Source organism: Zootoca vivipara, chromosome 5, assembly GCF_963506605.1.
Source record: "Zootoca vivipara chromosome 5, rZooViv1.1, whole genome shotgun sequence".
Classification (NCBI taxonomy): Eukaryota; Metazoa; Chordata; class Lepidosauria; order Squamata; family Lacertidae; genus Zootoca; species Zootoca vivipara.
This window is the reverse complement of record NC_083280.1, coordinates 54,193,462-54,265,550: the sequence shown is the minus strand read 5'-3', so window position 1 is coordinate 54,265,550 and position 72,089 is coordinate 54,193,462. Positions and strand designations below refer to the sequence as shown.

Here is a 72,089-nt window from a genome sequence, read left to right as displayed (position 1 = left end):
AGCTGTTCTATTTGTTTCATTGGACCAGTATCATTTATACTCTAGCAGGCCAGCACAGTACTTTTTTAAGAATTCACAAATAAAGTTGTCAGAAACGTGTTTCCTTGCTTTTTCAGCTTGGTATCTCACCTAGCAGTAAAAGAGCACTCACTAGGGACTCGTACACTGAAACTTAGTCACGGCAAGGTTTAGTAAGAAATATATACTGTACCAATTCAATTCTGGGATGCAATTCTTGGAAACCTCAATGAAAGGAAAAATAGTATATTTTAAGTCTTGTGCACACAATGCAACAGCTGGACTCCAGATCATTGCCTAGAGCTGCAATCCTATGCATACTTTCCTGCAAAATGAAAGCAATTGATACTTACTTCTGAGCAAGCATGCATAAAATTGCACTGTAATAGAGCAGCCCAAGGGACTACACAGAACACGATGTCTACACTGAACGCAATGGGACTTACGCCCATGTAAATGTGTATAAGAATGCAATGTAAATCACTGAAAATCTCAGCTTTATTCTATTCTATTTTAAGGCAGGTTTCTGGCCCTAGGGGAGTGAAAAGAAATCTTAAAATGTGTAAGCAGTTCTGAAACCAGACCGATGTTTCACTTAATGAGGCTTGGTGAATATTTTTGCACCCTGTCAACACTTAGCACAAGTTAGCAATGTTGCAAACATGCTTTCAGAACTCACTATTTAGCCTCTTTGACAACGGAACATTCTGGTTCCTTTTAACAAAAGGTAGGGTAAGCATCTCTTTTTAAATCCACTGTAGCAGGGTGGCAGCAGCCTTGCCCTTGCATTAAAAGATGGCAGAGAGAAAGAGGGAGGGAGAGAAATCCCAGCGATTCTTTTTTGAAAAGAGAGCACACACGAGGAAATTTCTGTGCTGGATTGTGTTTCCATGTAGTTTATTTCCCTTGCCACTTTCTGTCATGTTATTATAAAGTGGACACTAATAAAGATAGTGACTTCCAATGATCAGAATAGAATTGATGGTGTGTACATAAATAGCTTGCAATGCTGATTAAATGAGAAACAAGATAGGAAAGAAAGCAATCTGATGCACGAGATAGCATCTCACAGGAAGGATATTTCAAATATAATAGTATTGAGGAGAGTTCAGTGTTCAGCTTGTACTGAATAGGAGTTGTTGGCTTAAAAACCATTTTTTAGCATTTATTCCCTGCCCCTGCTACATGCACAGGCCTGGAAGCCCCACTGAGTGCAGTGAGACTTACCTCCGAGTAAACCTCTAAAGGAGTGTCATATAAATATACCAAACACTGCAATCAACTCCCAAATCTCATATTTTCATTGAAGCACAACTCTGCAGAAAAGGGACAAAAGAGAATGTAAATTGATAATCTCCAATTTTCTGAATAACCGATGCACAGAAGCCGAAGAAGGACAAAGGGCCACATGAAGAGAGCCATACATTCGAGGATTTGGTTGCTGTGCTATTAACTGCTGCCAGATTAACAACCGCAAACAAATTGGAAAACATCACATTTAAATTTATTAGAAATACAATATCAAGAAATGTGGACTACAGTGCTGATGGAAGAATTAACAAATAATCTGCAAGCAATCAAGAAAAGAACTAAAGTAGATAAATTTGGAGAAATTGTTTTATTGAATCTAATCTATCTATATAAAAATGTAGGCACTGCGCGCGCGGAGGTCACAGCCTTTCTCTGTAACTGCTGAACCGTAATGTAACAAATTTGGCCACAATGTTCCATGCCCATCAGGGAGGGATCTGACATAATTTTTTTCGAAAAAACCCACACCTTTCACACCTAAAATAATGATTAAACACAAAAAAGGTGACACCCAAATTAGACGTCACCACCAGAAGCTCTGAAGACTCCAGCAGCATCCAATAGAAAGGCAGATCGCACACTGCCACCTCCAAAGCTGCGCCGCCAGATGACATCACAAAATTCCATAGCAACCAACTGAAAACAGTCCTTTTGCAGCAACAAGGCCCAGCTTTTTCAATAGGTCGCAGCATTGCCAAGCAGGGAAAATTGAGTCGGCCGTACCATTCAGTAGGCCACAGGCAAAAACAAACATAATATAGGCCTTTCACAGGGTGGGGGAATCACAGGGATGAGGCACAACAGTGGGGGAGGGGGCTCACAGGGATGAGGCACAACAAAGGGAGGGGGAAAACACATAGCCTCCTGGGGGGGGAGGTAGGACCCCGAGTCAGCCAAAGCAGTGGGGGGTGGGGACATTTTCAGGAACACGCATGGGTGGGGAGTCTTATTTTTGAATCTTACAGTAGGGGAGTCAGGGTTGGGACAGGGCAGATGAGGAGACTCTAAAGGGAGACTCTGAAGGTCCATTTAACACAAAAACCCACAGCAACGCATGGCCGGGCCAGCTAGTATATATATATATATACCTTTAAACCACCTGGGATGCATGGAAGTCTCTAGAGCCATTGACTTTGGTTAACTGTTTAGTTAACTACTTCCCCTCTCAATTATCTATTACTCTCCAAATTATAGCTTAACAACTACTCTAATATTAATATCCGTACTCTCCTGATATTGTGCTGTCCTTATTATTTTTGTGATATTATGTTTGTATGAAAAGCTTTATAAATAGAAATATGAAAAAAGAATAGCATATGGAGCTTTGACCTGATACTTCTGCAGCAAACAGCTTATCCAATTTATAGTTCTGTAATCAAATCAGTTAATTGTAATAGCTGGTTCCTCAATGACTTCCTAGTATCAGCCTAGACATGAAATTACTTAATTGGGGGAAGAGATTAGAGGGGATCTAAATAACTTTCTAATTAACAACCTGACATAGCAAATGCATAGGTTGGAAGTGGGTGGGAACACACTGGTCCAAGGTGCCAGGGGGGGTGTCACTTGGCGAGAAGTTATTCTGGTAATGCTTTAGGAATGAGATTTCTACAGCCAAATCAGTGACTGGATGCAGAGAGGACTGTGAAGGAAATGACCAGGCCTATGAAAGGCAACAGACTAGCAGACTAATAGAATTGTAAATTGGCAGCAATCAAGGAAAAACACATTTTCTTCAGGATTGTATTTGCCACCTATGGACACAGAGAGAAGCAATGGAATAACAAGGTTTAATTTCCTCATTATAAAAATGCCACATGACTGGCAATTTTGAGCAGGTGGTACCCAATAAAACCCACACACTAATTATTTTACCGAGTGACTACATTTCATGCAATAGGGCTTGAGGTATCATTTCATTAGGACAAAGACAGTCCTGAGGGAGTGAAGAAACACTGTGCCTTTTCTATCCCCATCTTCCTTTTCAAATGTTCAAAGTTCTAGGGCAGGCATAGGCAAACTCGGCCCTCCAGATGTTTTTGGGACTACAATTCCCATCATTCCTGACCACTGGTCCTGTTAGCTAGGCAGGATGGGACTTGTAGTCTGAAAACATCTGGAGGGCTGAGTTTGCCTATGCCTGTTCTAGGGCCTACAGAACTGGGAGGAATCTCTAAAGTTAATATATTTTGTATTGGTGAAGTTTTAGGGTAATGTTTCCGGTGAGACTCTCTTCTTCCCACCCCCACCCACTGCATAAACCTTCCCCCACAACACTCCTTACTGTATAGAATTTTTAAAGCCTAAACGAAACATTAGCACTGCAACGAATTAACTCAGGTTGGGTCTCCCCAGTGTGTGGTGTGTGTGTGTGTGTGTGTGTGTGTGTGTGATGACTCAACAAAGCTTATTGCAGCTAATAAAATTCTTTTCCCCATATAATCAAGCTGTATGTTTTTTCTATCTTCCATCTATTTGGCCACCAAAAATATTTACATTATGTTTATATAAGATAAGGTAGGCATTGGCATAAGATTGTAGCCCTAGTATAGTAATCCAGGATGTACATAAAATACCATTAACAACTGAGCATTTGGTAACTTCTTGACATGAAACAAAGAAAACTGAGATAGCACTGGAGCATCTGTAGAAAGAAGTATTTTTCTTCCTACTATGTAGCTGGCAGCAGCTCCTGTGAATAAAGTAATCAGTAGTTGGTGCTAATTTCTCCAGCAAGCAAATATTTTCTCAGCCGAGGAGATTTACAGAAGCGGTGACATATGTTCATAGAGGTATTTCTTTCCCGAAGTGCTTCTGTTTCAATATCCAAAGGAAAACTAGGTGGATACATAATGCTAGCTTCATTAGAACATTTTCTGCTTGTATGCGTGGAGGAAAGGAGCTCATCTGAACCTGTCATTTTACAACTGCTAGAATGCTACAAATTCCAAACACTTCTTATAACTCCCAGATGGATGGAATAATATTTGGAGTGAGATAGCTACCTTCTCTCTATGGTAGAGAAATGACTTCCCAGTCTTAAATGGGCAAAACCTATCTTGATCTCCCCTATATTCCTCCATAAACACTTTGTAGCATGGAAGAACAGTTGGGCACACTTAGATATAGAAGAATGTGCCATTTTTGGCTCCCTCTGTTTTTCTTTCTTACAATCTTAAATTCAGTTCTCCACATTTTGCAGCAATATTTGACTTTTTTAAAAAAAAAACCTCAGCAAATTTCATCAGTGTTTAGTGCAAATTTCTCCTAATGAATGCATGTTTCTGTGGATTAATGTACAAATCTTTACAAGCAAATTCCCCTAATAGAATGCATTGGTGTGAGTTATTTCCACTAATATCTTCATTTCTACCCACACTTTCCCTAAATGCATGTATTTCGGTAAAAAGTAGTTTGGTTAGAGAACAGTATAATAAAACTCAGATTAAGTGCAAATTTCAAAAGATAGCTGTGTTTCAATTTGTGCACTGTTTTGTAAAGTGCAGTTTTGATAGATTTGGCTTTAGATGCATACCGAGTTGCATGTTCAGACCCAGAGACCTCCCCCCTAAATAAATTCACACTTGACTCAAATTTTAGTTTGGTTTTTGGCAGAATTTAGGCCACAACTTTATTGATTACAGAACGTGAGTGGTTGCATAGGCTCTGGCTCAACTAGCTCCCTGCACCCTTGCAGGTAGTGCTGACCCAGAGCTCTATCATAGGTCAGCCAAGGGTGAACATCTGAGGTAGGTGAAAAGCCTGGGAACAGACTATGATCACTCCCCAGATGCTCCCCTGGACTCAGACATGGGCACAACCCCCTCTTTGGGGTTGACTAAACCACTTGAGTCCCTGGATTGCTTTAACGGAATATCCTTCACATAGGGATGGCGAGAGCGTTCTCCCATCCCCATCACTTCAACCAGTGCCTATCCACAACCTTACAAGTTGTGGCGATTTGCTACGCAGCAGGCAAAACCCAAATGGCAACAGCCAATCAGCCAAGTGGGGAAAATTCTTGCTGTGCCCCTGTCCCAACGACAGGTGACACACGATGGCATAGCAAGGTCAAGCGCAACCCCCCCCTAAAAGTAGGGAGAGGTGGGTGGGTGGGTGTTCCGAATGCACATGCCGAAAGAGGAAGCTCTGGGTCACATGCATGGGTCCCTCGATCCGTTTGGACTGCGCCCCATTGGCCAGATGGAACCCAACATCGAGGGACCTACCAATCGGGTGTTGTGGCTGACCAACCTTACCCACCCACAACACAGAGGATCGGTCTCCAGGTCTCACCGCAACATGTGCCCTCTTTTAGGGAGGACACGATTTACATTTTGTCCATCCCTAAGCGCTGTAGGCAAATTTGTGGAGGACATGGCTGTCAATGGCTACTGCTCATGATGGCTGTGTACTTCCCCAAGGACCAGAGGCAACTGAAGACTAGGCACTGATGAACTGCCATCACAATCTGCCTGTGGGCTTCCCTGGACTAGATATTCCTTTGGTCTGATCCAGGAGGTGCTCACCTTGTGTTCTTGTTCACCAGTTAAAGGCCAGGTTCCTATTCAGTAGCTTGCTCCCTTACAAAGATAAAGGGGGGAAGTATTGTAGATAAACTGTTTAAAATAAAACATAAGGTTCATGTGGTATCTCAGGTATTTGTTTTGGAGGAAAAAGCTGGGCAGTTAAGAGTGTGCTAGCACATCAGATAGGACAGGCACCCCCAAACTGCGGCCCTCCAGATGTTTTGGCCTACAACTCCCATGATCCCTAGTTAACAGGATCAGTGGTCAGGGATGATGGGAATTGTAGTCCAAAACATCTGGAGGGCCGAAGTTTGGGGGTGCCTGAGATAGGAGCAGTAGTGGCTCTCCCCAGCAGAAAATGGCTGACATAATCGCCAAGTACATTTTAGATCAAATACTTTAAGTTTAAATGTTTCATGTTGCTTGGGAACTCTGTTCCCAAGGGAGAAAATAAATCTTATTTTAAAAATCAAATGTACGTTTTCAGATTCAACCCTTCCCCCCTAATTAAAATGTCAGTAGGATCAGCGTAATAGCCTCCTTTATGAATCGCAGTAGGGAGAGCTTTACTAGATTTACTGGGAAGATTTCTCCAAGGACATAACATTTATTTTCTTGGGTTTTTCTATGGACAATATTTACAATTGCTACATAATGAGGATGGCAAGAGCTTTTTAACGATCCAATAGAGACATTAGCCTTATGGTGGGAAAGGAAATAAATTGAGGGTCCAACTAGAGAAGAATGCATCTAATGTCTCTGATTTTCCTTATTTAAATAGCAGCTGTGTGGGGGTGAGGATAAGGATCAGGGCCATTTGCACAGGGAGGAAGCTGATCCTTTGTCCCTGTGGTCTTGATAAAAAAAGAAAGGAAAAAGTGGGGGGAAACTCCCCTGCAGCTGCTATTTGTCTGGGTAGAAAAGCTGCCATTGGAGAGCATCATTTCCCTACCCCTGTTGGCTGCTTTTCAAATAACAAAAATCAAGACAGGTTTATTGCATTCACACAATTAACATATCATGTACTTTGGCCCTGAGTGGCTGTGACTAAAATTCTGCTCCATTTTATACATTCCAATAAGCGCTTTATATCATATAATATAAAGCGAATTGTGGTAGGGCTGTTAGGAAATTTAGCTTAGGGTTTGGTTTGTGTAAGGCCACAGCTTATGCTGAGTAATGGGGGTGTGGTATGCAAATTCCTTGGATCTGATTGGTTGTTGGGGCCCCTCTTAAAGCTCCGTCCACCATTTTCTAGTCACATTTTTGCCTGGCTTTTGAACCCCTCCCACCAGCCCTTTCTTTCTTGCAGGTTAGCACGACATTGCTATTGCCTTCGGGGCCGCCTGTATTCAGGGGTCAGTAGGAATTTTTCCAATTGGCTGATTGGCTTTGCCTCTTGGTTTTTGCCTACTGCGCTAGCAAATTGTCACAACTTGTTAGGTTGGCGGTTAGGCTTTTGGTTGGTTAATCGGTTGGTAGAGGGGGTGGCACACAGATGCCTACCCTCACCTCCGTTTGCTCCATATAGAAGTATTCCGTTAAAGGAATCTCAGGGCTTACACTCTTGTCCTTACCATCCCTCCATTGGCGGGAATGGTGGGCCCAATTTTAAGAGCAAGAGCCTTGAGGAACATTCTTGGTGAAGGTGAGGGGGGAATGACTGGGCGCAGCCACCTCCTCACTCCCAGGTATGTTTACTTGACTTCCATTCGGAAGTCGGAGCAGGAACTGTCCAAGCGGACAGTGGTGAGTCCTGTCCTATGGTGACAGCTGATGTGAGTCCTGCCACGAGGGGCAGATGAGGTGAGTCCTGTCCTAAGGGGACAGCTGATTGAGTCCTGTCCTAGATGGACAGATGGGGATAGTCCTTCTTTAGGAAGGATGAGTGAATAACCAAAAGCCTAAGCCAACACTCGGATTAAAATTGTGTATTTAATAAAGTTGTGGCCCTAAATTATTTGCCAAAAACCAAACCATAATTCTGTTGTCAGTTGTGAATTATTTAAGGTAATTTCTGGGAAGCCTCGACACACAAATGAATTAAGCAATCAAAACATTGACTTTCCTTCCCTCCTTTGCTCCTTTCCAGATCACTTTATATTCTCCTGATGATATTCAAGACATAACTCCATCCTGACGTTTACAACTGAGTATTAAGTGGGTCACAGAGCTCATCTTTATACTTCTACATTTGTTTCTTCATTCTTAAGATATCCTTCCTCTGGAGGCTTGTACTCCCCTCTGGCAGTGACTCCAGCTGATACTGAAAATGTTCTTGGATCTGTTGCCAGCACTCCCGTAATCCCTTCAGACGCTTTCCCCCTCTTTATTCTTCTCACAGGGAGTTCCTTTTTTTCCTTTTTTCTCATGCCTCATATTATTCCATTTGATCTTCTTCTCTTAACCTCTACATTTCTCAGGAACTTACAGGCTCACTCCTTAGGTGCGGCTGACACCTCTTCACCCTGGGCCTCTGACACCCTGGGAGACATATTTTTAGGAGACATTCTAGGTTTGATTGAAATTTATTTTAAACCATTTTTAATGCTGTGTTTTATATTGGTGTTCTGCTACAGGTTAGCCACAACAAACTGGCACCAAAAGGCTTATTTCATATATTTTGTTTCAGATCAGTATTCCAGGTCTGAAATTACCCAAAGTGACAAAGATTCCTGTTCATTTATTACATGTTATTTGACATCATTCCCACAGAGCCATCTCCAAGGAATTGAGGCTCCATAGTATGGATTCTGTGTCTGACTTTCAGAATGGTCAACGTTCAAGGCAACTTTGCAGGCAAGGGATTTGGGGGGAAATCCATTGCATATAAGAGTAGTGAAATTTCTCTTGTGAGATTCATACAAGCATATTGGCTTCATCTTAGTACTAGTGATAGGTGAAATCACTACAGATTAAACTGGATTGGCTCAAAAATAATTTCTCCCCCAATTATTGTACCTTGCACATTGCAGCAGAGCAGTTGTAGTGGGAGAGACTGTGTGTTCCCTTTTCTCCTTCAGTTTGGCACCACTTCTTGCCTCTATTTATTGGCTGCTTCTATTACATGTTGGGATATATAATCCTTACCTTGTATTACAGGCGAGTATTGTATGCTTGCAAGACTAATATCTGTGAACCTGGAAATAGAAATTTCAATGATACCACTAAACTGGATTTAACTCACAGTTATCTGACCAGCTATCCAATGCATTGAGTACCACTATGTGAAATAGCACAAATCTGCTGAGTGCCAAAAACTCTCTTTGAGTGAGTTCTTATTATTATCTGCACAGAAGGCAACTTTTGCCAATATACACATTGTCATTTCAGTATGCATTGATGGCTGCCAACAAGAAAATATTGTGTAATATAGCTACGGTTGAATTTTTATTGTGCATATGGGATAAGAATTAGGAGCAGAAAAGGGACTGCTTTGATAATGTGGGAACCACTTATCAAAAAATAATAATTGTGCAGTTGCCTGAAGCTATAATAAGTGCTTTGTGTTTTGTGAATATAGTACTAGCTCTGTCAAAACTATTGATCAGTGGTAGGGAATCTATGGCTCTCCAGATATCAACTCATACTCCCACCAGTGTCAATTAGGATGGCCAATAATTGAGGATGATGGGAGTTGTAGTCCAGAAAAACCTGAAGGGAAACAGGTCCCCCAACCATGACAATTAGAGGGTGGTGTATAAATTGAAATAATAATAATAATAACAATAACAATAATACATCAAGGGTAGTCAATATGGTGCCCTCCATATGCTTTGTGACACAACTTCCATCACCCCTGACCACTAGTTGTGCTGACTGAGGCTGATAGGAGTTGGAGTCGGCAATGTCTGGTGGGAACCACATTGGCTATCTCTGTGCTAAATTAAACAGATGCAAAACTAGAGACAAATCTCTACTTTCCTGTAATTAATCTATCCGTTTTCTGCTTCTACAAACTTACCAGCAACAGGGCTGGGATGAACGAAGCCAAGATTTAGCATCTTCTGCTTTAAAAAAAAATAAAAAAACAAGCAGAAGACTGAATCATAGTTCATGTTTCACTGCCAGAGAAACAGATACCCAGAGCCTGAATGTGTCCACTGAACCAGGCAGCTGTGTTAAAAACTGGTTTATAGTCTACTGGCTTTCTTTTCTCTCTATTTTCCCCTAAAGCTACAATTCAAAGTCACCTGGGCATCTATTTCTCTGAGTTGATTAGGCCTTAAGAATGTGATGCTACTTGCTTTCAGTTAAAGGACATAATATACCATCTCTGCTAAGCCAAACATTTTGATGCACAGAACATTCCACGCATCAGTTGTTCTCACATGCATCAAAGAAACCAGTTTCTCCTGGTGAAACACAGAGAGGTAAACATGAATTTTCTATGACCAGAAAATTGGATTGCAGCAGTTGTATAAAAGGGAAAGGAATAAGATCAATTAGGGCTTCAAGGAATATTACAGACGGCATTTCCTTTGTGAGACAGCCGTGGGTACTTCCCAATACCAGTTTGATGACAGCTACTGACAACATTATCAACATTCAGATGTCAGTGGGGCAAAGAAAGCCAAGTCTCTAGCCAACAAGATAAAAATTACAGCATCACAATGTACAAAGTTCCCACATTCATGTTCATTTTTATTGGTGCATTACAGCATTTACATTTCCTTCACATTAAAAGCACAAAATTAAAAAGACACTGATCCACAAAAATGTCTTTTCCTCACCAACTTGCACTAGTAACTGCAACGCTTCTGGATTTTTCCGTAAGGTTTACATCATTACATCCTCAGTAAATTTTAATTACATTAAAATCGAAAGCTTTTACATGGATTCTTTTATGGCCTTCAGTGTAATTACCTCCATTAAATACACTTCATTCTTTTGCCGCATTGCAAAGTCTCTCCCAACTATTTATCTAGCAGTATAGATATATTTTTGTGGCACTGAATGCCACATTCTATAATCTGGTTAGTCAGGATTCATTTAATGGTTGGGAAGTCTTCTAATTATATCTTAAGGAAATGGGTGGAAATGGCTGGAGGAGGAAGGGATGTCTTCTTCCAAGACATGGTGAGTTCATACAGCATTCTGGAGGAGAGCCCATGTATTTCATTCATTTTTAAAAATTAGGCAGAACGAAATGCATTTAATGCATCACTTAGAAACATTCAGTCTTGTTGTGAGAGGAAACTAGCAAGGCAGCTTTGTTATGGAAGAGGGAACATTTATGAGGAAAATTAAGAATGATGGAAGATATCTTAACATCATTATGCGAATCAAGCTGAGATCCAAATGCATACTGGAACAGTGGCTACATTCAAATCAGCAGAGTGAAGCTGCTCTACATAGTGACCAGGCTAATTTTGCCATTGACACTGCAAGCCACAGAAAAGAGCTTGGAATGGTATGATGGAAGTCAAATGCTCTACATAGTGATTTGTGGTGCACAAATGGCTTGCTACAAGAGGTTGCTTTCTTGCTTTTGAAATGGACACCATGTTCAGTTTGTTCCTGTAAACTGGGCCACCATGAGAAGTTTTTTTCCTTCAAAAAAAGAATTAAGTATGGATTAAGCCAGGGCCTGAGGGCCATATTCACCCCCTAGGCAACTTTCTGGGGGGGGGCACATATCAGTGGTGGGTAGGGTCAGAGGCAAAAGTGGTAAGAGCAACAAGCATGTATTTTACCTTCATACAGTATGCTAGCTTCTTCACACTAAAACATCTCTCTCGATCCTCCATCAAGAAGCATTGCCAGAGTTCAAGGACATATTTCAGCCAAGTCAAAACACTCAAGGAACATGCTTGGTGAGGCGTGTGGCTTTGGGGATGTATGGCCTAGAGGGGGTCTCAAGGGCCACAGACCGAGAGGCCTAGATTGCCGCATTTGCCTCCTGGGCTTGAAGTTTCCCATACAGTCTACTTGATTCCAAACCTCCACCTAACCCTGAAAGATGACTTAAGGAGCCACTGGTTTAAAAACTCGAGATGCACCAATGCAGCAACTTTAAGTTTATATTCCAAATATGGTGACATTGGTGGAGGGCATTTATGAGTAGTACAATAGCAGACTGGGGCCAGCTTCAAAGGAAACGAAGCAGGGAAAACAGGCCCTTGGAGAAAAACCTTGTGCCTGATCTACTAGTCTCACCAGGACAGCTGAAGGCACAGGAGCAGCTAAACCTCCAGGAAAGCTTTTTTAAGCCCAGGGCAACTTCAGCAACACCTCCTGCTTAAAGGCAGGTTCCCATGACAAAGGCTTTGGGTGTTCTTCAGAACATTCCCACAGTCCCTCCTCCATAGTTGGCACATATAACATACTAAGGTTTTGAACAGTTTGTTTCATGCATAGACAGATGTCTGAATAAAAAAATTAGAGCACCTCTATAACAGAATTCATTCTGTAAGAATTTCCCCCCTCAAAAATATAGATCTAGAACCATTGTGAAAATTTCACTAGTAAGACAGTAAAGACAAGTGATTCAGAGAATATGTAAGTATCTGATCATTTGGGGAAATACTGCAAAACGTCCCAAACCCTATAAGGTAGGCAAAGGATATGTCATTGCATATTCAGGAAAAGTGAATCCTGATACTATTCTGACTTTCCACCCATTCGTAATTTCCTTTTCTCTCATACATACAGAGGTGTAAGATCCATATCTCCACAGTATATTTTACATCCCAATATATTTACATAAAAACCCACACAGAAACACAAATGTCTCTTCCTATTAAATTCTACAGGGCTTTTAAAAGAATGTGATTCTAATTTATTGTATATTTTCAGTATATACAATCCTCATTTCGGGTATTTTTATTATTTTACTGTGTACAATGGATCTACTTTTTAAAAAGGGGGGTTCATCTGTTCTCACCTTTGACCCTAAAAAATCATAGTTGTCAACCAAAAATCACTTCCTTCAAGTAACCCCTGCCCCCTCGCAAAAAAGGAAAAAATTGGCAAAGAAAATGCTCAGTTTTTATAGGGGGATGTGAACTTGTTAAATTACAGACTAGGCCATAGCATAGTCCATCAGGCACACATTAGGTATAAGTATAGCTATGGTAGCAATCCCTTCCAGCTGAAAGCACCAAAATGGGTAGCATTGATCAAAGCAGCCTCCGTTAGTCTAGCTAGCTGATCAAACCAAAAAATCCCATTGTCAGATTATTACATAAAACATCTTCTTCCCTAATACGCTTTTATTAAGATTTCAGTGGCATGTTTTTCTTTCTGTCATCAAAAGGGACATGATTTCACAATGGCCAATGACTTCGTGAGTTTTCGCTGAGATATCTGAAATCTGAAGAGGGACTGATGGAATAATGAACAGGATATAAACCCTTTTCTCAATAGATGCAGTCTCGTGCACACCTGTGAAATATCACAGCAGGTTCACAAACCTGAGGTACAGCAGCCTGAGGTCCTTATCAAAAGACAGTGGACTAGTTCAGACTTCGAACACTGCCAACAACCTCGCATAAGCGAAAGGCTGCAGACGAGTGAAGTGTCCCTATGGAGTTCACCAAAGCAGCATGCTCGGCTGGGAGTCCTCGCTTTTTGCCACAGACTTCTGGAATGAGGTCTATGATTGTTCACATATATGCCACTGAGTGCTGACACACACACCTCTCCCATGCATGCACTTGTAGTAATATAACAGCAGCCTCCCAAACAAGGTGCTTGAGGAAGTGCTAGATTCAGAATTGCAGATGCAGAAGATAACACAAGTTAATATAGCGTTGGTGGGGGCAGGGAGACCCAATCTTCCCAAAGACAGATTGCCATGAATGGCAAACTTTCAAAACCCCCAGCTAATAAACAAAGGAAGAGAAACCTATTAGACTAATGTGACTCTAGCTCACATATTCACAAAAATGTGGTTTTTTTCACCTTCACAATTCAGGATATTTTCGGTGTTAGGTTTTTTTGTTTTGTTTCTTTTAAAAAAGGACTACAACTTGCTGTTTGGCAATGAGTTATTCAGCTTGAATGTAAATTATGCTCTCAAGGGAAAGGAAAAAAAGTTCCGCTAATGTGTTAATATTAAGAGTGTCCAAGTGATCCTATCAATATACGTTATTGCCAGCTGAGAGTTCCAAGGTCTTTGCATAACTGTGCTGAGGACATCTTGCTCAGGAATGACTGATGCCTGCAATCTTGGCTTCCTCCAGTTCTTGCTCTTTTGTATATTTAAAACCATCATTTATAGTCAGTACAGAACCACACTGCCAGACTTGATGGGCAGCACAAAGATATTTGCACTGCTATGTGTTAAACAACTGGGAGACACGCAGAATGCTCTCGTAACCGCGTACAGAGTTATGAGACATAAAAGAAATAAACCTTTTCGATACATGTTGAATGCCTTCGGAAAAGAAGGTGTGGCGCCAATCACAGTTCATAATGCCTTTAACTTCTTAGCAGAAGATATTTAATCCCTTTGCAGTCGATATGGTCCATCCGAGTAAGAGTTGGTCCTGATCCGCGTTCTAGCTCAGCCACAGGTTCACTGGGTGGCCTTGAGCAACACATTCTCTTCCAGCCTCTGCCACCCATCTATAAAATGGGAATAATAATGACCTGCCTCAGATGGCTGTTGGTAAGTATGAATAAGCTAGCACTCTGCACGCTGGAAGTGCCATGTAAATAGAGATTAGTAGTCATGAGTGGCGTCTCATGGATCTTAGTTGTGTATTTGTCCCCTTAAACAACCATTGCTTTTGCATGAAACAGAGGGTGTGGGAAACACAGGACAGAGGTGTATGATAGGAAAGAAAAGGATATGGAAAAGTAGGGGGGGTATGGCAGAATCACAGCTGTTTAAGAGACATTTGTTATGCAGAGAGACCAGTTTGGATTGACGGAATGTATGAAAGGGCTAGAAGTTCATCCTGCATGTGTATTAGTCATACCGGACCTTCTGTTATCCCTTCCAGAGGCAGGCTGGTTGCATTATCCACTGTGGGCGCCTCTTCTTTCTTCAGCACGGTCTGAGCAAGCAGACTGACGTAAGGCTTGTGACAAGACAGGTTACCCAACGGAGGATAGTGTTGTCTGTAGCAAATGTAAGCAAACATGAGGCCGATGACCCCTCCGACAAAGGCATCTAGATGTGGGAGGGAAAGGAAAACAATATCTCTCTTTTAAATCAGAACCAGTGGAGGCAGTGAATGTCCTGTGTGAGTGTCTGGAGGCCGTTGGAGGATGGATGGCGGCTAACAGATTGAGGTTGAATCCTGACAAGGTTTTGGGGGACAGGGGGCGGGCAGGTGTGGGGGACTCCCTGGTCCTGAATGGGATAACTGTGCCCTTGAAGGACCAGGTGCGCAGCCTGGGAGTCATTTTGGACTCACAGCTGTCCATGGAGGCACAGGTCAATTCTGTGTCCAGGGCAGCTGTCTACCAGCTCCATCTGGTACGCAGGCTGAGACCCTACCTGCCCATAGACTGTCTCGCCAGAGTTGTGCATGCCCTAGTTATCTCCCGCTTGGACTACTGCAATGCGCTCTACGTGGGGCTACCTTTGAAGGTGATCCGGAAACTGCAATTAATCCAGAATGCAGCAGCTAGACTGGTGACTGGGAGCGGCTGCCGAGACCACATAACACCAGTCCTAAGAGACCTACATTGGCTCCCAGTACATTTCCAAGCACAATTCAAAGTGTTGTTGCTGACCTTTAAAGCCCTAAACGGCCTCGGTCCTGTAAACCTGAAGGAGCGTCTTCACCCCCATTGTTCAGCCCGGACACTGAGATCCAGCACCGAGGGCCTTCTGGCGGTTCCCTCACTGCGAGAAGCAAAGCTACAGGGAACCAGGCAGAGGGCCTTCTCGGTAGTGGCGCCCGCCCTGTGGAACGCCCTTCCATCAGAGGTCAAGGAGATAAACAACTACCTGACATTTAGAAAACACCTAAAGGCAGCCCTGTTTAGGGAAGTTTTTAATCTGTGATATTTTAATGTATTTTGGTATTTGTTGGAAGCCGCCCAGAGTGGTGGGGAAAACCCAGCCAGATGGGCGGGGTATAAATAAAATAATAATAATAATAATAATAATAATAATAATAATAATAATAAATTTGCTCAAAAGTCATGTACTGTATTACTGTTAGAACTACAGCTAAGGGAGAAAGGGAGGGTGCGCCCAAATTAGATACAGCGTGAACTCACTATGGCCTCTCCCCCCCCCCCATTCAGATAGGGGGATAGCGCAGTTAGTGTGGGGAGCGTAGCTTGGTGGCTGTGCCCCACCACACCAGCGGGTACTAAACAATCTTCACGACAAAATAGCTTGTCTTCTTAAACTGGACTGCTGAAATGAAGTCAGCTTGGAATGACCAGAGACTGATTTTTAAAATGTAGCAGCTCACCTGGTTCCGGTCCTCAAAACAAAATCCTATGCTCTGCTCAAAGGCAACATGTCCTCACATTAAAATTAATTGTTTGATTAATGCCTTGGTCCTGTTGGAGCTCGGGGTTCTAGTAAAACACAAGTGTCGGCCTTCCACTCTCTGATTTGGATGGAGCTTTTCTGGCTTTAATGTTAGTTATTACCTAGGGTTTTTTATTTTAATCATCTTGTTATATTGAGTAAGTCAACTGAAAAAAGCAAAACACACACACATACATACACCAAAATTAAGAAAGGTAGGTATCACACGTGCTTGATTTTGCTTAACCAACATGTTCTGTATTAAAAGGGACCTGGAATACTTTAGCTGCGGAATTCTTGCACTTCAGTTTCGTTGGTCAACTTTTGATAGTCAGCAGAAGAAACTGTACCCAGAGAATCGGTCTTCAGATATTTCTTTCCCCTCAAGATTGATATTACATAGAGAAGGAAGGTGGGGTAACTGCCTCCCTGCCCCCAATGCCCTCCAGCCCTGTCCTCTACATATAAAAAGGCGACCTTCTGTACAGTTACATTCAGTGTAACAGTGTGAATTACACTGTTACGCTCATGTATGCTTCCTGCATGCATTAGAGCCCCAATTTGCTTTACATATTTTGCAAATATATAAGGGTTCTAAAGCTGGGGTAGCCACCCCAGTGTTGTGGACTTCAACTCCCAACATCCCTGACTCATGACTCCCTGACTATATAAGACTTTAAAAACAAAAAACAAAAGCCTGAGTGCAACCACACTCTTCTCTTTCCTCTTTGTGAAGCTTCCATCAGCAGCTGGCAAACTAGAAAGCCATTTCCCCAATCCCCCACGTCAGAGTCTGTGACTTTGAACTTTTTGGAACTGTCTCAGAATTATTTTACTTTATTTTTTATCTCTCCAGTATGGAAATACACAAAGGATGTCACAAGGAAAAGGCTGTTGGCCCAGATTTAATGTTTGACACTCAGTAGCCTTTTATCCATTATAATTATTTCTGTGTACCTTGTTGGGAAAATAAATTGCAGTCTTTCTTTTTTTTTCTTTTTAAAAAAGGAGGGTGGAAAACCTTGTTAAAAGTAATTAGCGACCTGCTTGGAATTCATAATGGAGCAAGTTCATCTGCCATCATTCCACCAGTATGCTATGCTTTCCCATTAGAGTGGAAAGGAGCTTGTCATACTAATTTAGTCAAACTTATATATGACTTTTTAGGTGTATAGCTGTCCTATTTGCCTTTCACATACAGTAGCTGTGCCCCATATGCTATGCTGATTGTCCCTCTTTGTTCCCCACTGGGCAATAAAGGCTGAATCACAAGTAATTCAGCACAATTGCCCATCTCCTTTCAACGTAAGAGACAATGACTGAGCCAGGGCCATCTCAAGCCGGTCGGGCACCCTGTCGCCGTGGCGCGTAGATCGCTCCAGAGCCCCCGCCCTGGTGGGTGGGGGCAGCGCACAGCACGGCTTTCGGGGGGGGCTTTGCCGCGCAGCGCCCTCCTGTCGGCCCGGCGCCCTGGCGCCCCGCGCCACCAAGACTACCCCTAGAGCCGGGCCTGGACTGAGCAACAAATCCTGTAGCTGCATTTTACTGAGTCATTTAAGTCTCCCCTTTCTGGATGTGGTCCTTTTTGGTAAGTGCTAAGGCCAGCTGCAGAAAAACATGTTGTTAATACAGTCCTTGGTTTCCATCGAAAAGCCAGCAGAGTTTCCCCAGTTCTACCTCCTTAAACTTCAAAGACAAGCATACACAGCCATAATGGACATAGCAGTAATCCCCTTGGGTACAGTGTATTTCCACCATACAGAAAACACTCCTGTAATTATCTGCCTCACAGCACACATTTCATTCCATGAATAATTCTGGCTTTTGGCACAGCAGATTTCTTAAGCACATACTTCTAGATTTACGTCTACAGCAGCCTTCGGAATAGTTATGCCTTTTACACATACATATGCATACCCACAGGTATAGAGCGTGTATGTATATATACACACACACACACACACACACACACACACACACACACACACATTCTGAACACATCATATGCCCTGCATAGCAGATCGTGGGAAAGCATATTCTACAACATAATATCTATGAATTTGACGACACTCTCAAGTCATGATATGAGGTTAAGAGAAGACTTCTTGTGTGAGTAGAATTCTGAAATAGTTTTCACTGAACTATCCCCAAGAGCCTTCCAACACACCCTCTATTCAGCTGCAAGACCCACTGTATTCAATGGGTCTTTTTCTAAACCTTTGGTGTGTTTATTAGGGAGTTGCAGGACTGTTATCTGACTATCTTTAGACAAACTTGGTTTCTTCTCCTTTTTCTATATTATTTTAAAATGCAACCCTAAAGCTATTAAAGGATTCATTTTCAATGACTCAGAGCTGGATCAAAACACCAGATGATAAAATTATTCAATCTCTTGTCAAAAACAGAGGATAATTTACTCCTAAACATTCAAAGTTTAAGATAGGTTATCAAAAAATTACATTAATAGGCAACACCCAAAATGTAGAGAACGTAGACATTCAGACACAAATGCTGACTATAGCAAATGGGCTTTGTGTGTGTCTGAAAATAGTTATACATTCCCCAGTTCTTGAATAAACACCAGTGTATGCTGACAAATCACATTTAGGAGTCTATTAACAGCCATCTGTTTATTTTGAAGATTCTGGGCATAATATTCATCTGGGATGCTAATGTTCACAGGAATGTAAACATTCACTATATTTTGGATTCACTGTGTTAATGTTATATCACCTATAGTATGATGTTACGAATATAGTATTTATCTATATACAGTGGTACCCCGACTTATGAATTTAATCTGTTCCGAATGCATCTTCGTAAATCGAAAAATTCGTAAGTCGAAGCCAATGGGGGAATTTTTTTAAAAAAATCGTAAGTCAAAAAAATCCTATCTAAACCGCATCCAAAATGGCAGACGGAACTGTTCATAACTCGAAACATTCGTAGGTCGAGTCATTCGTAAGTCGAGGTACCACTGTAGTTAAATACAGATCTAAACTACGGTGATTCTGCTTTCTGCAGGAGAGGAAGCTTCCTGAAAATACAGTTAAGCATCTGATGCCTGGATATAACACTTGATGATGTAAATCAAATCCATGCATGCCTGTACCTCAAATCAGTACCTATCTATAGTAAAACATAACACATGTACATAAAACATGGACACATGTACGCTCAGTAAACTAACAGTTAGACCAGGCTTCCTCAGCCTTGGCCCTCCAGATGTTTTTTGGCCTACAACTCCCATGATCCCTAGCTAGCAGGACCAGTGGTCAGGGATGATGGGAATTGTAGTGTCAAAACATCTGGAGGGCCGAGGTTGAGGAAGCCTGAGTTAGACCATCACTTTCTACTTTATTACATAAATTAAAAATATATTTCCAAAGGAATACCTTGGAGTCAGAAAATTTGTAAGGGGGAGTGGGGGAAAGCTTGGACCCTCACCAACTCAGTTCTGTTTTAAACTGTCTAAACTAATTGCTGACCTGTAGCCAGAGCTCTAGCTTCCAATTTGTAGCCAGAGATCTTGTGAGTAAATTGCTGCTTATGGGATGCCCACTGGTGGATGAGGCCATCGATACCAATTTCCCCTCCAACCTACATTCCCTTCTTTCCTTGGAAAATCTTTTTCCAGAGGGTTGGGAGACCCCCCAGAGTCACAAGAGAAGTGGGATATGGAAGAGGAAATTGGCAAAAAATGTTCCACAAGCCAGAGCCTCTGCTGGATTATTCGTGGAAGAACTACTCTGAAATTGGAACAGATGTCACTTACAAGTCTACAATTACAAAACTGAACTGGGTCAAAAAGCCTTAACTAATTTCCTCTGCCCTGTTATTTCATTTAAAATATTTATTGTATTGTATTGTTGTTGTTTTTTAAGACTATGTGTGGATACTGAATCAGAGCAGTGATTTGTCTTTCCCCTTACTGTATACACGGATAATAATCACTATAGCAGACAAAGAGCATGGACAACTGACATAAGGGGGAGATTCCCATGGCTCACCTTGCCAATGATGCTTGTAATCGCACATGCGTGACAGAGCGATCATCATGGCGCAATACAGAGGTAGAATCGCCGCACAGAGCCGCCAGCTTTTCCCACGGCCTTTCTCGGTAAAGCAATGCAACTTCCCAGCCAAGTAGAAGGTGGTGAAGCCAAGGCCTGAAAATGCAACTGCCAAAGGAAAGAGAAAAGGAAAAGAACCAGGGAGCAGATGAGAGTTAGCAGAATGATAAAAAGAGGCTACTTAGAGAGCTGTGCATCTAGAAATCCAGTCCTTTTGCTGCAGGGAAGCAACAGCTAATGATGAGATCCACAGCTCACAGTGCATCATCGTTAAGGATCTCTTGTGATTTCCAACAACTGGTATTCAGAGGCATTTTTCTATATCTGCTCTCATACTACTGTACTTATTAGAGACTTACATTTTCTCCATCTTTTTTTCATCTACAACAACCCCTAGGTACATTCCAGTTTCTTCCTGTTTTGTTGCAATAAAGATTCATCTCCACATCAATACCAGCATTGCTTTATTCACCTTCCCCACCCCCCATGACACATTTCAATCATTTGTGAATATTTACATAACGTTACTCTGGTAAACATTATGTAAATAAATATTCAAAAATGGCACATGTAATTGGCTTTAGGTAATGTGCGATGCTGACATTATTTATTTATTTTAAAGATGTCTCTACCATCTTTCTTTAAAAAAAATCAAAGTGGCTCACTTACATTTTTTTAAACAAACAAACAAACAAACACATAAAAATAGAATAAAACAAGCAATAGAGCATCAGCTACAAACCTATGCAAATCTCTGTAAGCTGGTAGTAATGACCAGGGGAGGCCTGGGAGAATAAATAAGAATTTTAACAGGTGCTGAAAGCAAAACACCATTGGTGCCTGCTTTATTTCAGAGGGGAGGTTGTTAGAATCATAGAATCATAGAGTTGGAAGAGACCACAAGGGCCATCCAGTCCAACCCCCTGCCAAGCAGGAAACACCATCAAAGCATTCTTGACATATGCCTGTCAAGCCTCTGCTTAAAGACCTCCAAAGAAGGAGACTCCACCACACTCCTTGGTAGCAAATTCCACTGCCGAACAGCTCTTACTGTCAGGAAGTTCTTCCTAATGTTTAGGTGGAATCTTCTTTCTTGTAGTTTGAATCCAATGCTCCGTGTCGGCTTCTCTGAAGCAGCAGGAAACAACCTTTCTCCCTCTTCTATATGACATCTTTTTATTTATTTGAACATGGCTATCATATCACCCCTTAACCTTCTCTTCTCCAGGCTAAACATACCCAGCTCCCTAAGCCGTTCCTCATAAGGCATCGTTTCCAGGCCTTTGACCATTTTGGTTGCCCTCTTCTGGACACGTTCCAGCTTGCCAGTATCCTTCTTGAACTGTGGTGCCCAGAACTGGACACAGTACTCCAGGTGAGGTCTGACCAGAGCAGAATACAGTGGTACTATTACTTCCCTTGATCTAGATGCTATACTCCTATTGATGCAGCCCAGATGTTTCCTATTGATGTTTTGGTGGTGTTCAATACACTGGACACCACCAAAACAAAAAGGCCCTGCCCCTGTTTGCTGTGAGGTGGATCTCAGCATGCTGGTCCTCAGCAGACTGTTTCTGAGCTATTATTAAGGAAAATTGGCAAAAACAAGACTTCCAACATGGGTTGCTATACGTCTGGACATTTCCCCCGATTTCTGCCCAGATACTGCTTCCGACTGCAGTATTCTGCAGTTGCCTGGGAAATTCCAGATGTATGGCAACCCTCCAAGGGCCTCATTAGAAGATCTTAGTGACAGAGCAGGTCACTATGGAAGAGGACCAGTAGTCGATGGTGGGCTGGGATGGGAACTCTTGGTGGGGTGAGCTAGCACCTTATTGGCTCCACTGGTGCCTTTGCACAGCAGAGCTCCTTGCCACTTTCCCTCTTCCAGCTGCTGGTAAGTCATGTGGGCATCTACACTCCACTCCACCCTAGCATCCACTACTGGAGAAGGCATTTCCTCAGATAAACTGGTTTAAGCTTTATAGGTCAGTACCAACACTTTAAACCTGACTGTGGACAGCAAACCAGCAGCCAGTGCAGCGGTTCTTTTAAAACCGGTGTCTCTATCTTACACATAGAGCATGTGAGATAATTTAAATGGAATGGCTACTGTCATTGCTTGCAAAGCACTTAAATAAAAATCCCCATTGAATTCAAGTTCAAATCTAATAATTTACACATTTGATTTATATAAACTTGTCACAGGCCTCCACTTGTCCCACTGCACATACTTTCCAATACAAAACGAAAAAACAAATAATTACTTCGGTGCGCTGCAGATGAAGATGCAATTTCAGCTGAAATTATAATAGTTTAAAAAAAAAAGCATGCTCCAATTTGAAGCCTGCAAGCTTTTGTGCACAATTACTAAAGAGCTGCTTTTGGCCTTTAATCACACCAATACATCACCTCTTTGAAACAAAAACAACGGGGGAGTCCAGATACCAAATTCTCCCGTGATGATTTCAGAAAAGTCTTGCAAAGATGCACCAGCAGCTCACTGTATTGCAAAGAAGGCAGTTAGTGGAAGTAGCAAAATGCATAGGCCACATCAACAGCTGATTTGCATGAAGGGATATAGGAATTCTAAGATAAAACCTAGGGGGAGCACTGGTGAATAGATTACCCCTCGACTTCCATGAGCACAAGCTGTCAGTTTTCGAAACCACAATTTAAGTTAGAGCAATGACTGAAAAACCCTCTTGTTAGGGGTTTGCCCCACCTCTGAAAAGACCTGTGGGAAATGCACAATGCTAAAAGTAACCAGAAAGACCCTGACGTTGGGAAAGATGGAGGGCACAAGGAGAAGGGGACGACAGAGGACGAGATGGTTGGACAGTGTTCTCGAAGCTACGAACATGAGTCTGACCAAACTGTGGGAGGCAGTGGAAGACACTGGCGTGCTCTGGTCCATGGGGTCACGAAGAGTCGGACATGACTAAATGACTAAACAACAACAAAAAAGTAACCAGAAGGATACACTTCATCATGCAAGCCTATTCTCATGAGATTGTTTCACGTGAACATTTCCAAAGGGGTCAGAAAAGTGGGTGAATCTTTTCTGTGGCATAACACTTCTTTGGTATAATGCCTTCTTTCATTTAGCATCAATGAAGGTCAATTTCTACACAGAAAAGGAATCAGCAGCAGCAATTTCCATTGGGATGGAAGGTTCTTACAGTTTTATAGTTATGCCTTGTCTAAAGATAAAACACCTCTCTCAATCAGCCTCCCAACTGAACTTGCCATCTATTTGAATCTGTGATTAAAAATGCATTTGTTTTGAGGCGTGAGATGTGCCAAAAGCTTCAAAAGCAAATGCCATTTGGGCCTTTGTTTTCAGAAGCAATGCATGCAAGATAAGAGGGTTAACAAAACTCCATTACTCAATAATTATGCATTTGTAGGAGTACAATGCCCATTCTTGGCTATTGGCAATTTAGGGAAAGTTTAAGTAAATGGAAGCAAATGGTATCCTATTGGTTACTAATTCCTTTGTATTGAGCAATTAGGATAATGTAATGGAGGCAGTGCAAGACAGGAGTGCCTGGCGTGCTATGGTCCATGGGGTCACGAAGAGTCGGACACGACTAAACGACTAAACAACAACAACAAATGGAGTTGGGCAGGGAAGATCTGGATTACAATCAGTCATTTGCCTAGCTAGCATATTAAACCCACATTCTTGTTCTGCTTTTGTGCTTCTTCCTCCCCTCTACTCTCTCATGCAAAATAAATAAGCCATGGTTTCTGATTACATCAGAACTGAGAAACTGTGGTTCAGTCTCTGACTACAAACCAGGATATCAAACTAGGGCTTTGATTGTCACTTGATATTTTGGTTTGTAGTAAGAGATAAAACCAGAGCTCCCCAGCTACATTTGCAATGTGTAACCCTGGTATTAAAATGAATGGGGTGGAATAATGTAATGACATTATAACATGCCATTTACATAATTCCTTGCATAAATTATGTAAGCCAACACTTCTCCAATGAAAATAGGGACGTCCCATCCATAATGATAATTTTACTATTTATAACACACACCCCCAATCTTACTGGGGTTGAATCTACACACATAAAAAACCCCGCTGTGCTTATTAAATAAATGTTTTGAAAAATACATTGAATTTGGCATAGCCAAATGTCACATTTGTATACTGCACTTTACAACACATTTAAAACATTTTATTTGAAGCTGTATAGCTGAGTCCTGGGTTGCCCCAGCCACTCTGGGTAGCTTCCAGCATATCTAAAAACATAATAAAACATTTAATATTTTAAAAAACCTTCCCTATACAGGATTGCCTTCAGATGACTCGAGTGTCGGATAACTCCATACCCTCCAACATTTATTCAATGAAAATAGGGACTTTCTAAGGAAAAGTGTGACATTCCAGAATCAAATCAGAAACCAGGATGGCTTTTCTAAATCAGGGACATCCCTGGAAAATAGGGACACTTGGAGGATCTGTAAACTACCATATGAAATTTCACCACAAAGGACAGGCAGGCAAGTAATGTTTGGTGGAAGATGAACTGCAGCAGAATGGAAACGGCGCTGCATGCCATGACTACAGGTCAGGACAGATAATTAGGCTGTCTTACATCTTTATATGCAATAAATAAATATGAATGATTTCTATTCATAAGAGGGTTTGGTTGCCGGCACACAGTTGAGTTCAAAGCATGATATGTAATATTTTTGCTGGCAACTAACTGTTATGGTCTTATGTAAAAGGCTTAATGTTTTGTTACACTAAATCTTAGTACTACTTCCAATTGAGTGCCAGTTGTGAGAAGATATCCCATCTCATGTAGAAGGGGAGACAGAAATCTTATGCAGGGGTGCAGAGAGTGACTATCACATTTGGGGTACCTGCCACAGAGCTGTCTCGGGGAAGGGTATTGTAAAATAGTGAAAATGGTAAAATAGCTTACAAGTCATTTTAATAATCTAAATGGGCACTTGAAGATGATAGATGATAGATAGATAGGTAGGTAGGTAGGTAGGTAGGTAGGTAGGTAGGTAGGTAGATGATAGATAGATAGATAGATGATAGATATTCTGGTAGCTAGAATCATTATGAGTTTTCCTCCAGCCTCACAGAAACCAGAGATAATAGGCAGCTTCCTTGATGTTTTGCTTTTGCAGAATGGATAGTCTCAGGAGGGTTCCCAGAGTATGAGATATGATTTTTTCCTTTTAACTACACAAAGGCAACATGAAGAAGGCACAAATTATCACATCCACAGGGTTTCCAGGCCTTATTTTGGAAAAAAGGGCAGGCTTTAATGCTTTTCCCCCTTTGAGAAGAGAACAAATGTAATTGGGGGTGAGGGGCAAAAGGCTGTGAAACAAATCAGACTGAAATGTATTACGACTGAATCAAACAGACTATGTGGAGCAGTTAATGTCAAATGTGAAGTAGAATTTGTTCCTATAACTAAGAATTGTTTAGGAATGGATTTTTTTTCTTAATTTGTTTGGTTTTCATTTAAGAGAACTGACCTACTGTAATTCACACCTCCTAGACTAAGCATTGGGGGGGGGTTTGTATGACAAATAGTTCAGTGTTGAATTTGTGGGGAAAGTGGCTGGATTTAGTTTGCTGGGAATGACATTTCAGGATTCTTTATGACATTTCAGTGTTCCACATTGTGTTTTGTATAGTTGTAATATTTAATGCCATTTGATGCTGGTATGTTAGAGGGAAAACACTTGTGATGTTGTCCACATATGAAATGGAGACTGATCTAGCTGTTACAATCAATATAGCTCTTTCCTCCTCCCTTTATTCAGTATTATCTTTTGGCTGTGTGAAAACTGGTAAATAATAGAAAGAACATGATAGGATTGAACGAGAAGATAGATATCTGGCAAACTCTGTCTTAAATTGTTAAGCTTATTCTTTAAGGCAAAGGGGGTGAGGGCAATTATTGACACTTACAGTCCTGAGTGCCATCAAATCTTTCCTGTCAAGTGGAGCTGCTACTCTTGTGCAATATGACTAACCAAGGGAACCCTGCTGTGTTGTGTGGCTATGAAACTAAATACAATTTTTGCCAGCCCTAGCCTTTCTAGTGAAATATTTATTATTAAGATTGATTTTCCCAGCTGTACAACCATCCAAAATTGGATTATTTATCCAACAACCAGTGCACAAAATGTTAGCAGAAAAGAAAAGAAAAATTTAATTGTCAGCAGTTTGAAGGCTCTCCAGTCTTGAGATGCATATGGATTTTGAAATTGTTGAATAACTGTGCATTGTCTGTAGACTAATTCTCAGTTTGATAAGGTGAGGGTGTAATTAGTAAAATAAATAGGAGTAGTAACATTATGTCCTAAGGACGTGGGGATGCTGTTTCCTCTGCCACAAATTAGCTTTGCTTCTTCCAATACTATACTTTGTTTTACTACACTCTATAACAGGCATCCCCAAACTTCAGCCCTCCAGATGTTTTGGACTACAATTCCCATCTTCCCCGACCACTGGTCCTGCTAGCTAGGGATCATGGGAGTTGTAGGACAAAACATCTGGAAGGCCGCAGTTTGGGGATGCCTGCTCTATAAATTGTGAGGTGATCAGTCTGTGGCCACAATGTAATAGGACCCTACAATGGCACACCTGCACAGTTACAAAATGGCCCAGAGGATGAGTCATGGCATACAGAAGCCAACCTCTCTCTCATATGCAACATACTGCTGCCAGGTACCTGGCTCAATAGTACAGCTGATTCTCAATAGCACAACTGATTTGCATTTTTAGGGTGGGAAGGTGGTGAGGCATTTTTCTAGTAGGACCCTGCATGTACCCCATGATTAACCTTGTATCCATAATTGTGTTGTTAAAACAGTCCCATAGTTTTCTCAGTCTGTCCTTGGTTCACTTTGATCTGTGATTTGAGTTCCAATTCACTCTGCGTAAAAATCAAAGCCCCGTGTTTCACATTCATTCTTAGGGGAAATCTAAAAATGAATATAATATTTTTTTTCTTTGGGCAGAAGCGTATTAAATTTGCAGGCACAGAAACTCCTACAGTGGGTTAAACCTGATGGCACAAAAATGCTTTTGTGAAAATGGTAAAAGGCCCCTAAGGATGCTAGCTCAGTCCATATGTAATGGCAAGTATGCTTTGACTGGTGGTACCACTAGAATATTAAACATGCATGTTTTCCCCTTCCTCCCCACATCATGCACTCTGATTTGCTCCCTCACTTCCTTGGTTGAGGAAATCTATGCTCTGCCATTACATTTGAGCCAGTGAAACTATGGTTTCTGCAAAGTAGGAAGTAAGGGAAGGAACTAGAATATGCAAAGAGAGGGAGTGTACAAGCCCAGATGTGGGAAATAGCAAAACCATAGCTTGCAATTATGTGAGAATCAAACCACTATTTGATTGGTTTCATGAAGGACAAGGAGGTGGAAGCTTAGGCATGGAAATGTAGCACTCAGTAGAGTGAAAAGGAAGGGGGATAAGTATTGGGGGATTTAATGTGCTTGAATTGAGATAGGTTATGTACAGTCTGATCAAAATTATGTCATTATCTTATTTTCTCAGCAATTTCTTTCTTTCCACAAAGATTAAGAAAAATGAAAAATCATTTGAGGATAGGTCATGAAGAAAGCACATTCAGTAATCCTATTAACCAAGGAGCTACCGTACTCAAGCAAAGTATATATTTTTAAAATGCAAAGTATAAATTCATCACCTCCATTCAACCATGCAGACACAAACACACAAAGAATTCTAATACACCTATAAAGATATAGGTGCTCATCTCGCTTTACAGGCCAAGGGAGCTGGCATACAGCTTCCAGGTCATGTGGCCAGCATGACAAAGCTACTTCTGGTGAACCAGAGCAGCACACGGAAATGCCGTTTACCTTCCCGCCAGGTAAGGTCCCGCAAGTGGTACCTATTTATCTACTTGCACTTTGACGTGCTTTTGAACTGCTAGGTTGGCAGGAGCTGGGACCGAGCAACGGGAGCTCACCCCATCACGGGGATTCGAACCGCCGACCTTCTGATCGGCAAGCCCTAGGCTCTGTGGTTTAACCCACAGCGCCACCCGCATCTATATACACCTATACAAGCTAACAAATAAAGCTGGAAAACATCATATTAAAGTATTAACTGCCGTATTTTACCTTCTACTTTTGCTCCATTATCAACTGCCTTTCCCCCTAGTTGTGAAGAATTAATATTCTGAGGCGGTCCATTTGACATACTTTAACTCCAGTGAAAACAGAAGGAAACAAATGGTAAACAAACATCAGAAAGTTTGTCAGGCTTTGTTAAATGTACCATTAACATAAGCTCACTGTTTTCAAACTTTGATACTAGGAATACACCTATTCCAAAGTCCATTCATCTTGGTGGATCTTGGGTTTGGTGCTAATAGGAATAAGAACCCTTGTACCAAGTGGGAATTACTTCTGAGTAAACACACTTGTGTTTTACATACTGTGGTGAACACTTAAGTCTATTGCACTATGTGTAGTTGTCATTTGAAGAGGGTTCATGTTGAATGTATGGGGAAATAACCTGCAAGCCAACGCTCTCCATTTCCTTTTGTCTGCAAGATCATCAATAGCTCATTCTTTTTTAAAAAACCAAACAAAAAGGAAAACCCCACAAAAGTACGGCTCATTGCATGATCTCCACATGAAGGAGGGCCAAATCAATTTTTCTCCTCAAAGAGTTTCCCTATCTTTTCAATACTGAGAAACATTCCATCAACCCACCATAGGCAGAGGTGAAGCAGTGCACATTCATTTCACGCAGGTTCCCACGGTGAAGTAATACAAAACAGTATTTATCATCTGCTTTGTAATAATTTAAGGGGCAGAAATTCACTGGGGGAGTTCACTGCTCTCTCCGCTTAGGACTCTGCAGTATGTCAGCAGCAATGTCAACCCTGACAAACCCTGGAAATATTACAGAGTTTACATTCTCTAGGCCTTTTGAAGCTATAAGTAAATGCTGCAGAGATAGAGGAAACAAAGCGACTGGGGCAGATCATTCCATAAACCCTGTTCTTCTGTGGCAAAGATGATAATGGACTGGCTTCCCTCTAGGCTGCTGAAGCCCATGGAAGACAGCAAGATGAAACAGAAGCCCACAGTTGTGGTCAGACAGGCAAAACCATAACATATTTGAATATAATATGAATTATAATTATTTATATCATGTAAAATGATTCAATAGACTTAAAAAAAAATAAGAACATAAGAAAAGCCTGCTGGATCAGGCCAATGGTCCATCTAATCTACCGGTAGTATTCTGTTCTCACAGTGGCCAACCAGAAGCCTGTGGGAAACCAGCAAGCAAAATTTGAGCACAGCAGCATTCTCCGTCTTCTGGTTTCCAGCAGCTGGTATTCAGAAACATTGCTGCTTCCAACTGTGGAGGCAGAACATAGCCATCATGGCTATGACTCTTTCCTCCATGAGTGTCTCCATTCCTGTTTTAAAGCTATCTAGATTGGTTGCCATCACTGCCTTCAGTAGAAGTTCCATATGCGCTGAGCGAAATGCTTTTATCTGTCCTGAATCTTCCAACATTCAGCTTCACTGGATGTCCACAAGGGATTAAATTCATTGGATGTCCACATTAAGACATACCTAAGCAGGCTTCCCAACCTGGTGTTCTCCAGATGTTTTGGACAACAGACAACAACATCCCCGTCCATTGGCACTGCTGGCTGGGGCTGACAGAAGCAGTAGAATCAAAACACTCAGAGTGCACCTGGATCTGTACAAATTGTGAAAGGCTGAACCTAAAGCTCAAGTGTTTATCGGTCCTCCCAGCCTATTTGGTTGCAATGTTGGAAAGCGAGCAACAGGTTCATGCCATTGCGGAACAATTGTCAAGCATTATGGTTTGGAAAGGACTCCCATCTGCTTGGAACCCTCTCCACGTGGACCTATCTTTCAATAAACCCCTGAACATGGGTGAGTATTCTGAGGTACAGTCTAGGGCACACTCTAATCTAAGCAGGGTTGTTGGGACTAAAACTTCCCCCATGTAATAAAGCAATACAGCCAAATTCCTCTGTGGTTGTTCATTTACAAGGGAAGATCAATCATGGCAAACAAACTGATTTTCAGGGAAGCTTGGTCATCATTACTGATTGTCTAATTAAGGAACACCTAATAAGTACCCAATAAAACCCAAGGTGTGCAAGAAGTGATGGTAAACCTCATTTTCTTCACTTAGAAAGGTGGTTCGGTATGATTGTTGCATGCAAACTTGGAGTGAATTTTCATTGATTGCACTTTTCATATCTAGAATGTGCAAAGCACAAGCTTGTTAGACAGATGCATTAAACCTCAATGGGTGGTATTCTGTGCTAGTCCTGCTCAGAGTAGCCCTACTGAAGTTAATGAGCAGGACTAACTTGGGTTTAGGGACGCAGGTGGTGCTGTGGTCTAAACCACTGAACCATTTGGACTTGCCAATCAGAAGGTTGGCGGTTCAAATCCCTGCAATGGGGTGAGCTCCCGTTGCTCGGTCCCAGCTCCTGCCAACCTAGCACTTCGAAAGCACGTCAAAGCGGCGGGAAGGTAAATGGTGTTTCTGTGTGCTGCTCTGGTTTCACCAGAAGTGACTTAGTCATGCTGGCCACATGACCCGGAAAAACTTTCTGCGGACAAACGCTGGCTCCCTCGACCTGTAAAGCGAGATGAGCGCTGCAACCCCAGAGTCATCTGTGACTGGACTTAACTGTCAGGGGTCCTTTACTTTAACTTTTTTAAACTTGGGTTTATTAATTTCAGTGGATCTACTCTGAATAGGGCTTAGGGTACAACTAAGACCAGTATGTGCATGCAGCATTTTTTGTATAAAATGAAACAAAACTCGTGTTCTGATTTTAATACTGCAAAGCAACATGTATGACAAATTAGCTCTTTCTGTATACAGTTGTTACAGAATGTCTTAGCTTGAGGCAGCAGATGGTAAATATTCATGTGTTGATTTGATTGTGAGACAGATATGTCTCTGAAGAGTCTTAACTCAGATTTGAGCTGGCTCTTCCCTTTAACATGTTACTTTTTTAGATAACAGAGGCCACAGAACAGGGGAAGGATTGGGAAGCTTAAGCAAAAAAGCAAGTAAAGCAGTGATCATTTTCCTCTCCCACAGGCATTGTAAGATGTGAATGCATTCCCCCCCCATATATATATATATATATATATATATATATATATATATATATATATGAGAGAATTTGGGAAGAAAATAATTCAGGGTGAATATTTATTATTTATAAAGCACCAGAAGTGTGCCAGGTTTTTATTTATTTATTGGCAGAAACAGATGCACAAGAAATATGCAGAGGAAGCTCCTGCACAGACATATTTTGGTCCACATTTTAACAGACAAAAACATCTAAGACAGGAGATTTGATCTGCTGTGCCAACATTCTGAACAGGGGCGCCAACTACAGGGGGTGCTGGGTGCTCAACACCCACAAAAAAATTGTCTCGGGTGATCAGCACCCACACCACAGAGCCCTCAATGCAACTTCCGAGGTTTCATGAGGCCTTGGAGATGGTGTCTAAGGCCTACCAAGACCTCGGAACCTGACTTCCGGTGGCACTGGAAGTCAGGTTCCAAGGTGGGGTGTGTGATGTCATGTGGCAATGTGACGTCATGACATCATCAGCACTGGGAACCCATAACCTGGGGTTCAAGTTGACTCCCCTCATTCTGAATCACCTCTGTCTCCTTTACCTAGGGATGGAAATGTGTGCTGGCTGGGGATGGTGGGAGCTGGAGTACAACAACATCTGGACAGTCATGGGGTTCTCTGCCTCTGGCTTTGCCCTACAAAACAGGTTGCAAAACCATTTGAAAGATAACATGAATACTGTAGTGTTGTTTAGGAAGAGTCTGATGAGGGCAAAAGCTCTAACTGCCCCAACCTTCCCTTCATCTCCACCTGAGGCCCAGAACCAGAAAGGGAAGCAAAACAGTGGTACAGGTAAGGACCTTGAAATACACTTCACGGCTGTGCAAAACTGGCTTCTTTAAGTGCACCCTTATGGTCTCACTTCAGAGACTGGAAGGAGAGCAGCCATCTAGACAACATGGATTGGCTCCAGATTTCACAAAATACAGGCAACCCCTGATTTGTGCATCTCATTCCACCCTCATTCTGCCCTCTTCCAGGTTCAAAACTACCCACATGTCTGTGGTTGCACGTTAATTGCATGCACACAAAATGGTCACTGCCTGTACATAGTTCTGCAGCCCATAAGCATGACACACATTTGAACCCACGCATACTTGGCATGCATGTCAGTTGGTGAATGCAATATATTTATCATAATGAACTTCTACTTTATGTAGGGTAAGTCAATGAATCCTTCTCAACACCAGCACATTCCCCAGCCATTAAACGCTGCTAAAACAGCCAGCCAGCCAGTCAACAAACAAACAAACAAAAATATATGGCCAAACACCTGAAGGCCCCAATTACATGACTATCCTTTTAAAGCTGACTTATGTAGTCAGCTGCTAATCTTCTAGTACTGATACTTGACTTTGGAAAGCTTGACTTAGAAGTCTTTGCAATGTGTTACTATGCGTAACATGTAACCTTTTGGATCTGCTGCCAATGCAGCTGTGTTCCGAGTACTTGGAAGTGCTGTAAAAACTGATATCCACCCCCACCCCATCTGCCCTTTTCAATCCCTGGAAAAAAAATGTGTGTTATGATGGTGAGGAACAGCTGAGACTTTCAGGGGGTGGTTGGCTACCCTTAGCAACCCATCAGTATTCCCTTAGAAATTTGGAACAGAATGTCCCAGGGGAACAGAGGTCACCTATAATAAATACAGCCCTGGTACCCAGTGCATTTCTTGCTTGTTTCCTGCAGTGGGTTGACATACCATACCTTGACAAGGCTAGATCATAGAATTGTAGAGTTGGAAGGGACTTTAAGGGTCATCTAGCCCAACCCTCTGCAACCTCATATAACATTGCAATGTCTCCTGAAATATGAGCTGCATCTGATGAGCATATATTACTTTGCACTAAATAAGAAAATTATCACAATTTCTAAATGGCAGAAAATTGCAGAATTGCCAAAACACCAATTTACAAAGCTGCCCGAGCAACAGCAAGAGACAAATGATCCAGTGCTTTTGTTTAAAGATCCTGATACTTGCCATGATTACCATCTATTTTCCAAATGCAAACAGGATATATGCTCTCTCCTTAAGGAAAATGCATGACATCAGATGGAAGCCAAAATTACAATTTGACTATGCAACCAAAAGAACAGTTGATGGATGTACATTTCAAGGTCAACATTCTGGACTTATTGGCACAAGAACAACACCTTTGTGAACAAATGGGATAATAAACCAGGACAGAACAGTATGTTCTCACATTTTTTTAATATACAGAGTAGCAGAGAGAGAAGGCAGTGAACCTTTCAAAAGAAGGCATATGAATATTATGAATATAATGAGCCAAAATATAATAGACAAACAATGTAGCAGACATTGGGGATAGGATTTTGCAATCATACTTAACATACCAATACTAGGTATGTGTTTCTCACAGGGTCCCTGAAAGGCAGGCCAGTCATATAACTTCCCTATAAAATATGGGAGACTGAACAGTGTTGACACTTCTCTAGGGTTTTCCACATTCGGCAGCTGGGTCTGCGAGTATCCCTTTTGATTTCCCACAATGCCCTGGAGTGACACTAACTTTTGGCATGAACTTGGCCAATTGAAGTGGCACCTCCCAGCTGCCCATTGAAGGTTTCTTCTATCCCACTGCCAGGCAAATGTGAGGACGCCTATGAGGCTCACCAGGGGCCATTTTCCCCAGGACCACTCTCAGACTCAGAGGCTGCCCTAAGGTATGTGAAGTCAGGCAGGTTGGAAAGCAAGCAAACCAAACAACCAAGAAACAAACCCCAAACACCTTTTGCTGCGGCATTTGTTACAGAGCATTTATAGCTGGATTTGGATTTTTTTATGTGGGGAACACTCAAAACAAGTAAACCCATGCAGAAAGTTTGCCTTTCTACTAAGCACATATTCTACCTCTGTAAGAGGTAAAGTACTGCTTATTAAAGTGAAAGGAGAGCACAAGTGGACATTTTTTTACCAGCCTCTTGGGATTTGTGTTTTATTGGAATCTGCCCAGTCTCCAATTACCTATAGCAAGCTTTTTCCTCTCCCAAGGATGTATGAGACAAAGGTGTGTGGAATTACCTCTGGGGAAAATGTAGCAAATATTGTTCAAACTGAACTGGGTCATAGCATCACATTTATAATAGTATTACTTCAGCCAACAATGGAGCTTCTTTTTGGTTTCTCTCATAGAATGATATTTAATTTGGCATTTAGTCACAAGCTGCTATGCTTCTTCTCAATCCTGCTTTCTTGTGTGCTATTTTTAGCTTAATCATTTGATTCCTTTCGGTTTCTTTGCCTTTCTTCCCAGAAGCCAGACCAGTGATTAATTTTCCTCATAAGATTTACTTCATCAGGTTCCTATATAATATTTGAGGCTGCTCATTTTTTATTTATTTAAAAGTTTTTTGAATAAAGCTAATAAAAGCTAATAGACACTAAACTTTAAACAGGAGTTTTGTTTCTCCTCTGACGCTTCAACCATGACCAATGGTAGGTAGCTGAAACTGGGACATGAACTTAGCTAATTAACTAATAATGTAAAGGTAAAGGGATCCCTGACCATTAGGTCCAGTCGCGGATGACTCTGGGATTGCCGCGCTCATCTCGCTTTACTGGCCAAGGGCGCCGGCTGCAACCCTATACCCAAATGGTAATTAAGTCTGAGTAACCACATAGAGGCCCCTTCATGGATCAATGCCTTGTCGTGGCGAAGGGGCTTGAATAACTCAGAGAAGCTATGAGCTATGCCATGCAGGGCCACCCAAGATGGACAGGTCATAGTGGAGAGTTTTGACTAAACGTGATCCACCTGGAGAAGGAACTGACAAGCCACTCCAGTACCCCTGCCAAGAAAACTCCATGGACAAAGACAACAGGCATATAAAAGTTATGACGCTGGAAGATGAGCCCCTCAGGTCGGAAGGCGTCCAACATGCTACTGAGGAAGAGCGGAGGACAAGTACAAGTAGATTCAGAGCTGATGAAGCGGCTGGGCCAAAGCCGAAAGGACGCTCAGTTGCAGATATGCCTGGAAGCGAAAGGAAAGTCCGATGCTGTAAAGAAAAATATTGCATAGGAACCTGGAATGTAAGAACCATGAATGGAGGTAAGCTGGATGTGGTCAAAAATGAGATGACAAGAATAAATATCGACATCCTGGGCATCAGTGAACTAAAATGGAAGGGAATGGGCGAATTCAGTTCGGGTGACTATCATATCTACTACTGTGGGCAAGAATCCTGTAGCAGAAATGGAGTGGCCCTCATAGTCAACAAAAGAGTGGCAAAAGCTGTAATGGGATGCAATCTCAAAAATGACAGAATGATCTCGATACGAATCCAAGGCAGACCTTTTAACATCACAGTAATCCAAGTTTATGCACCAACTACCGGAGCTGAAGAAAGTGAAATTGACCAATTCTATGAAGACCTACAACACCTTCTAGAAATGACACCAAAGAAGGATGTTCTTCTCATTACAGGGGATTGGAATGCTAAAGTAGGGAATCAAGAGATAAAAGGAACAACTGGCAAGTTTGGCCTTGGAGTTCAAAATGAAGCAGGGCAAAGGCTAATAGAGTTCTGTCAAGAGAACAAACTGGTCATCACAAACACTCTCTTCCAACAACACAAGAGACGACTCTACACATGGATATCACCAAATGGGCAGCATCGAAATCAGATTGATTATATTCTCTGCAGCCAAAGATGGAGAAGCTCTATACAATCAGCAAAAACAAGACCTGGAGCTGACTGTAACTCAGATCATCAGCTTCTTATAGCAAAATTCCAGCTTAAACTGAAGAAAGTAGGAAAAACCACTGGGCCAGTAAGATACAATCTAAATCAAATCCCTTATGAATACACAGTGGAAGTGAGGAACAGGTTTAAGGATTTAGATTTGGTGGACAGAGTGCCTGAAGAACTATGGATGGAGGCTCGTAACATTATACAGGAGGCAGCAACGAAAACCATCCCAAGGAAAAGGAAATGCAAGAAAGCAAAATGGCTGTCCAACGAGGCCTTACAAATAGCGGAGGAGAGGAGGCAAGCAAAATGCAAGGGAGATAGGGAAAGATACAGGAAACTGAATGCAGATTTCCAAAAAACAGCAAGGAGAGACAAGAGGGTCTTCTTAAATGAGCAATGCAAAGAAATAGAGGAAAACAATAGAATGGGGAAAACCAGAGATCTGTTCAAGAAAATTGGAGATATGAAAGGAACATTTCGTACAAAGATTACCATAATCAAGGACAAAAGTGGTAAGGACCTAACAGAAGCAGAAGACATCAAGAAGAGGTGGCAAGAATACACAGAGGAATTATACCAGAAAGACATGGAGGTTTCGTACACCCCAGGTAGTGTGGTTGCTGACCTTGAGCCAGACATCTTGGAGAGTGAAGTCAAATGGGCCTTAGAAAGCACTGCTAATAACAAGGCCAGTGGAAGTGATGATATTCCAGTTGAACTATTAAAAATTTTAAAAGATGATGCTGTTAAGGTGCTACACCCAATATGCCAGCAAGTTTGGAAAACTCAGCAATGGCCAGAGGATTGGAGAAGATCAGTCTACATCCCAATTCCAAAGAAGGGCAGTGCCAAAGAATGCTCCAACTACCGCACAATTGCGCTCATTTCACATGCTAGCAAGGTTATGCTTAAAATTCTACAAGGCAGGCTTAGGCAGTATGTGGACCGAGAACTCCCAGAAGTGCAAGCTGGATTTCGAAAGGGCAGAGGAACCAGAGACCAAATAGCAAACATGCGCTGGATTATGGAGAAAGCTAGAGAGTTCCAGAAAAACGTCTACTTCTGCTTCATTGACTATGCAAAAGCCTTTGACTGTGTCGACCACAGCAAACTATGGCAAGTTCTTAAAGAAATGGGAGTGCCTGATCACCTCATCTGTCTCCTGAGAAATCTCTATGTGGGACAAGAAGCTACAGTTAGAACTGGATATGGAACAACTGAGTGGTTCAAAATTGGGAAAGGAGTACGACAAGGTTGTATATTGTCTCCCTGCTTATTTAACTTATATGCAGAATTCATCATGCGAAAGGCTGGACTAGATGAATCCCAAGCCGGAATTAAGATTGCCGGAAGAAATATCAACAACCTCAGATATGCAGATGACACAACCTTGATGGCAGAAAGCGAGGAGGAATTAAAGAACCTTTTAATGAGGGTGAAAGAGGAGAGCGCAAAATATGGTCTGAAGCTCAACATCAAAAAAACCAAGATCATGGCCACTGGTCCCATCACCTCCTGGCAAATAGAAGGGGAAGAAATGGAGGCAGTGAGAGATTTTACCTTCTTGGGCTCCTTGATCACTGCAGATGGTGACAGCAGTCACGAAATTAAAAGACGCCTGCTTCTTGGGAGGAAAGCAATGACAAACCTAGACAGCATCTTAAAAAGCAGAGGCATCACCTTGCCGACAAAGGTCCGTATAGTTAAAGCTATGGTTTTCCCAGTAGTGATGTATGGAAGTGAGAGCTGGACCATAAAGAAGGCTGATCGCCGAAGAATTGATGCTTTTGAATTATGGTGCTGGAGGAGACTCTTGAGAGTCCCATGGACTGCAAGAAGATCAAACCTATCCATTCTTAAGGAAATCAGCCCTGAGTGCTCCCTGGAAGGACAGATCGTGAAGCTGAGGCTCCAATACTTTGGCCACCTCATGAGAAGAGAAGAATCCTTGGAAAAGACCCTGATGTTGGGAAAGATTGAGGGCACTAGGAGAAGGGGACGTCAGAGGACAAGGTGGTTGGACAGTGTTCTCGAAGCTACGAACATGAGTTTGACCAAACTGCGGGAGGCAGTGCAAGACAGGAGTGCCTGGCGTGCTATGGTCCATGGGGTCACGAAGAGTCGGACACGACTAAACGACTAAACAACAACAACAACAACCACATAGAGGACTTCAATGAACAAGAGTAAATTCCATCAAACAGTGGGCATAACTTCTGGGTAAACACGCATAAGATTGTACTAAGAATCATAGAGTTGGAAGAGACCACAAGGGCCATCCAGTCCAACCCCCTGCCAAGCAGGAAACACCATCAAAGCATTCTTGACATATGCCTGTCAAGCCTCTGCTTAAAGACCTCCAAAGAAGGAGACTCCACCACACTCCACCACACCACTACATGGGCTTGGCGAAAGAATAAAGGTAAAGGGGCCCCTGACCATCAAGTCCAGTCATGTCCGACTCTGGGGTTGCGGCGCTCATCTCACTCTATAGGCCGAGGGAGCCAGTGTTTTTCCGCAGACAGCTTCCGGGTCATGTGGCCAGCATGACAAAGCTGCTTCTGGCGAACCAGAGCAGCGCACGGAAACGCCGTATACCTTCCCGCCGGAGCGGTCCCTATTTATCTACTTGTACTTTGATGTGCTTTCAAACTGCTAGGTGGGCAGGAGCTGGGACCAAGCAATGGGAGCTCACACCATTGCAGGGATTCGAACCACCGACCTTCTGATCAGCAAGGTCAGAAGGTTGTTTAACCCACAGCGCCACCTGGGTCCCTATTCTGGGAAAGAATTTGAATACTAAATATACATTTCCACAGCTGAAGTGGATTAAAGTGCTCTGCCACCCTATCACAACAAGTACATTAGAAAATTGAACTTTTGATGTTAAGAAAGTGATGTGGAAGTGCATTGAAAAGTGCGGAACAAATGTGTGATGAAAAGGCAGGCATATGAAAAGACTACAAGGAAACTGGGATGGATATTGTCTGAATGCTGATTTTCATATAAATTCCCTGCAAACAAATCAAAATGAATGCTGTATACTCTAACCGCTGCATAAACTTTGTGCAACCTAATCCAAAATGGATGCTCAATAAACAGGAGGAACCTGTAATCTGAGACAACCTGCTCATTTCATGTCCAACTGACCTTCCCTACCCAGTTTGAACACCAGTGGAAATGGTATCTGAAGCACTTCTGTGTTTCAAAACTGGCTTGCTGTTCTAAGTGAGGGAATCTCTAAGAGAGATTTAAAACTACACTGGGCGTGCAGTTCTCTAGACTGTGACTAAAATGATCAACTCATACTTGTGTGGTGTGTGCACTGAAAAATCAATGTCATTTCCATCAAAGTAAGCAAGTAAACTGTTTGGTTCTAATATACAGCATGAGTAGGCTGTATGCAACTCAAATGATTCTTCATGGCCCACTTCTCCCCAAGGTGTTTTTGTGTTGGCAGTTGGATTTTATTAAGCACCAAAGAATCCCAATGGTCAATTTGAAATAGTAAATTTACAGCTCTTGAGTCTTTGGGGATAAGTTTGAAAATATGATAGAAGTTCTCATTATTTCTAGGCCTCTATCAAGGATTTCATTTTATTGGCTCGGCGGGATTTTAAACATTTGGGATTTAACAACACGGAACTGGAATGTAAAAGCAGGCCTACTCATAGCCCAAGCGCCAAAGCTACTAGTTCCAAATTTGCAGAGGACTGTATAACAACAGGAAACAATAGATTTCTGCTGTATGTTCCAGTGCTTTGGGTGCTCAGAATTTTAGGACTACAAATGCAGACTAAGCTAAACATAATGCTTAGACATGTGCATTTTGTTCCCTTACTTTATTTTTCCTTTTACAAATAAAATAAAATAAAAAATGAAGTCATAGAAGCTACACTTTACAGTGAAAAACTCATGAAGGAGAGTGGCTTCTTAACCCTTTCCCTTCCTGGCTACTTTTCGCCACAGAGAACATGATAATAATCTGAGAACCCATATTTGGATAGCTTTCTCCCTCTCAGTTTAGGGCTACAGCCTCTGTAACTGCATTTTGTATAACAACAAAAAGAAAAACTCACAAAAAATCCCAACTGAAAGAAAATTATCATCTTGTATAATTTAGCCGCAAGCTCTTCCGTGTCCCAAGCTTCTCTCTGAAAAGCTATTGATTGTCCTTATTCCTTTGCAGATTTACAATTACACAGCAGAATTTGACCAGCTGGATAGAGAATTCTTTTGTGGTTGACCTGTCTGGTTGTTTTCTTCTCAAGATTGGTTTTGTCTGTTGTCTTTGTTACTACTGCTATTTGCTTTTGTCGGTATATTTGCATATAATGCTGCATATAACGTTGCGTAATTAGCCAGGCTTTAAAAGGAAAACAACAATACGTGAACAGCTCAGACATAAGAGGGCGTTCGAAACGAAGCAGACCAATGCAAGCAGAACTGAAATGGTTCAGAATTGCCAAAGTTCAGGTGTGAATCCATTAAAAAAAATATTCCTCCTTCTGAGTGCCTTGAATAGGGCTCACCCCACGCGTGAAGTTTATGGAATTGCCCTTGCAGAAGGAAGAGTTGCACGTATATATTTAAGTTTCCATGCTAATAAGGAAGCACTGGATGGGGGCAGATGTCCTTAACTCAAATGCTGTTATGTTGGGAGACATTTAAGAGAGAGAAAACCTTCCAGGACCCAAACTATTCTAAACAAATATAAGAGAATGAGGATACGAAATCACACTAAACGTCGTCCCCAAACTAAAATTAGGAGGTCTCCAGGAGGTCTTCTTTCTCCTCAACTGAACTCTTCCCTTTATTGCTATGGCTTCTTCAGAGGGTGAAATATTTCAGAGAGACATTTCTACACAGTTGTTAATTAACAGATTTATCTTGAAAATAGGAAAGTGGTTGCAATTATGGCCAAAGACCTGGAGCTTGTAGCTCATCTATTACTTAAACTGTTCAATCAGTGCTGAAGGAAATATGGTTATACTCCATGAAATTACTAACTGAAGATAATTAATAGCTCGGATTCTCATACCCAACTATAATGGCATGTGCAGAAATCATGCATGATATAAATTCTCTTACTGTACAAAAGTAGGCTATTGAAACTAAATTATGTCTCCACTACACCACACACAGTTTGAGTTTCTTTAAGCTAATGAATAGCTTCAGGAAAAACAAGACTATTGTCTTCCATAATTCATTCATGTCCCAGTTAGTTTATGTGAAGAGATTTTTGATGAAAATAATCTGCCAAATTGCATATTTTTCTACATTAATCTTATTTCCTTTTGAATGCATCTTACTAAATCATACACAGAGTACATCCATTGGAATCAATGAACTCTTTAGTCATCTGTGGTGCAGGAGTAAATCCATATATTCAGAAATGAATTCAATTAGCAAGGTAGCCATGAATCACAAGTTCATTGATTTCAATGGGTCTACTTAGTGTAAATTGAATGCAACCCTTCAACTTCAGCAGTAGAAATCCAAATACACACACACACACCACACAGAGGATGTGCTTCTAAACTTAGGAATGCTTCAAACATGCATATCATCACTTCACATACTTGAATGTGCAGATGTCTCATCACAGGTAAACCACAGATAGAACTTTCCTATTATCTCACACAACCGCTAATGCAGGAGTTAAGTTCAAATATTCAGCTATTACGTGGAAACATGTATGAATCATCCCATTTTATCCTCCCTGCATTATACCCTGACAGCTTTGCAAGGCAGGTTAGGCTGACAGACAGCAACTGGTCCAAGGTGGCCTATAGCAGGATTTATGGCCAGGTCGGCATTTGAACCTGTATCTCCAATGTCCTAGTTACTAGTACAACCAGTACAACCCAAGGGCCAGGTGCAGCACAAATTCAATTTCAACTCAATTCAATTCATATCTAATGTGTCAATCAAAATCAAGCTATCAATTTACCATGCAATTTACCTTTTATTTCTTATCTAAGATTTGCCCTATATAATTTAGCTTCTGCCTCAATGGCACCTTCAAATTAGAACCATCCATTTCACACCACTAACTGGCTGCCTAATTAAACAAGAGATAAAACAAAATCATGAAATCATGAATGCAACCAGATGGGTTAAGAAATGTATATTGAGTCATGTCTGCTTTTTGGAGTGTTGCCTGGATAATGCTCAAGCCATTTTTTTTTTTGCACCACAAAATTGACCAAATTAGCAAGTTCCCACCTAAACATAAAATCTTCTTTAAGTGATTTTATGATGTGTAAAATCCTGAAAGCAATATTTCTTAGAGGTGTGTTCACCCAACCAGATATTGGCAGTTGCTCCTAAAAAAATGTGGAGTTATTGTCAAGGACCAACTGCTTCATATTTCTTACACAGTATTCTTTGAATACTGTAAACATACTGGGAGTGGTTGGTATCTGCACAAAGACGTTGCAAGAGGAACAGCCCTGAGGTTACCATAGCTTAAAATGAAACTATTGTTGATTTTAAGAAGATAAGGGTGTAAGAAAAGCCTACTGGATCAGGCCAATGGCCCATATAGTCCAGCATCTTATTCTCATATTGGCCATCCACATGCTTGTGAGAAACCTGCAAACAGGATCCAAGCACAAGAACACTCTCTCCTTCTGCAGGTTCCAGCAACTGGTATTCAGAAGTATTGTCACCTGGGACTGTGGAGGTAGAATGTAGCTATTGTGGCTGGTAGCCACTAATAGCTTTATCCTCTATTACTTTGTCCAGTCCCAATTTAAAGCAATAAAAAAGCTACCTGAAGAATAGCAAAAACATCAGAAGGCTATAGTCTTGGGCAGAACACAATGAGACCAGTCTGCATTTTGTGAAACAGATAATATTAAGCAGAGAGAGAGAGAGAGAGAGAGAGAGAGAGAGACTGTTTCACAAACAGTTCATCCCGCTAAAGAACTCTGGGCAATTGCCCTTGTTTACTAATGTGATGCAACTTGCAGCCATTTCATAGGCTATAAGTTGCAACTGGCATAACACTATTGGAAAATTATATATATATATATATATATATATATATATATATATATATATATATATATATGATAAGAATAATATTGGAGAAAACTGGATATTGAAACCTGCTTAACCTAAATCATATATCCCAGTTTTACAGTGGCCCTTTAAAGTATGCTTCACGCAGAGTATATGCAGTCAGAAGTTGACCTGGCTAAGAAAACACCACCAAGAGTGTAGGGAATTATCTCCCTTATATGAAACCCCTTACTAGCTGCACACTTGTAAAAGTATGCAGATGAAAATACAAATGGTTGGGTTTCTTTAACTGAAAAACAAACTGACTCTAAAGAGACTTTAAACTAAAGATAAATGCTTTCTCTCTTAGCAATGTTATCTACCCACTTTCCAAACCTCCCACAAAACTCCCATTAAAACTACCCAAGAATTAACAGCAAACTAGCATTATAACTAAGCAATCATACTAAGATTCAACTAAGGAATCTCTTAAACTGAGAACAACTGAGAGAGTGATCTACTACGAGATGAATCAAACTGAAAGATCTAACTAAGAGATACAGAAGGCTTTCTGGCAGAGCCTTATATACAAGAAGCAGAGCCCACGCCTGTGAGCAATTAACAGAAACACTGGCATCTGTTTCTCTTAAACAGACAGTATTTACATTAGACCGGCTCTAAAGTAACTTGACTATTCAAAAAATCCAACAAACACATCCCTACATTTGGGAGTCTATGAGAAAAGGCTATAATTTCTATGCAAGAGGGAGCTGGACAGCAGCCTCAACCAATATATCTGTGTCCAATCAGTTACACACTGAAGTGCTCTTCTGCAGTCTGATCAAGGAAATATCCAACATGCTTCTTCTATATTTTAGATTTGTAATGTAGCGTATTGTTAGTGTGATCCTATGTCCTTGCACTCAATTTACTTTATTTTTTTTAAGCAATATTATACCACTTTCTATACCTTCCCTAGCTATGGCAGCTACCCTGAGATTCCTTCACTGGGTTTCTACTCATCGTTATTCAGGGACTTATGAGTGAGGGGTCATGCTAGCTGACGGCCTGCAGCTTTCAACACCCCCTCTGAATTCCTTGCTTACATATTAGGTATCTTCCAATTAGCTCACTGATTAAACTGCTGGGGTGGACACAGGCTTGTTAGATATGATACACACAGCTACTTCTCATGGGCATACCTTCCCCATCCCCACATAAGGACAGGAAGCCAAATCCTTGTCCTGTGCAATGGACCACATTGCACAGGACATACCTGTGGTGCTCCATCCCTGCAGGATGTACAGCCCCTGGACCATGCGGTACCTAAACTCCAGGTATACCAATTGTTTTCTGATGCTCAGTTGCCTGTATTGGCATGGGAGGAATCTTTGCATCTTCACATCTCAAATCTTCGCTCACTTGCCAATAAAATGGATGAACTGCACCTTATTAATCAGGAAAACTCAAGAAACTCCAATATGCTAAAGAGGAGACTTACAGGAAAGGAATTCCCAGCTAGGAATGTACTGACAAAGGAGATTAAAGTGGCAAAACGAACCTATGATTCAGAGTCAATTCTCAACAGGGAACTCGGCTACTCTTTGGAAGAATTTACAGAACATTACTGAATATAAGAGAACATCTTCTTCTGCTCCAGAGAGTCAAAAAATTGGCAAACGACCTGAATCAGTTTTATAGCAGGTTCGAAAGTCAAGCATTATCAACTAGTGCCATTCAGTTGGCGCCAGAGGCACCAACAACCACCTCAACCTCTTCTGAAGTCACGCCGCTGGTGATCTTGAAATAGTGTTCTGCACATTTTGTATAAAGTACTTTTACATTGCAATGTAGCCGAAACAAAATTCCAAGTACTGTATATTAGTACTTGGCCAAAAAAGTATTATTCTATTCTATTCTATTCTATTCTCATTTTAGCAGAATCCCAGGTGAGGAAATCCTATGTGACTCCAATCCTCTCACAGGAGTAGGTGGGGGTCAACAAACTTTATATTGGTTTTTAAATACACTAGCAAAGGTTTTCTAGTGGTTTCCGTTAATGCTTGCTGTTTTATCATTCGTGGCAATAAAAATATAAAATAATATAAAAGAGCATGCTTTTTGACCAGAGAGCATCAACAAAAACAGCACCCCTTATTAGCACATTAACTTTCAGTTTCATACTAGTACATTAGTACTAGTACACTAGTACATTAACTTTCAGTTTCATACTATTATGTGTATTAGTGAACCTGGAAAAGGGAAACAGCATTTCCTTTATAGGGCCATAATTCTTTCAAAAACAAATATCTACCTTAAAAAAACGGAAGTCAGAGTGCAGCCACTTCCACAAGCAAAGGACAGCATAATTACTGTTATAGAAGTAACAGCCAAATACACTGATTACATGCTTTATCTTACGGTTTCTCATAATGAAAGACTCTGATCTGCTGTAGTCAACAGTAATTGCCACAACTATTATTCAGTCAATAGAACACACATAATGGTTAGATTAAAATAAACAGAAAGATTTAGTGTAAAGGGCTAAAATGGAAGAAATAAACAATGGAAGAAATAAACAATGAGCAGAGATAATACCCCAAATAATTTCCTAATATTCAGATCTCAAGTGAGTGTTGTTGTTTTTAAGTCAATGAAGGCTTTTGTCTTCAAAAGCAATTGCACACTCTACCCAAAAGTCAACATATCACATCAATGAATCTTAACTAATTGAAATATGTCTAAGAAAATTAAACAATTTACAGGGGTAAGGGGAAGAAATTAAATCAGGCACCCCCAAACTCAGCCCTCCAGATGTTTTGGGACTACAACTCCCACCATCCCTAGCTAACAGGACCAGTGGTCAGGAATGATGGGAATTGTAGTCCCAGAACATCTGGAGGGCCGTGTTTGGGGATGCCTGAATTAAATGATCTCATCAAAGGCCACATAATTATTGGCAGCACTGCAGCATACACAGTAGTCCCTTTATTCATCGATATTAGGGTATATAAACATTTCTCACAATGTTGTTTTTCATTTACAAAGTAATTCAAAGTCTCCAAAAGTCAAGAGAAGTTCAACAGAGTGCCAACGTTTGCGCTGAAATTGTAACTGGGTGTTAAAAAACAGGGAATTCAGGAATTGTCTGGTAGAAAGGTAGGTACCTTTTTTCAGGACATGGGTGATGGACAGGAAATAGCTTAATGCACTCCACCCTGCCTGGATTGCAGAATCCCAGCTATATGGAAGAAACCCTGGTAAAGTATATACACTGTATGCAGAATGTTGAACCCAGGAGGGAAACACCCCCATATTTTTTTTAAAAAAAAATTGATTCATTGCAATGAAAAGCTAGACAGAAGGCACCAGAAAACCTCCAATTACTATAACCATTTTTAAACAGATGGAAGTTAATTAAAAACTCAGATAGTAACTTTGAAAAAGAGACTTGTCAGATCCTCATAATGTTAGAAAATTGGTATGCTAATTCAGCAGGAGACTGTGCATGTAATGCCCAGCAGATTGTTTCCCAACTTCTAATGGCAATACACATTCCTCCTAATCGTATTGGGGTGGGTTGCTGCTTTTCTGCCCTCCTTGTGATACAAGCATAGCTGCCAAGTTCTCCCTTTTTTAAAGGGAAATTCCCTTATGCTGAATAGGCTTCCTCGCGAGAAAAGGGAAAACTTGGCAGCTATGGATACAAGACTCGGTGGACTTTTGTTCTGATTTAGCAGGACTTTAATTACTTCCTTTTAAATTCAACAGCTGTGTGTGTGTGCGTGCATGCAATCTGGGAATCCCCCATATACCCCATGCATACTGCATGTTCACTAAAAAGTATTTGAGAAATGGTTTAATTTTTTATAACACAGTACACATAATTACAAAGGTATTTAGCTAGACCATTCATAACAAACTACACTTTAAAAGTTGAACATTAATAATTGTCCTAGAAGACATGCTCTTCAGAATACTTTCCACTTGTATTAATAACACTGAGCCTTGTACATAAGCAACTACGTTCAGACTTGCAGGCTAAAATAATCCAAGTGTTGATTTAGGTCACACTCAAGCCATTCATCTGCTCAGTTCAAGAATGAATGTAACTTCCCAACCCTCACAAGTAGCAGCTGGTGCCTGAAATCAAGTATTCACTGCAAGGGGTAGAAGGTATTCATAAATGATGCACTGAGAAATCATTCCTCAATTGCTCAAAAACAGAGGGCTATTTACAGTAACAAAGAGTGGAGCTATTTTTTAAAAGCACCTCCCAGATTTAATTTCCAACCTTTTATCACTGGACATCTGGTCAGCCTGGATTTGCTTTACTGCATGCAAATGATGGCCTTGGAAGAGTTTATTTCCCATGCACTCTCACTCTGAGACATTGTTTAAAGCCAAAAATTACACTTAACAAGAGACGCTTGTCCAGCGGAAATTCTCCAACAAATATTCAAAGAGTGACACATTATTAATTTGCTGATGAATTATCCTACAGGACTCAAGCCACATACCTCCCTTATGGAAGTATATTCTTGACTTGGCATGGATATTAGGACATTGATTACTTGAACCTGCCACAAGTCCAATCTGGAAGTACCATTTGATTATTCTGCTAGAGTACATTGAATGGTTGCCAACTTTTCTATCTTATTCAATTAAAACACATATACTGGTCTCTAGAGAGCACAGGTGAGTACCCCGTAGCCTAGGGGCTGTATGTGCTCCCCTAGTGCTTCCTGAAGCAACCACATCCATCTACCCATCAGAGCTCCTTCCTTTCCATTTTCCTCTTTCAAACCAGGGGGGGGGGAGGGGGAGAGAGAATACAAGTGCAGACCCAGGCAGCAAGAATAGCAGATAAAAAGACCAGTACCAGAAAAGTATCTATCAAAATGAATTTGGAATTTTAAAAAGTATTCAAATCCCATTTAAAAGCCTTCAAAAGAGAGGACATACAACACGATCTAGGAAGGGAATTCCATAGGTATTGGGCCATCACTGAAACCGAAGGGGAGAGAACAAAATATAGTAGCATTTCATGAGCTCCTTGGAGAAACGACAGGATAAAAAATCTAACAATAATAGATTTTGTTTTTACAAGATAATTAAGTCATAGGTACCTTTGGGATTAATCTGATAATGTTTGTGTCATTTAATTACTGATTGGCCCTGATGGAGAATGGTGCTCAAAAAGGATAGGGCAGTCATCGCTTTGCTAAATCCTTTTGCAAGTTTTTATGGCTTTCTTCTTTTGCAATATTCCTGGCTGCTTTGGGAATAGCTTTGGTTTGGATTTTTTCAGTGAACCAACTCTCAAATTCACCACCTGTCTGTCAATTTCTGCAAGTGAGCCAGACCAAAAGCTCTGCCTGTGACAAAACCCAACAGATAAAGCCATGGGCTTGTGTGGACCTTTCCCAAAGGCCAACAAGATCATGGATCTTGTGCTTCATTTTTATGGATGACATGGATTGATTTACTAAGGACTTTATGAGTACTCAGGCACCGCTCCGGTGGGAAGGTAAATGGCTTTTCCGTGCTCTGCTCTGGTTTCGCCAGAAGCGGCTTAGTCATGCTGGCTACATGACCCAGAAAAAACTGTCTGTGGACAAATGTCGGCTCCCTCAGCCAGTAAAGCGAGATGAGTGCCGCAACCCCAGAGTCGCGACTGGACTTAACTGTCAGGGGGTCCCCCTTTACCTTTACCTTTAAGGGAAACCAGTATTTTATATATAATCTTTATTGATTTCAAAAGAAGAAGGAAATTGTTTACATACAAATAAAAACATATAACTAGTATTACATTGTCTTATTTTCCCCTCCCACCCCCTCCCTCGTTTCCCTCCCTCCTCCCCACCCACCCCTACTTCTCAACCTGTTCTGAGCTTATCCCTGTTTTCCAAATATAAATTGCATACTGTAATTCATTACTATATACACTACAATAAATTTTCTATATATTCATCTACAACCTTTATCATGATAGTATCTTTAGATATCTGACATGAGATTTGGTCTTTCCACTTTATCTTTAATATACCGTGTTTCTCATATTATAAGACATGTCTTATATTAATTTTTTCCTCAAAAAAACACAACATGGCTTATTTTCAAGGGATGTCTTATTTTTTAATAAAGTGCACGCGGGCGCTGTTTGCCGGGCTTGTCAAGCCCAGCAAACAGCGCCCGCCGATCTTCGGTGACAGGCGGGGGTGGGGGGAGAGCGGAGAACGATCTCCGCTTTCCCCCCCACCCCGCCCGTCACACAGCACAGGGCCGAAGATCGGCGGGCGCTGTTTGCCGGGCTTGTCAAGCCCAGCAAGGAGCTCCCGCCGATCTTCGGTGACAGGTGGGGGTGGGGGGAGAGCGGAGAACGATCTCTGCTTTCCCCCCCACCCCCGCCTGTCACACAGCACAGGTCCGAAGATCGGCGGGCGCTGTTTGCCGGGCTTGTCAAGCCCAGCAAGGAGCGCCCGCCGATCTTCGGTGACAGGCGGGGGTGGGGGGAGAGCGGAGAACGATCTCCGCTTCCCCCCCACCCCCGCCTGTCACACAGCACAGGTCTGAAGATCGGCGGGCGCTGTTTCCCGGGCTTGTCAAGCCCGGCAAGGAGCGCCCGCCGATCTTCGGCTCTGTCCCCCGATGCGCTACGGCTCGGGGAAGCAGGCAGGGAGCTCCTGCTGGGTCCCGCGGCTTCGCCTCTCGCTCGGTCGGGGCTTTGCGATAGTGCTTATTTTCAGGGTATGTCTTATTTTTCACCAACCCTTTGAAATCCTGTCATGGCTTATTTTGGGGGGATGCCTTAAAATATGAGAAACACGGTACTTAATAAATGGTTTCCACATTTTGATGGCTTCTTCTGAATTTGTTCCTTTAATTTCTTCATATTTCATTGCCAAATTGTGATACTGAAATAATTTTTGTTGCCAATCCTCTTTGCTAGGGGGTTCTGGGGCTTTCCATTTTTTTTGCAACTAATAATCTAGCGGCAGCTACAGCATACATTTATCATTCGGCTTGATATCATCCGGTATCATTCCCAAAAGAAACATTTCAGGATTTTTCTTAAAGGAATATTTCAATATTTTCTTCAACTCCTTATATATCATATCCCAAACCCCCTGATTATGTTGCAGTTCCACCACATGTAAATAAATGATCCAATTTCCTTCTTACATCTCCAACATAAATTACTAACCCCTGGATATATTTTTGACAATTTGAGTGGCGTCAAAGGCCATCTCTTTTGCATCTTTGATATGTTCTCTTTCAAATCATAATTGGGGGTAAAATTCGAATCTTGTTTCCATAAATTTTCCCACATTTGTACTGAAATTGATTTTCCCAAATCTTGGCTCCATTTGATCATAAACTTTTTCATCATTTCTTCTTCCGTTTTCCATTTTAATATTATTTGATATAAGTTTTTTATATATTTATTCTTATTTACCAATAATATCTCCTCCAATTTAGATATTTCTTTTTCAAATCCAATTTTTTTATCGATTTGCAATCTTTGGTTAATTTGGAAATACTGTAACCAGGTGGTTAGATGGTCTTTTATTTCAGAATATTCTTTTAATTTTAAAATTAAGGGAAACCAGTATTATTAATATTAACCCCATTTGGAAGATAGGGGAGAAGAGACTGAGAAATAAGTGGCTTGTCAAAGATCACCCAATACCTCCATGGCTGTTCTGACATTTGAATAGGGGCAGACAAGGCTCATGTTCTTAATCACTATGTTCAGTCCTTTGCTCCTAAGAAACTGATAGGCAATCAACATCTCTGTAAACAAGCAGTATGTTTTGAAAGACTGAGAGCCTCTTTTTGTATTCCTCTGTTCTCTCATTTAATTTTGTTTTGCAGCCAGCTGAACAGACACCAGCATCTATAAAAAGACTGACAGAGCACAAAATAAGGCCTTTCTTCATGAACCACACACTTTTGTCAACTTTTGTTCATCAGTTATTTCAGGGGCGACTCAGCTAATTGTCTTCCTATACATCTGAGCAACATCCCGCCTTCTCCCAGCAAAAAAGGAGGTATATCAAGAGAAACACTCAGCAATACTTCCTGGAATAAGAATAATACAAGGACTCTCATTTGATGCCAAGAGCAAATTGTATGATTTGAAGCATGTTTTGATCCTACCACCCACTGATCTTTCATGATAAGAATATGTCATTGCTCATTGGATGTTGAGCTATCACACTTGCTTGTTAATAAAGTGGAAAGATAGCAGAGGTTTTGGGTTTTTTAGGTCTGGCAGATCTAGGATTAGATATACACAAGAGGATAGACTGCAGATTTATGTGAAAGCAAACCATTTATTAATTTCCCCCTCCGCCTTTAATACTGTATATGAGATTTGTTTTGTTTTGCTTTCAGTAGCCAAAAGCATGTCATAAAGACAGGCAGTGAGATACATTGCAACCCCTCCCTTCCATTGGAGTCCATGTGAGTGGAGGCCAGGACTTTCCATGTCAGGAAGAGTGAGCAAGTTTTGCAGGCACTATAATGCTGAACCCAAATGCAACTCCTTCTTCTTAACATGTGATCACATACTGAAATCAAAGAGGAGAACTCAAGGCCAACTTTGAAGTGAAAATCTGTCCCCTGGCTCTTCCTCCTCCCCTGCAACTATATCCAGAATCACAATCCATTTATTTACAAGGGAGGAAAAGCCTAGAAGGCATTTTCTTGGGCTTCAATGGTAATGGATTTCTAATCTCACTACATGACTCTTCCCTTTTGCTGAGATTTTCATTGGATTCCTTCTTCTGGCGTTATGCAGCTTTCTCACTTCAGCTGTTAAATATTTGAAAGAACAGGAGAAGGTAATGCATGATCTGGCTCTAGGACCAAGGTGGGAAATATTATGCAATACGGTATGTCAAACATGCCAACACAATCCTTGCTGAACACCGTCAAGAAAACAGAACCTCACATAGCAAGAATTTGATATTATGAACTAAGATCATCTGCTTTCAACTGATCTTCTTTACTCATAGCGTGTGACATGTTAGCTTCATCTGCAATTTCCTTCACATGTTCAGACAAACCTGGGCTGTGCGTGTGGTGTATTTAATCATAGGAGACTGCTTTTAATTCTCCTTTCAAAGGACTCATCATGCATTAATCATGGCAACTGCCATTCTTTTCTGAGAGAGCCAGCTACATTTTTTTTAAAAAAATACTACTGTAAAAAACTGAAAAGCAGCAAAAAAAGGGGGTTGTTTTGTTGTTGTTTTGAAATAGTTCCAGATGCAACAGGTGCTGGTGAAAGTTTGTTGAACTAATTTTGAATGGTGTTTACAACAAATGGGGAACCATTTTCAATCTGAGGGCCGCATTCCCTCACTGACAGATTTAAGGGTGTCACATTCCAATAGCGGACAGGGCCAAAGTAGACTATTTTTTCCCCATAGCAGGCTATGTTTCAACTATGCAGAAACCAGAAGCTTCTGCACATGTACATCTCTCTCTATCCTCCATCCAGGCAAGCAAGAGGCATTATTAAGAGTGCAAGAGCACCTTCCAGTCAGGGGGAAAGCATTTGAGAAGAGTGTGGAGCAGGCAAGTGGGAAATGTGGCCTGAGGAGGGGGAAGGCCTGGGAAGAATCATGAATGAATGATAAAGAGATTTAGCAGGCCACATTCAGCATCCAGGCCTGAGGTTCCCTATGACAACATAACATATATTAGGAGAATGCCATTCTGTTGAATTAACTGGCTACAAATAAGACCAACCCTCTCGCTTCCATCTCCCCCCTGGCTCTCATTTGTTTCACAAATTCACAGACTTACCCCCTCTTTTCCTGCTTCAGCATTAATCCATCTCTGGAGGGCCCAGACATGCCCTAGTGAAAACCATTAGGGAGCTACTGGTTTTTTCCGAAGTCAACTTTGCACATGCATGGTCAGTAACTGACAACTGCTTCTTCAAGAGATCCTATATATTTTGGAAAGGGGCGTCTCAGATCAAACTCCATCAAAAGCATGCATATAATTCTACAGCCACTTCTCTAACAACACTGCTAATCTTTCGGCAATTTTCGCAAAGCAGATTACTTATTCATTCAAATGCAATGCACTTGAGTGGCTGCCACTCTCCGTGAATGCCTGACAGCTCTGCGTGCACAATGACAGTGTTCTTTTTGCATTCTTCTGTACATAATTTGCTGGGTATGTGTTATTGGTGCATCTACCTCCAGTAGTTTATAATGTAAGTTTCTTTCTTCCTTTAAAAAGACAACAACACAATAACAGGATCCCAACAGAAATGACAAGTGCTGAACAAAAGACTGCCAAGAGAGATGACAATCACAAAGGCTGCACTTGCTCCAACACGTTCTTTAGTTCCTCATTTAAATTTATACAGTTACTTATCTTGTAAACCAAGCCTGAACAACTTGTGGTGCAACATACTGAATGCAGCTCACCAGCCATGTATGATGGTCTATCAAGGTTCGAAAAAACTCATGCCCTTCCAAAAATCAGGGACTGGTGAAGGGGCTGGCAGGCTATTCTCAGGATCACCTGGTAGAGAAGGGCAGAGCTGTGAGCCTGGCCTCCCAAGGAGAGGTTTTGCTGCTGTGTACTAGGATAGCGAGCGGGTGGAGTAGCATAGTAGCAAGGTTGGGGCAGTTCAGGAGCTCCCCGCCAGCATGCCCAAACTTCTCTCACTTCGCTGCCACCCTTCACCATCCCAGTATGCAGTACTGATGCCTTTGCCAGAAGGTCTGTTCGATGGTGATGCCCCTTCCTGCCAGCCTGTCCTGGCCACCGTACATGACTACATTTGTTTTTTCAGTTCACATATTGTACAGGCTTTCTGTAGTTCCAACACTCTGAAGAACATTTGCTAGTCCTTTAAACAAATGCCATTTCTTTTTAACTTGCAGCCCTGGACATTCCTTCCATCTCAAATCACTCTTGAACCCTCAGGAGGAATAAAGGCAAAAAAAGAGGTGAGTAAAAATGTGGAGCTACTTTGTGATGAACTTACAGGAAGAATGGATACTTGGAAAGCTTTTCCTGCCTTCGGAGACCACATCTGGATCACCTGTGCAGTCCATGTTAGACTTCATGTCTCCATCTGGAAAGCAGCGGTAAAAGAAATCGGGACGAGGTCTGCAAGGAACATTGTGGACATTTGAAATGAAAGAGCAGCCATTAGTAAAACCTCAAAGTGATAATTACATTAAACTGACTGTTTACATTGAGGGAGTTCATTTCCTCCTGTTTCCTGTTGAGCAAGGGTGCTTCAGGAGATCAATTTACTTGGTGATTTTAATCTACAGTGCTCTGGCCATGAAAGTTGTTAGGAATTCTAACAGCCTACTACATAGTGTTGATAAAGAAATAGATGAGCCTCAGAGAACAGAGCAGTTTCTTTAGAAATCTAACTGGATATTTCAGTTTTAATGTACATTTACTATATATATCAGGGAAGGGGAACCTGTGGTCCTCCAGAATGTAGGATTTATCTAGCCTCATATAGCCAACAAACTTAACTCTAATTAATGCACGAAGGGGTTAAGACCATAGAGTAAGCTGCCAGGCTTTGCTAGGTCACACCTTCTCACCTTGGGAGGAAGAGTTACTAAACACTTTGTTCTCTTTCTTTCCATCATGTGAACCCTACCAGTAAGGAAGTCTAAACTAGATCATCCAAGCTTAGACAGTGTGGCTTAAGCAAACCATCTTTGTGTTTTTATACAAATGATTTAGAAGCATTTACCACTTTTGGAACCTAAGTAAAGCTGCCTGTCTTTTCTTGCTGCTGTATGGAGTAGCACCTGAATCTGACCTTTGAAGAGTTTGTAAGTAAACCATTTTTAACTTACCAAATGGTCTCTATCTATGCTAAGGGAAGTGGAGAACTTTGAAAGCAATTTAGAATGGGATATGTTAAAGGTCTTATATTTCCACCCTTTATTTTGTTGTATATTTTGTTATTTTAAACCTTTGTTGGGGCTCTCTCACTAGAGAGTACTTGCCCCAAACCTGGATCTAGGCATCCAGGGAATTCACCTTTTATTCTCTCATATCCATTTTCCCTTTTATCAAACGAACACAGACACTGCACTGCTGGACTTCAACTTTCATTACCCTCATCCAGCATGACCAGCGGTCAGGAATGAGGAAGCTGTAGACCAACATCATCTCTGTGGGCCTCAGTTTCTTCATCTCTGAAAAGTCCAGAACTGTGTGTGAGGGGGAAATGGAGAAAATTGTGGTATGGGCCTATATGTCATGCAGAAAGCACAACTAAAGTATTTCTTTTAAGGCTGACAGAGATTTCAGCTGATGAAACAAAGCCAAAAGAGAGAGTGAGACTGGTGTGAACCTAAAAAAATTCATGGATCCCTATCCTCCCCCCCCCCCAAAAAAAATCACTATTTTATAAGAGACACCAGAGAAAGATGAATATGTAAACAACAATGTATAGAAACAGTATGTATCTCACAGACACAAGAATGAAAAAACAAGGCGTACATTAAGGCGGAGGACAACTGTTCATAAATATTGAAGATCTTCAGCAAGCTAAGCTTTTATCTGCCCAACTCCTAATGAATCACTGGAGTGCACATTATCAAAATTTATGGGCAGAGAAGTGGTGACAAAAACACCACACCCTCCTATTGCTCATGATGTTGACAAACTGATGCAAAACCATGGGTGAATGTCATGGGTCTTCCCAGCGCCCTGGCCACCACATCCCTGATCCATTCATGCTGAGTAACCCTGAAAAACTAGTGTAAGGAAAACAAACCAAGCCTACACTTTCCAAGTGATGCCCCCTTTTCACACACCAGAGAGAAGGAAGAGGGTAAGATTCCATTATAACAAAGATAAGGAACCTATGGCCCTGGTCAGTGGTGAGGCCTGTTGGGAGTTGTAGTCCAGCATTATCTAGAGCGGCTTTCTACAAGTGGTGTCCTCCAGATATTTTAGACTACAGCTCCCACCATCCCTGACCACTGGCCATGCTGATAGAGTTGTGGTCCAAAAAAGTCTAGAGGCACATCAGGTTGGAGAAGGTGGATCTAGACAGCCAAGGTTCCGCAACTCAGAGTTAAGGTATATTGCTGCAGCAAGTGTTGAATGAAAAATAACTGGGATGGAGGGAGCGGGAGAAGCACAGAGCTTGACATCAGGCCCTCTATCTGATATTATGCATAACAATAATCCCAAAAGGCCTGTTGGGGATTGTGCATAATGACAAGAGAACATACAAAATTCAGTTGAGTAATGCACATTTCCCTGCTTAAAATTTTGTATATTGACCAAGCAATATGCCAGAATTCCCTCTACACATTCTCTGTGAGGCAGTTGTTATGCACATTAACTATTCAAATTACATTCCCACTTAACCATCATTTAAGTGGCACCTCCTCTTTGACCTTTCATGTTCTTGCTACTAGTTATTTTGCAAAAACGCCTAATGCTCTTGTAGGAAGAAATCTAACTATGTTCAGTCCATTCCACAGTAACTTTCCACAATCATTCAATGTGGCTATGAGCTTGTTGCTGAAACTTATTTTCATGAGATTTTATTTTCAAGGACTATAAAATATTGGGGGGGGGTTGGAACTCTTGCTGCCAGATTGTTTTTTATGGCTTCTATCTGAATACCTGCACCTTCATTTATATTGTTCATTCTATTGGGCATTTAAAACAACTGTTGTGATTCCACACTGGCCATATGGGGGGGAAAGGGTTCATGGGAGGTAGTTAATGGAAGAAGGAATACTGGATATGAATACTGTTTCATAAGGGGACTGCATTATTCCTGCTTATGCACAATGAACAATTTCAGGTACAGAAGATTAATACCTTCAGATGCGTTACTGAGCCCACACATACTAGATATTTCTAAAGAACAGCAGAACTGTTAGAACAAGACATGAGCATCTCCATCCTTTATATAGCAGTTTCCGATTCTACAAGGACAGGTGCTGCAATCATTATACTACCTTTGTACAGTACTAACTTTTATTTATGTAAACTTCCTGGTTGCCATTTCCATTCAGAAGCGTTCATGGTTACTTGACAGTTAGCAAGGCTCAAGTCAGCTGTTGGAATATTCCAGGACTTACCTCCCCACAATTAATTTAATAGTGTTTGTGCAGACTCCATTCAAAGCAAGAGCCAAGGAAACAGCTAAAAAACAAAACGAAACAAGAACATAATAACCCAGAACCACAGCATATAGAGCCAAATTCAAGATAGTTGTTGCACTGCTGGAAGCCACCACAACAGGAATATCCTGTTGTATTAGTGCAACAGAATATTCCACCCCTCTCCCCTCCACATGCCCTCCCCAAATCTGTTCAAGAAGGTCAGTAGAACCTTCAGAATAGAGAGGGGAGATCATCCCTCCTGGCAAGCAGAAATACTTACACTGAAGGAACAATCTCCTTAGCATGATGTTGAATTCCAACCATACATTTTAAGTGTTCAATATGTTGAGTACTTAGAAATACTGGTAGTTTGAAATAAGAGTCTTCAGTAAGGTTAACTCATAGCTTGCAAATATTCAAAGCATTTTTTTTATTATAAAAAAAATTATATACCACCCTTCATTCGAAGATCACAAGGTGGTTTACAATCTAAAATATTGTATACAAGCCATTCTCAGAGGCCATTTTCACTAAAATCAATGGTCAAGTTAGTCATTTCAGTAAATCTCCTCTGAGTATGACTTACAGTAGTCAGATACAAGTCAAATACCCAATTCTCCTTGGTTTTCTTGCATCGTGGCTTTGTGTTTTATGCTAGTAAAGCCCACAAGTTGCCTCTATTTGTGAGATAGATGGTTTTGTGGTGGGCTCCAGTTACTGATGGATCTCATGAGCACTGATGGATCCCATAAGGTGCCTGATTCCTTAAGCTCCACCTCGATAACTGAGATCTTCTTCTGGGGTACGTTGGTTAGTCCCCCACACTCCTGAGGTTTGGTCAGCCTTTAACAGGGACTGAGCCTTTAGTGTAACTGTCAAATGCCTTACCAACAAAAGTGTGGCAGGAGTCATCCATGCTGTCTCATCTTTTAAACACTGTACTGCTTAGCAGGTCTTTAAAAGTCGCATTGTTTCTCCAACCAGCTTTTATCAACATGTTACTGTTCTTGTGCCATGTTTTCAGGTTGCATATCACCTTGCTAGCTTTCCTATAAAAACATGGTTTATAAATATCTAAATAAAGTAACACTACTAACCAATTAGGAAGCTGGGTTGTGATTACAAAGGTCAGCCCTGTACTGAGTCAAGGAGAGAAGAGAAAAGTGGGCAGGAGAAAGCATATGGGTCCCAGCAAGCCAGCAATCAAAGAAGCAACAACCAATAGCAAAAGAGCATCTAGGAATCTTCCATCCAACCAAAAGGACAGGCAGGGGATGTTGGTCAGGTCATTAGCATCCAGAAAAGTTATACAGAAAACTGCCAAGTGCTGAGATCTACAGATCCTTAAAAGCGAAATAAAGCTTCTCCCCAACTGCCTTGTGACTTTGATTAAAAAGCATCCTGCAATATTTTGAGATAAATCATCACTCAGGTGAGACTTGCTCCATGAGGTCTTGCATTTTGTTTTAAAACAGGCATCCCCAAACTCGACCCTCCAGATGTTTTGGGACTACAATTTCCATCATCCCTGACCACTGGTCCTGTTAGCTAGGGATGATGGGAGTTGTAGTCCCAAAACATCTGGAGGGCCAAGTTTGGGGGTTCCTGTTTTACAATTTCATGATGGCTCTCTAATTCAAGGTGATGATTTTAAAAGGACACACAGTGAGACTTATGTATATTTTGAACTAACTACACCTGGAATCTTGCATATCCAGTGGCATGAAGACTGTGCTAGTATGAGAGAAAAGCCCACCAATACCTTAGTACCGTATTCCCCATCTTTGAGCAAAATATGTGTGGCTTCTTATTTGTCATAGTATTCCAGTGTTCTTGTTCAACACCAAGTTATTTCGTCTTGTATAAAAAGGCCTCTTTATGCAATACTATTTAAAGAACAGCATTTCATGGCCTCTGTTAACAATCTTATAGGGCTTTGTTACTCCGTGTTCCTTCCTGCAGAGTCATAGCACTGTGCAACACTGTTAGGTGGCAAGGAAGCACAGGGTCATCCGGCAATTATCTGAAGTCATTCAATTGTCCTGAAAACTTCTGAACAATCGTTTTTTCAGGGTAACTTGGCTCTCAAAGGATTCATTGGAAATGCAAGCATGCCGCAGCACAAGTCTGTGGTATTACCTTGAGATGCTTCTGGTTTGAGGAGCCAGAATTAAATTAAGGTGTTGTCGTGTGAATAGCATTCTTTCACGCTTTATGCGTCAGCGGAAAAGTGCTGGACAGCTCCTCAGAAACAGATTTCTTGCGTAGAATGTTGCAAGGCACTTCACACTTTTGAGATTGAAAGTATCCTTTTTTGCAACAGAGGTAGACAACCCAAGTAATGAAGGCTACAGTGCTGGAAGGGTCAAAGCTGACATTAAATATGTGCCAGTCCAAGGAACAAGTCCCATGAAACAGCTTCAAAAGCTGGTCTGAAGAAAATAATTATGAATGGTAAATGAGCAGGGGGTGTCAATAGTTTGTGGTGGAATTGGAACTCTTCCACCCACAGTTCTTGTTTATGTTCACACTTCAAAAGACTCAAGTAGGTACCTTGAAATAGTGGCATGAGAGGACTTCCTCAGTGACTGCTCAAAGCAAATGCGTCTTTTTTCCTTGTGTAGCATTTGGAGAGGCCATAAAGATTTGCTGAAAAGCAAAGCCACTGAAAAGGCTAATGTAATAGGAAGGGACATGTAACTCTGGTGGTCTGGGCAAAAAAGAGTGGACAACAGTAGAAGGGAGGGATAGAACTGGCTTGATGGAATGTAGTGGGAGGTGACTAGATCATTCCAGTCCCCAGTTGCCCACAGGCTACTTTGACAGGTGATGCCACTAGCATGATAGCTGCTTCAGCTTCAAATGAAAGAGTGCAATCCTTTCTTCCTTGAAATCAAATGACACCTGCAAAGGAAGATCCATTTTATCCTCAAGATTAATTCAAACTGGGGATACAAAGGAAGATTTGGACTCTAAGGGAACTCCTGATTTTTTGTGTACACACCAGGTGTGGGGATCCTTAAGCCTTTCAGAGGTTGCTGGATTTATTATTATTATTTATTATTTATTTATTATTATTATTATTATTATTATTATTATTATTATTATTATTATTTGTATGCCACCCATCTGGCTGGGTTGCCCCAGCCACTCTGGGTGGCTCTCAACAGAATATTAAAAGCACGATAAAACATCAAACATTTAAAACTTCCCTAAACAGGGCTGCCTTCAGACGTCTTCTAAAAGTCAGATAGGCACCCAATTCAAAAAGCACAGCTGTTGGCTGCAAACGAAGACTTGAGAGTGTACTACAAATTCTTTTGTCTTCACTGCAGCTTGAAGTTTCAAGCCATGTCTTGAACTTTTCTGTGCCTGGTTATCATATATGATGCTGGGCCTGGGAAAGGACGCTGGGCTTAGCCTAAAACTGCCTGGCAGACTGAATGATAAAGCTTTGGTGTGAGGATCGCTTAGAAAGTTTAGAAATCTCTCACTCTTTCTCTTTAGATCAATCACCACAAGAAAAAATGTAGGCTTCTTCCAAATAGCTGCACCAGAAATTCAAACACGCACACCGCTGCTCATCTCCCCAAGGACAGAAAGAAACACTATTTAATACAACCTTCCACTGCCACATAGCTTTCGCCCACTCCTCTCACCTTTGCCTGTTCTTTACTGCTCTACCAGTAATTTCTGCTGACTTTAAGGTGCCGGAATGAACACAGGTTTCAGGAGGAATAAAAGCTCTTACCTAACAAAGCCCAGGAAATGTTGGTTGTTTTTGTTTTACTTTTTCTTTTAAGGGTATAAGAACATCTGACGCATGCTTCCTTGAAGAAATAAAAAAGTTCCACATTTTCTGAGAGCAACAGCTTTCCGATAAAAAAAAACAAATAAAAAACATGAATATGATTTTCAGTTTACCTAAAAAAGCTTCCTTAATTTCAGTCTTGTCTGTCCGTCGAATGATTTTCACCACAAAAATGACAGCCAGAGGTGTCAGGAATGAAATGGCCTATGAGAGAGATATAAAAAGGCATCATTTGTTACTGCATCATCTCTCCATCAGTCCCATGGAATTAATAATTTCCAGTTAGCTTCATTTAGATGATCTGGCTGAATTATCTCTAGTGAGTTCCCTAGATTAGAGCAAAACTGCATGATCACTATCTGTAGCCAAATCAGAGGCTTAGTTCTGAATCTTAACTGATATATAAATCAGTTGGAGCCCTACTTAAAATGTGTCAGCTTTTAAAATGGAAAGTAAGAGCTAAAAGAGGACAGATTACAAAGTTGCAGATGAACAGTGTTTCCCCAGAAATAGCTACACTGTTTGTAAGCCCCAAATGTGTGGAATCTCTGTGTGTGCATGACTGTCCAGTTTGTACATCATGATAAACCATAGAATCGGTAAGCCAAGAACAAACATTGGCTACATTTTGTTATTTGTTGGGTTTGGATAAACTCTAGGCAAGGATTATGGTTGGTTTCCTCCCAGCACAAGGTGGAAAGCATGGGGCAGAGTGGCATTTGGTGTGGATAAGGAACTGCAGACAGAAAGGAAATCAGCAGCTTCCTTAGGCTTGAGCACAAGCTTCCATGCATCCTTGATGTGTGGGTTTATTGCCTGGTATGTAATAAATGTTTGCAGCATCGGGATCTATTCCAATAGATAGTGCACTATAAAAATAACGTTGCAATGTTAAACAGTAAACTACCCTGTATGATTTTTGCATTCTCCTAGGAAGCAAGGAATCCCTTGCTGCAATAGACAAAGCAAAGTTTGGCACAAGGATGTCAAGGCAGTTCATATTGCTTAGAATAGATTTTCATGCTAGTGGTATACAAAAATGCAACCTAGGTTTTGGGGTTGTTTTTTTTTTAAGCAACCATGTTGTTGGCCCTGGTACAGCTAGGATGCCAGTGTAATTAACTGGCAAAGTCAGGTAGGTATTACTTAGGGGGGGGGGTGCTAAAGGCATGCTAAAAAGCCAACAATAGAACAATTCTTTAAATACATTAATAGCAGAAGGGGACCAGATCCTCCAATGGAAAGGAAGTCAAAGGTATTCTAAAGGAGAATAAGGAGATCGTGGAGAAGCTGAATGAATCCTTTGCATGTGCCTTCACAACGGAAGATATAGTGCAGATCCCAGTGTCTGAACTATCTTTTGCAGGAAGGGAGTCTGAGCAACTGGGGGAAATGGTGGTGACAAGAGATGATGTTCTCGGCCTAATAGACAAAATAAAAATCACTAAACACCAGATCCAGATGGCATCCATTCTTAAAAAAACTCAATTTTGAAATTGCTGGTTTTCTAATGAAAATATGTAACCTGTCCTCAAGATCAGTCTGTATAGATGAGAATTGGCCGATGTAACACCAATTAATAAAAAGGGATCCAGAGGAGATATGGGACATTTAAGAGCAGCTAACTTAACATCTCTTCTAGGAAATCTGATAGAAAGCATTATAAAAGATAACATTATCAATGTATGTTCAAGAAGAACAAGTCTTGCTGAAGCAGAGCCAGCATGGTTTCTGCAAGGGTAAGTCCTTTCTCACTGCCCTATCAAGTGTTCTTTGAGAGCCTTTGGCCTAGTTGCCGGAAACCTCCGGAGGGTAGAGTGCTCTGGCATTCCAATCCTGCTTGCTCATTTCCCACAAATATCTGGTCGGCTACTGTGAGAACAGGATGCTGGACTAGATGGGCCACTGGCCTGATCCAGCAGGATCTGCTTATGTTCTGTTCCTTGTTAACAAAGGGATTAGGGTTTTTGCTTTTCAGTTACAATGTTTCTGTGCAATGGCATAATGTGTGTGTGGGGGTTTCTACTTGGGCTCAGTTCTCCAGAATTGACAATGTTCCTGTTCTGGCTTCCGAAAAATAAGGGAATGGGCTGATTTACAATCCAGTGGTCTGGTAAGTGGAAATGCACGGGGCCTTGTCTGCTGTGAAATATGCCACTGTCCACAGCTTCTATCACTCTTCTCACAAGCCTCATAAGTTTCATTAGTGCTGGGACACTGCTACCATTCATCATTCCAACTTGTTCCTGCCACTATCACAGAAAGGATTATTTTTGTCTTGAGATGGGATTACGACATAAAATGTAAGTCTAAATTCAAAAGGCCCAAATAGTTGGAACAAGACTTACAGTGAAATCCTATGTATGTTTACTCTGAAGGAAGTCCCATTGCATTTAATGGGACTTACCATACTCCCAGATAAGCTTTCCTTATACAGTCATACCTCAGGTTAAGTACGCTTCAGGTTGAGTACTTTCAATTTAAGTACACTGCGGACCCGTCTGGAACGGATTAATCCACTTTCCATTACTTTCAATGGGAAAGTTCACTTCAGGTTAAGTATGGACTTCTAGAACCAATTAAGTACTTAACCTGAGGTACCACTGTACATAAATTCTGGAAGCCTTCTCATTTGCTGCAATTATGTAGGCTCCATACATCACAAGGTTGCACCTGTGTTTACCATCCAGTTACCATACACAAGGGACCCAGGTGGCTCTGTGGGTTAAACCACTGAGCCTAGGGCTTGCTGATCAGAAGGTCAGCGGTTCGAATCCCTGTGGCAGGGTGAGCTCCCATTGCTTGGTCCCAGCTCCTGCCAACCTAGCAGTTCGAAAGCACGTCAAAATGCAAGTAGATAAATAGGTACCACTCTGGCGGGAAGGTAAATGGCGTTTCCATGTGCTTCTCTGGTTCGCCAGAAGTGGCTTTGTCATGCTGGCCACATGACCTGGAAGCTGTACGCCGGCTCCCTCGGCCAATAATGCGAGATGAGCGCGCAACCCCAGAGTCGGTCACGACTGGACCTAATGTTCAGGGGTCCCTTTACCTTTACCATACACAACATGACACATGAGAACCTCATAGATCCATGTGCCTGCATATATATATATATTTAAAAAATATTATTCCAAATGTTTGTAGGCTGTTAAGGGGGAGGAAGCTTCTGCAGAGTGCCTCTCATTTGTATAAAGAATTGCATTGTACCACATTCAGACAAATGAGCCTGTCTTTGATTATCCCTTGGATAAATGCATTTGGTGAGTTAGTTTTCCACAATGGCTATAAATCATATTTTTTTAAATGCTATAAATCTTTAAGGAGCCTGTGTTTGTGTATATAATTGAGATTGGATCTTGAGCTGTGTATACTAGGGGTGTGCATCAGCTCTGTGTGTTTGTATGAATAATGTGAGGGGATCCATGTTAACAAGGCATGTCAAGGTGGATCAGGGAGTTCCCAAACTTCTGAGAGGCTCTGCTGTCTTTTTTCTTCTTTTTTGTACATAAAGTCAAACTCTCAGCTCCCTACCCAGTGGCCTTACTTTGCTTTCCTGAGAAATGAAATGAAGCTGACCAGGGAAATGCCAAGCAGTCAAGAAAGAAAAAGGTGGGTTGTTTGTTTTGACAAGCAGGTCTACCTTTTAATCACAGTTAATTCTTCTCCCAGTGAACTCCAATCAAAGTTATTTAGGGGAGGGATGCTGAAGGAAACACACAGATCCTTCTCCTTATAATTTTGGCTGGGAAAGCAGAACAAAAGTGATGGAGTTAAACTATGGGGGTGACCTGCTTCCCCCCCCCATTCTCCCCCCCCCTTACAAACAAAATAATATCACTTTGTTTTTTCTTCATGGAGAGTACTTCCAAGAAGAGTGATGAGGGGGGGGAACCTAACTTTTCAGGGTTTTTTTTTTTACTGCAAAGGTGAAATCACTGAGCACAATAGCCAGTGGACCTATTTCTCCAAACTTTCGTGGCTTTGGTACCCAGGGACCATGTATGAATGTTCCCTCATGTCCCCAGTTTTCAAAACGATTGCCCAAAACAATGTGAGAGGGGGAATGTGTCTGCTATTTTCTCATCCTCAAATGGTAAAAGCTGCCCTTGCAGGGAAATCGCTGCCACATATTTTTCTGAAATTTGGCAGGCTTCATTCCTTCAGAGAGCATCCAATTCTGGCAGAAAATAGAAGAGGCTAAGTCTTTTTAAAAAATACAAACCAAAACACTAACATATAAATGCCTTGATGAATTTGTTTGAACTTTGGCTGGCACAATCCACTCAGGAAGGATTCCTTTGCAAGTAAATGTCAACCACTTATGTGTAAAGAGGGAAAAGTTATAGGCTTTTTAAGATTCCACATTATAGCCAACAGGGACAAAACAGAGCTTTAGATTTAACCAGTCTGACTGGGACCCAAATAACAAATCAATTTGGAATGAAACAGAGCAGATTTGAAACAGATTGGGCTGTAGAATACCTCCAGGTATAGGGCGGTATAAAAATCCAATAAATAATAATAAATAATAGAACGCTACAGATACAAGACTAATCGTGTGCTTGCTGCACGCCCCTAGCATGTGTGTGCATATGAGACTAGTAACACCAGCATTTCCTGCAGCAACCATGATTTGTGAAGATGACCTCAGTAACGTGAAGTGTGGAGCTGCCCTTTCGATAAAGAAAGCTGCTCAAAAGGTATTCCAAGCAGGTTAAAACAGGTCTCCTAGCCACTGGCAATCATACACAATACCATCTCCTGATTTCCTATTAATATATGTGGGAATTCCCTCTGTTTTTCTTTAAACTACCTGAGGGCTGAACTACACCTTATTGCAGTAGATCTGTGATTGGCTGTCCAGGTGCTTTTCTTTTGTTAAAAAAGAAGAAGCCATGTGGAGGATGGGCTGCCAATTTGTTTGGAGCACATAGTGGTCCTGGTAATTTTGATGGGCTTCCCTTTATGTGGGACATTCATGATTAGAGCTCCCTGTTCTCTCTCCCCGCCCCCTTTTTAATGAAATGTAGTTTTAGAGCAACACTGCCAATTTGTTGAGAGCAGCAGGTTCAATACTTCCCCCTGAAGTTTTCCCACTCAACCCCCCCCCTCCCGTGGGTGTATGAACTCAACAGTGCTTAGTTTATCTTTTGGTTGCTATTTTGTTGACATTGTTAATACTGTTTTATTGATTATAAATGCTATGTTGACTCGTTAATCATAGGACATGACTTTTGCTTTAATTGTGATTGTGACATTCAGTTTGGTTTTTTTAGTTGTTTCTTTGTTAAAAGAGTTTTATAAATTGCAATTGTTTCGCCGATGATCTGTTACTCTATATGCTTTATGCTGTATTTGTGGTGTTCCATTTTGTTATTATTATTTATTGTTTGTAAGCCACTTTGGGACTCATTTGAATGAAAAAGGGGCATAGAAATATTTAAAATCAGACCAGTTAAAGCAATCAAAGGTAAGCTACCTTAAATCTTTTTGTGACCTGTACTATCTTTCCCCTACGTATCATCCTTTCCTTTCCTTACACAGTTATCAGATTTGCTGTCCTTTGTCTTAACTATGCTATTTTTCCAGCAACAGAGATCCCTGCATGTTTGTTCCTTCCATTAACTGCTATAGCAAAGCCCCATCTTTACAAATTAGCCACCTAAGGTCGCCTAACTCCAAGGTCAGTTCTAGCCCTGACAGCAACCAACTCATAATAGCATAATGAATAAGAGTACTTTGTGTTTATGTGCACCCAAAAAATGTAATTATAAATACAGTGCTATGGTGTGCAACTCTAAAACATTCTTCTGTACTCCCCACCCCCCCTTCAAGAGCCAAGGCTAATCGGTTGTCTTTTGCAAGTTATTATCTCTCCTCAGAATAAAATCCATAAGATAAGCCTAGATGAGATCTCCTCTATATAATTCCAGGTAATGTTTTCTGTCCTGCCAGTGACATTTTCCTGGATAGTGGCTGCTTTCATGGGCAAGACCTTCTTAAAATCAAGCACATTCATTATCTATCCTGGAAGCTGAAAGATACAGAGCTGTACAAACCTTCCAGAAAAGCACTTCGTGCCCTCTCATTACTTCAGGAAAACCCACTATCAGATAAGATTTAACGTGTGTGCAGAAAAATATTGATTTTCACTTAGGGCCACTTGGATAATATTGTTCCTGGATAAAAAATTTAATAGGTCAATGTTGAACTAAAACACACACACCCCTTTTTTTTCTTTTAAACAAAAAGGTCAGTGGACAACTGGGCAGTCTTACTGCTATGCTATGAAATGAAAGGAAGCCATATTTTGCTCCTGAAGTGCAGAACAACAAATCAGTATACAGAATTTGCAAATTTTTACCTCCCTCTCCTATCAGGGAGTAGATTCATACCTATCTACGACACCCAAGTACAAAATGCTTATGGCCCATGCCAGAAGTGAGGGGCACACTATGTATTAGGAGGGCTTGGCCCAAATGCAGGCCTAATCTTTTCCCAGTTGACAACTTGTGCTTGTTAAAGAGAGAAGTGCTATGAAAAAAATACCGTATATGCATGCAGAGCTGACCTCAAACATTTGGCCATCTGAGGTAAAAGACAAGATAGTGCCAGCCATTCTGTATACAGAAGACAACATGATTGGCAGTTCAGTATTACTTCAGTGCTGGTGACAGGATCCTGTCCATACAGGCTATGGTGTTTTTTGGGTGGGGAGGGTGCTACATGGTGCACTCAGCTCTGATCTCTAACGGAACAGAATGAGTAGTGATTCAGGATGAATGGCTATAGGGCTGTCCCTGACATATATTCTACCTAAGGTAATCACCTCACTCTGCCTAATGGTAGGGCTGGCCCTGCATGTATATCCTTTGCAGCAACTTCAGCCATGCATGTGCCTCATGAAAGGCTAAGGAATGCAGAGGACTGAATCCATGTTGCAGAACTTGTCTGAGCAATGTCGAACCAAAAAATAAATAAAAGCTAGCCTGCCTGCTCAATACACCCACTGGTGCTGAAAACAATTATATACTTCAGGCCTACTGGCTGGTGCTGAACTCATGGCAGTCCCACATCTCACATGGCAAATGCATGTGGTGCATATGGGCTGTTATCTCCCTCAGCAAACAGGTTTGCAGTACACAGCAAGGTCCTCCAGCTGTAAGACACCAAACTGACTTGGTAATATCTCCTGGAAAGCCAGATAGCATGATGGCACAGAGTCCATGCAGAAAAGCAGGGAACCCTCTAGCATTCTGGCCCACTCCCTATTAGAATTACTCTACTGCCATCTGCACTGGGAAAAGAACAGAACAGTAGGCTAGAAAGACCATCAGGCTAACTGCTACAAGGATGCTTTTTCCTCTCACTCCTCCAAGGAAGCGTAGATGGCAACGATGAAACTGACAAGTTGGGGAGGAGATGTGGTGGATATTGAACAAGAGATGGGTGTTTAGCAGCAACCGTTTGAGTTCCAGAAGCTTGCTTTGATTTACAACCACTATTGCATCAATATTTAAAATGCTTTGGGATCCATGTTTACCTGACACAGGGAAAGCAAACTGGCACCAACCATTTCAGTTGCAGGCAGACATTTTTCTATTTCCTGGGCATCTGAACAGCACCAATGATATGATATTGTATGGTTAAATCTATTTCGAATAATGCTCTTGTAATACACACACACACACACACATACGCACACACAATCTTTGGTTGTAAATCAGTTTTGGAACTTCTGGAGAGGGAGTGATATGTAAATTGAACAAACCTAATTTGACTGGCAGTCAACAATTTATAAAATGAGAACATCAATCAATCAGAATTTGTGACAGGGTGGCTTAAAGAAATGTCATACTGTCCTTCACACCAACATTCAAATAATACCATGTTCCATTTATGTTCTCGCTGCAGCCTACAAATGTAACTGTTCTTTTAAGAATGCATTATTTCCAGTTTCGCTAACGCACAGTCATCAAACAAGCCTCATACAGCCATCAAACAATCATTAAATCTCTAGTACTTACAAACATGAGGCGTGTAGGTATGTTGTCAGATTCAACCAAAGGGTTTTTATAGAGCCAGATCTCTTCTGGCTGAATAACTCTCTGGAATGGATCCAAAAATTCTGTAAAACTAAACAAAACAATAAAAGAACACATTGTTTCACCATGTACCTGGAGCAAGAGACCTCAAAAAGTGCATCACAGGAGATTCCCACTTGCCATAATGAAAGAGAGACATTGTTTAATCAAGTGCAAGCAAATACAAGGCAGAAAATGTTTGTTTATCTCCCTTCTTACCCTTACCCATCTCTAGAGTCCAGGGTGAATTCTATATTACAATATGCAAACAAAGACATAGCAAAATAAAACCAGACTAAGAAAGCAGAATACATATGAGTTGTATTCAATGAAGCTGTTGCACTTGTGCAATGGAACTTCCCTTCCTACCCCCAGCAACCTCTCATTGTACACTCTCAAAATGGGTTAGGGGATTCTCCAGAGCAGATTTTTACAGTTTGCAGGAAAAGTAGAAGAAGGTGAAGCCATGTTACATGAATGGTACTCCACTCACTGCTTTATATCTCCAGTTCCTTATACCATACAAGCTGGAGTTTTCCTCACACCACTGTTGTCCCAAATGAAAAGGTTTCAGCAGCATGAAGAAAAAAAACCTGAGTTATGTGGTAAACTTACAAAGCAGTAACAGGCAGTATTTGGAGCAATGAGTCAAAGACAAAATGCCTGAAGTATTTTTTATTGTTGCCCAACACACTTAGGAAAATAATAAATTTGTTCTTCAGGGGCAAACTTCCTCATCAGCAATTTGTGAAAATATAGTACTCTAGCTTCCTCCTTTGCCAAACTGTAAAGGAGGATTGTCCCATTGAAGAAATCTCATTTCCAAAATTTGTTGGGCAGCGATATAATATTTTGAACCTTTTCCTCCACTTGTTTCCCCTTTGCTTGGCCTTAGAGAGTACAGTTGTGCCTCAGAAGTTGAACGGAATCCGTTCCGGAGGTCCGTTCGACTTCCAAAACATTTGGAAACCAAAGTGTGGCTTCCAATTGGCTGCAGGAAGCTCCTGCAGCCAATCGGAAGCTGCAGAAGCCCCATCGGACGTTCGGCTTACAGAAGAATGTTCGAAAACTTGGACACTCACTTCTGGTTTTTGATCATTCGGGAGCTGGAACGTTTGACTCCCAAGGCGTTCAGGAGCCAAGGTACTACTCTACTTGGAACTACCTGAAGAGCTTCCACAGGGTAACCACAGGGCAAACTGACCCCCAAGAGGCACACATCTGTCAAAGCTGCCACAAATGGCCACACATAGAAACACAGGAGCCTGGCTTAGGTTGAGTCGGACCACTGGTCCATCTAGCCTAGTCATTGTCTGCATTCACTGTCAATGGCTCTGCAGGGTTTTAGGCAAGGCTCTGGCCAATCTAGAGATGCTGGCAAAGGAACTTGGGACCTTCTGCATGCAAAGCAGATTCTCTGCCAGCAGCCACAGCCCTTCACACTCATGCATCTACCGTAAGATCTTCAAACCAATGATGGGCTCAGCAACAGTGGGTGTGGCCCAACAGACACAACTCTTCATTCTCTATCCAAGCAATCAAGAGGTATTATCACAGATCAGGGACACAGTCTAGTCAGGTTAAATAACTAGAGGATGGCCCAGGGCAAAAAAGGACTGTAGCCTGGATTGGTATAGCCTGGACTGAATTCTATAAATCCCTGGAAAACTACATTCACCCTCTGGGGCTGAGATTCCCCACCTGTGATCTCTTCGTTTCCTCCTACCTCCCAGTCTTGCATTGGATGGGTGAAAAACCTATTAAAATGTGTTTAGAAACCTTTTTGAGCAGGCTGGCCTTCACAACCTATGGCCCAGCAAGCCAAAGTGACCCAAAGACTCATTAAAAATAAAGGGTTTTCTACCTTTCTGGGAATACAGAAGCAAAGGATGAAGTGTTGTCATGCATCTGACATGCTCGAACGCATGCTGCATTCGGCATGCCAGCTCTACAGGCCTGAGTTACCTTTTGTTTTATAAAGAAAAGTAAATGTAGTCACAGCAACATAATTCACTGCATCTAAATACTGTCAGATTGCTTCCTTCTACATTTCCTCTTCCGTCTATCAAAAATGCTCAAATTATGTCTTTCAGCCATATGCGGAGGAGGGAGGGAACAGGCAAATTAACCTGATAAAAGCGAACAGTAATCAACTAGAGTCACAACAGAAAAAGAAAATCCTGCTGAAGACTTGGCTGCAAATCCAAAAAACAAAACAGCACCGCCCCCCCTCCCATCAAAAGACCAGATGTATATCATGCTGTTTGTGAACGCTTCATATATGAACTCAGCAGCACAGAGGCTCCTAAACTCTACAGACCAATTATTGGAGGTCTTGGCAGACCACTTTTTTGCCTCTCTTTTTTTAGCATTTGTAGTGCACTGTGCTAGATACTAAAGTCATCACGGGGGGCCTGAATGAAGCTTGTGGACCCCTGGTGGTCAATGGGCCTCATTTTGGGAACCTTTCCTGTAGTATATGAATTATATTAGTGGGCCTTCTCAGTAATATCACCTACCCTGCAATCCCTCCCCACCCCCTCAGCAAAGGGCTGTTCCAAAGGTGCAAACAACTCCTAAAGACCTATCCATACGTACCGGATTTCCCTGGCTCATAACATACATTGCACTCCTCTGTTTTATTGATGTTGGTGATGGATTCTATGTTTTTACTGATGTATTTCTTTGTATTTTAAGCTATAGTGTGTGTGTGTGTGTGTGTGTGTGTGTGTGTGTACGCTCATATGTGT

The 72,089-nt window shown here is 41.4% G+C and overlaps 1 protein-coding gene across 1 annotated transcript; it reads right to left on the bottom strand.

The window, feature by feature from the left end:
* Positions 1 to 12,673: 12,673 nt before the first annotated feature.
* PLPP4 (phospholipid phosphatase 4) lies at positions 12,674 to 54,661 on the bottom strand. Its single transcript, XM_035137980.2, has 3 exons — positions 54,324 to 54,661; positions 20,313 to 20,483; positions 12,674 to 14,979 (listed from the first exon to the last, which is right to left on the bottom strand). Exons 1-3 carry the CDS (start codon positions 54,403 to 54,405, stop codon positions 14,780 to 14,782), a joined length of 453 nt encoding a protein of 150 aa, XP_034993871.1. The 5' UTR covers positions 54,406 to 54,661; the 3' UTR covers positions 12,674 to 14,779.
* Positions 54,662 to 72,089: the final 17,428 nt, after the last annotated feature.

Bases quoted from the DNA above. Each gene is read 5' to 3' on its own strand.
- PLPP4 (XM_035137980.2), bottom strand. From the start codon at position 54,405: ATGAAGTCTAACATGGACTGCACAGGTGATCCAGATGTGGTCTCCGAA. The intron at 20,484-54,323 runs GTAAGTTCATCA...TTCCTTTGGCAG, and splicing joins TCCAAGTATCCATTCTTCCT to TTGCATTTTCAGGCCTTGGC. The intron at 14,980-20,312 runs GTGAGCCATGGG...TCCCACATCTAG, and splicing joins TTACAAGCATCATTGGCAAG to ATGCCTTTGTCGGAGGGGTC.